Below are 72,089 nucleotides of genomic sequence, written 5' to 3' on the forward strand. Positions count from 1 at the left end.
GGCCTTGATGCTGTGAGGTACATAAGGGATCCGATCATCGCGCGATAGTATGAAGGGCTAACAGGTTCACCCTTCAAGTCAGGAGTAATTCCATGATTAGTTGGCAATGGGGTACCAATAGGCGCTGCATCGGACATCTGGAACCGGCTCAAGATGTCTCCAACATATTTAGTCTGATGGATGAATATCCCAGACTTCGTTTGTTGCACTTGTAGGCCCAAAAAGAAATTCATTTCCCCCATAGCACTCATCTCGAACTTATCCTGCATGATGCGCTCGAAATTCCTACACAAAACATCATTAGTAGAACCGAAAATAATATCATCAACATATACCTGAACCAGAAGAAGATCTCCATCTTGTTCTTTGATGAAGAGAGTACAATCGATAAGACCTCTTCGAAAACCGTTCTCCAGCAGATATGTAGATAAGGTTGCATACCAAGCTCGTGGTGCTTGATGAAGACCATAGAGAGCTTTGTTGAGCAACCAAACCCGATCGGGATGAACAGGATCTTCAAAACCTGGAGGCTGTTCGACATATACCTCTTCTTCAACCACACCATGTAGAAATGCACTTTTGACGTCCATCTGGTAAACCTTGAATCCTTTGAATGAGGCATAAGCCAGAAAGATCCGAATAGCTTCCAGACGTGCAACTGGTGCATAGACTTCGTTGTAGTCGATTCCTTCTATCTGACGAAAACCTTGAACGACTAAACGAGCTTTGTTCCGAATAACTACTCCACGGTCGTCTTTCTTGCATTTGAAGACCCATCGAGTGCCAATCTTCTTGTAGTTCTCAGGCTTTTCAACAAGCTTCCAAACACCCAGCTTGTGAAATTGCTGTAATTCTTCTTGCATGGCTTCAACCCAGGCACTATCTTTCAATGCTTCTTTCCACGACTTTGGTTCTTCTTGTGACACATAACACGCGAAGGACCAGTCATTTTGTTGACCAGACTCTCTTATAGCTGAATACAAACCAGCATTCCGGTTGTTTCTCAGCTGATTACGCGTCTGCACACCGCGATGGACATCTCCTATGATATTCTGCTGGGGATGGGTATCGTGAATCCGCATTTCAGGATTATCTGGCACACGAGCATTGATACCCAAATTGTTCAGATTAAGATCAACAACCAACTCCACACCAGGAATGTGGTTAGAAGTGGATGCATTCCCTTCAGCAGTATCTATATTCTGCGTATGAGGTGTATCCCCAGAGGCACCTTGAACAGGAGCAGCTGGAGCTGAAGATCCTTCGGCTGCATCATGATATTCATCATCTTCAGAAGAGTCATTATAATCAGCAGCATCTTCATAAACCTCATTTTGAACCATATTGTTGACTGACGTAGAAGCTTGAGGATCAACAACAATAGGTCTAACCAATGGCGAGACAGCAGCGTTGTCACTTTCCAACAACATTCGAGCCGCTGCTGATTCTTCGTCAAAGGTTGGCAGATTGAAGGAGTTAAATAATCCATCATAATCGAACATCCACGGATCACCCGGAGCCCTAACAGGACTCGTGTACCTTTGAACCCTAACTTCACTCCATAGCTCAATCTTTTTGGTAGCTAGATTCCAAACACGAAAATTCGGAGTTGCATATCCAAGGAAGAAACCCTCGATAGCTCGTGCACCAAACTTTCCATCCGGCTCAATCATAGTACAAGGAGCACCAAACGGTTCAAGGTAAGAAAGATCCGGTTTCCTTCTCTGAAGGAGTTCGAAGCAAGTCTTGCCATGTCTCTTAACTGTAAGAACTCTGTTCAACGTGTAGCAAGCAGCCGATACAGCCTCTCCCCAGAATTGAATAGGGAGTTCCGACTCTACTAACATTGTTCTTGCAGTTTCAATAATAGTTCGATTCTTCCTCTCAGCGACACCATTTTGTTGTGGAGTATAACGAGAACTGTACTCATGAAGAATGCCTTTAGAAGTACAAAACTCATCCATAACTTGATTCTTGAATTCTGTTCCATTGTCGCTTCGGATCCTTTTCACTTTCAACGTATAGAGATTTTCCAACATTGTAAGAAGATCCTTGAGGATGCCAGGAGTTTCACTTTTGTGTGCCATAAAAGATACCCAAGAAAATCTAGAGTAGTCATCAGTAACTACTAAACAATAAGCATCACCAAACGTTGTCTTGTGCTTCATAGGTCCAAAAAGGTCCATATGAAGACGTTCGAGAGGCATGCTGACAGTGTTGATTTTCTTCAAAGGGTGAGACTTCTTCGTTTGCTTCCCCTTTTGGCAAGAGACACAGATATCTTGTAGATGAAAACTTCTTACAGGCACACCATTCACAAGATTATTTTTCACCAAATGGTTCATTTTTCTCAAGTGAATGTGTCCCATTCTTCTGTGCCAAGATATAGACTCCTTTTCTGTGGCTTTTGAGACAAAACAAGTATCTTGTTTAGGTGAAACTGACCGACGTTGAGGGTGAACTGCTTCAGGTGGAGCCTTTTCAACAAACTTCTTCTTTGGAGCGTTTGGGCAATTTCTGATAATGTGCCCAATTTCTCCACATTTGAAACAAGTTCTCCTTTCAACAGACTTAGGAGAACTTGATCGACTACCAGATGTTGAGCTTGTAGAACCTGAGGTACTTGCTTTTTCATCACACCCGTTTGTGTGTTGGGTGTAATTGTTATCACTGTTTCGTTTCAAAATCTTGACTTGTTGTACAAAATCAGTGTTTGATTTGTTTTCAAAAGTCTCAATTTTATCTGTACCTTTTGATGCTACAAACTTAACATCTTTTCCTTTCTTCATGTAACGAGCTCCTTTTGTTTCAACTTTAGCCTTTGGCTTTGGAGCTCGTTGTGGTTGTTTACCCTTAGAAGCAGTCGGTTGTTGAGTGGTTGGAGATTTTTGATTGCCAAACTGTTTCCTAATCTCAGCCTTAGGAATTGGATCACATTGTGTTACCACAATTCCCGGCAGTGTTTTTCCCAAAAATTTGTTTGTATTGTCTTCAAAGACTTTGTCAATCAAAGATTTATTTACATTTTTAATTGGAAAAACATGATCTGAATAGATTTTATTATCTCCAACCAAGGTGTACAACACATTACTGCTTTTAACAGTAGACACACCTGTCTTATCAACCTTGACAGGATCAATCACTTGCTTCTCAACAGATGGAACCTCAGGAGTATCAGGATCACAAAGGATGTGATTCTCTCGTGGAATATCTACTCCTTTCATCTTGCTAAGTGATTTATCCTGATCACTTACAGCCACATCTGATTCATCATCCGATGTCTCATAGTCCTCGATAATTGGAGGACTTTGTTTCATGGATGGTGAAGTTTCTTGTTCCTTAGGGGCTGTGTTTGAAGAACTGTCCGATTTGAACCCTAGGCCAGTAGAAAATTCCTCAAAGTTCAAAGGCACACTGGGTTCATACCGAGGCATTTCCTCTTCATCGGGCATCTTGGTATAGTTGTCCATCAAAGGGGGTGGACACGCCTTATACCCTACACCTTTCACGTTACCTTTCAGTTGTTGAACGTCTATGATGTGATCAAGCACAAATCGGGAGTTAGAATAACTATCCAATTTCTGTTTGATCGCATCATGCTTGCATTGGGCAATGGCTAATTGCTTCTTAGTTTCTTCCACAAGGTTAATGTACTCATTTATACTTACTTGTTTGTGGTAAACTACTTTGTTAACCTCGGACACATTTTTCTTTAATGTTTCTATTACAGATTTAAATTCTTTTTCATTCCGGGTTAAAGCCATGTTTGCCTCTTGGCATTTTGACAGTTCAATAACCAAATTCTGATTATGACTATGAAGCTTTTCTGATTCAAGCTTCATCTCTGCACATGATTTACAAATACTAGGAGCAGGAGGTTCAGAAGTTACCTGACTAGTAGAGGCTGAACCATTTGCCATAAAGGCAGTTTGAAAAGAAAAAGCTCCATCTTCAGAGAATAGCTTTTCCATTTCCATTGATGTATCAGCAGCCTTCCTAATCAGAATTGATTTCTGACATTTAAGCTCATCAGCTTCATTCAGTAGCTCCTGTATATCATCATCTCCTTCTTCATTCACATCAGGCTCTGAGTGATTATCCCCAGAAACAGAGCCTTCTTCATCAGAACTGCCCGAATAACCAGAACTGTCATCGCTCCCAGAAGATTCTTCTTTTTGAACCTGCTCGATGACTTTAGCATACAATGCAGTTCCACTTCCTTGATCACCTTCACCAAACTGCACTGACCAGTCACATCCTTCATCAGCTTGAACAGCCAAAGCCCGATTGTGATTGGTAGCTCCAGGCTGTCCCTGATTGTTATTCACTGCCACCATCCTCCGTTCACGGTTTTCTTGTTGGGCATTCGCATTAGTCTGGTTTCTGAACGGGTTGTGATTGCCGTGTTTCGTTGGTCGAGTGCACTCACGTTTAAAGTGCCCTTTCTCGCCACAATTAAAGCACGTGACGGCATTAATATCAAACCCATACTTCGTGTTTTTCTTTCCTTCCAACGAAGTTCTTCCAGTTCGTGCCATGAAATCTTTTGCCCTTCTAACCGCACTAGCAAAAGCCCATTTAATATCCATCAACTCCATTTCTTCCTTGTCGATCTGATCATAATCTTCATTGGTCATGTTGATGTTTCCAAGCTGACCAGCTACCAAACCACAGTAAGCACTGACCATGGTGTTGATAATTTCCATATGTTCCTTAGCAACTTCAATGCTAAGGTGTGAAAGATTTGAGTTGTCGACTCGGATTGTGTGATGACTTTGAGGCTGAGGTTGAGGATTGCTTGTATAGTGAGCTTGCTGTTGTTGTTGTTGAGGTTGTGGTTGTGGCTGTGTTGGAACAGGAATGTAAGACCTCGGATCGAATTGAGGTTGTGGTGGAGCAGCTGTTGATTGAGGAAATGGAAAGGAACTCGTATTGGACACAAAAGCAGTTTGAAGCTTCGGTTGCTGAACAGAACTAGAACTAGCTGAAGGACCAAAACCAGGCAAATACATTTCTGTATTCTGAGGAGCTGGAGCACGCCTTGCTTTCCTAATTTCTTCATCATTTTTATGTTCCAGCTTCTGAATGAACTCGTAGATGTTGATTTCATCTAGAGCTTTAGTATGCTTCAACAACTCAATAAACGAACTCCATTTTGGGGGTAGGGAGTCAGCAAACCTATTCACCATGTCTTGTTGAGTAGCTGCCACCCCATAAGCACACATTTCACTAATCAAATGATAGAAACGTGTGGTCATATCATTCAGAGTCTCGTTTTCCAAAAACTGAAAGGATTCAAACTCTTTCTTCAACAAATCATGCCGAGATTTTCGAGCAGCTGCATTGCCTTCTCCTCTAGCAACTAAGGCATCCCACAATGCTTTCGTGGTCTTGCAATACGAAAACTGATGGTAGATGTCTTTGTTGAGTGCTTGAGTAAGTGTGGCATAGGCCTTTTTCTCCAATTCATAAGCCTTCTTGTCATTTTCAAGCATGTTGGCGTAACCTTCTGAAGAGGATGCTCTACTTTCAAGACTTTCATTGAATGCATTGACAAAACACATCCAAAGGTCGGTGCTTTGTCCTTGAACATATGTGTGAAAGCGGCCTTTCCATGACGGAAAATCGTTCATGTGGTTCAGCTTTGGTGGACGATTGCTACTGCCTGCTTCACTCTCACTAATCAGAAGGTTCTGAAGACTTTGACTTTGATTGGATACCAAAGCCCATTGACATGAACTTATTGATTGTTGTTGTTTAGGAATGGCTCTCGTCATATATTCAGCCATCGACATCTGTTTCAGATCTGGTTGTGGATCCGTACTCCAATCCCAAGGACTTGTGCAACTCATTTTGATCAAAAATTAACAAGTAACCTACACACCACAAACTGTTAACAACAAACAGACAACAATTGAAAGATACAATCTGATCGAAAGATCAAGACTTGTTCGAAGGATCAACAGTGATCGAAAGATTACTGTTGAGTTTCGAGCAAAGTCTTCGAAAGATTATCAATGAAAGATCCTTATCTTTCGACTGATTATCACGAAAGATTCACAGTTCGAAAGATCTATATCTTTCGAATACTGATCTCGAAAGATTCACAATGAAAGATCCTTATCTTTCGAGATGTATCCTTATCTTTCGGACAACCAACTTTCGAAAAGATTCCAACTACGAAGGATAACCCTTAGACTTCGAAAGACTACTCGAAGGATGCTTATCTTTCGAGCTGCCTTTGATCGAAAGATGTCGAAGGATATCTTTCGATGTCGAAGGATATCTTTCGACAGCTCTGACACACTGACACAAAGTACGACGGGTTGGTGAAAAAGGTGATGTGTTGATGTACCAACTTTCGGCAGAAAGGATGGTTCTGCAACAACTTTTCACCAAACAATTGACTTTCAAAAATTTTTGCCAAAATAAGCAACCTTATCTTCAAGAACTGGTCACCGGAAACACACCGGAGATATAGCCGGAAAAATCAAGGTTTCACAAAAACGATTTTTATGTTACCCAAACCGACCCCGAACACTCCCGATAGGTTTAGTACGCGTTTTTATGCAGAAAACTACCAAAAACGGGTGCTAAACCAAGTGTCCAAACACACCAAGAACTTGAACAAACCGGTTTTAAACAAGGTAAAGAGCGAGGCTCTGATACCACTTGTAGGTCCCTTTTCTCGGAGGATCGAGAACAAACCTAAACCTTGTTATACTAACCCACTAGCGAGTGCGGAATCCAAGCTAGCGGGCAAACCGGGATGATGCAAGAACAAACACAAGAACACACAAAGTTCACCGATTAACACCACTGTATTAATACGTATGAAGGTTTACGGTTACAAGCACAATGTTTACAATCTTGTTTGCAAACTCTCTAAAGTGTGTGTGTGTGTGTGTTTTCCAGCAGAGTGTCACTAACTCTCCAAATGTGCATCTCTCACACTAACACACTGCATGGGTATTTATACCCATACACAGCAGGTCTTGGTCGAAGGATCGATAGATGGTCCGAAGGATCATCTATCGATGACAGGGAGCTCGAAGGATCAGCATGGACATCGAAGGATCATCCTTCGATGTCTAATGGTCGAACCATATCTTTCGAGCACCTCGAAGGATGATGCGTATCCTTCGAGGCTATCCTTCGATCCAGACAAACATCATGTTGTCCAAGTCAAACTAGGAGGATAGTTGACTTGGTCAACTTACAGACTGATTTAGGACATCGTTTACATACAGACCGAATACAGACAAAGTACAGACACAAGTGCACCAACAAAATGGAGAGCCAAAAATGGACAAAGGTCCAAGAAGAGGCGTTGGCGAAGGCGTGGGTACATTGCTCTACCAACAAAAAGAAGGGCAATCAACAAAACCGCGATAGTTTTTGGCGTAAGATTTTAGATCATTTTAACGCCACCGTTGGTGGAAGTAACCGGACCGTGCATCAAGTACGGTCTAAATGGGGCCCGATGATGACGAAAATAAACTTTTTCAACGGCCTATACCAACAAGCGGTAAAAATTATATTTTTTAATTTTCTTTACTAAGTTCATATTTTTTTAACACTTATTATTTTATAATATGTAGGATCGCACACGAGGAAGCGGGTGTAACGATCTCAACGTGATGAAAGTTGCTTTACAGGAATTTAAAGAGAGATATCCGAACGGTTTTCAACATGTCGAGGCATGGGAGGTCGTTCGAAAACACGAAAAATGGGCCCAAGTCCCATTGTTGGGTGAGGAAGGGGAAGGTTCGGCACAAAAAAGAAAGCCCGTTGACGTGGACCCTTCCATACCCGATATGAACGAAGACCCCTCGCCACAAAGAACACAACGGCGAGACAAGCGCCAAGCGACATCGTCCGAGGGAAGCTCGGCCGAGTTGGCGGCACAATTCAAAGAGTACACCGCCATGAAAGAAGCGAAGCACGCGATTGAATTGGAGGCGATTGAATTGAGGAAGAAAAGAGAGTCGGAGGCTCGCGAACTCATATCGGAACAACGCGAGACGATGAGAAACTACAATTACGATCGAGATATGAAAACATTCCTCAAGCCGCACGACGATGCTCCGCCAAATATGTTGCCATTCATCCTCGCCCGAAAGCGTGACATCGCTAACAAGTACGGGTGGCCGTGCGATTTCTAAAATTTTTATTTTCTAGTTTTAATGTAATTTTTATTTTCTAGTCTGAATGTAATTTTTATTTTCTAGTTTGAAATTAATTTTTATTTTCTACTTTGAAATGTCTTTTGTTAAATTTTATTTAATTTTTGTTAATATTTTTTTATAAACATGCATAATTACAACAAATAAAAAAAATAATAAAAAACCAAGTCACCTAAGAGGGGAGTGCCGCCATCAAATTAGGGTGTGAGGGGAGTTTAAGAGCGGAGTTGACGTGGCATAACGTAATTGGGTGTGCGTAAGAGAGGGGACTCCGCTAAGAGGGGAGTGCCCCTTACTTTGCCCTTAAAAAATTAAAAATTAAAAATATATATATTTTATAAAATTCCTTCATTAATGGTTTATTTAAAATAGAATGAAACTAGTACGAAAGTGTAGGGTACAAGTTGGTAATGCATGTCTAAATCGAATCGGAAAGTAAAATCTGCCGTATATCTATCGGCAGTAAAGACCGGAATAGGGTTTACTTTGTTCATCTGCTTTGATGGTTCCACAATCGCCATGGCTTCCTCTAATCATCTGACCAGCATCCCACTTCCATCTGATCCCGGTATACATACACACACACACCCCCCCTTTTCAAAATACATTTTTTATTACCAATATGTTCTTGATTTCATGACCCTTTTCCTGTTTCTGCAAATTGTTTTATAAAGTTGCAGACTTGCAGTAGGTTCTTGATCTGGAAAGTAGTTGTCTTTTTGCCCAATTTGATTGTTGACAGTTTGATTGATTTGGACTAGTATGATTAGGGTTTTATAATTGTTTGATTGGTGGAACTTAACTGCTTTTGGAGTTACTGATATGAGATCTTGTAATTTATGTTGTCTTGTTTCTTGATTTGGTAAAAAAATTAGAAATTGCTATTTGGGGTATTTTGATCATTTGTTGCAAGTTTTTGATGGTGATTTTAGGGTTTTTGTAAGTATTTGAAATCAGTTATTTTGGTTTTAAAAGTTAGATTGGTGTGATTGATATGGATTTTGGGATGATTGTCATCTGAATTGTTTAATTCTGATTGCTACTTGTGTACTGCAATGTAGTTATCAGAATCTTTTTTTTTCCTCTGTAATGGATTTAGAGCTGTTAAGTCACATTTTTGGTGGAGGTTTTTTTTTTTTTTTTTTTTTTTTTTGAACCTTGGTTTTAAAAAGCGTTCGCTGAGGCGCGAGGCGGTTAGAAAACGCCTCAAGGCCTTGAGAGGCGGTGTGCTTCATGTACATTTGGGTCAAATCTGGTCAAATATAGGATGGATGCTTGTATGTAAAGGCTGATTATACGTAGAGTAACCTCTTCTGTACATGAAGCTCTCGCCTCGCTATCGGGACTTAAACGTATCGGAGTGCCTTGTGCTTTTTAAGACAAAGTTTTGAACAATTCATTTGATCACTCAGTTTGGTTTTAATATTTTATACGGATTAGGATCAAATACAAAGGATCCTAATTGTAAGAAGTGTAAGAAGGATTTATAGAGTGACAAGTGTCCAATAACCTAAAAAAACCCCACTACAAAAAAAAAAAAAAAAAAACCCTTAAACATCCACCACCACCAAAAACCTAAACCCCCCCCCCCACATCACCCACCAAAAAAAAAAGTTTTTTTTTTTTTGCCGATGGGGTGGGGGTGGGGGTTTAGGTTTTTGGGTGGGGGTAGGGGTGGGGGTGGGTGTTTAGTTTTTTTTTTAGGTTTTTGGGGGGTGGGGGTTAGGTTTTTTTAGGTTTTTGGGGGTGGGGGTGGGGGGGGGGGGGGGTTAGGTTTTTTGGGGGTTTTTTTGGTGAGGTATAGTTTTTTTTTTTTTTTTGTTTTTTTTGCTGCGGGGGGGGGGGGGGGGGTTAGGTTTTTGGGGTGGGGGTGGGTGTTTAGGTTTTTGGTGGTGATGTAGTGGGTTTAGTTTTAGCTTATTGGACACTTGTCACTCTATAAATCCTTCTTACAATTAGAAGCCTTTGTAGAATAACTTGACCCTATTTTATACATTTGTGTATTAACTAGAAATTATTTTCAGGTGGTGAAGTGGTTCCGGTCCACATTGTTACTCATGCAAGTCAACTTCCACCTGAATTCTTGAAACCGTCTCCTGATAAGAAATTGGTGATTGGTTTTGACTGTGAAGGCGTTGACCTTTGCCGCAATGGAACTTTATGTATTATGCAGGTAAATTTGACGGCTTTTGATCATTCTCATTATTTCTTACTTCCGTTATTAATATATATTCCTAAAAAACGGTTCTTTTCGGGCTTCAGCTAGCTTTTCCGGATGCTATATACTTAGTTGATGCAATTGAAGGTGGAAAAACACTTGTGGAAGCCTGTAAGCCTGCACTTGAATCTAGTTACATCACTAAAGTTATTCATGATTGCAAACGCGATAGTGAGGTCTTTAATATATTTAATAATTCTTTTATGGCATTTTCATTCTTTCAATAATATTGTTCGCCTGACGCCTGATGTCCTCTGTTTACTTCTGTTTTCTAGGCGTTGTATTTTCAGTTCAACATCAAGTTGCACAATGTCTTTGATACTCAGGTGAGTTATTTTTATTGCCTGTTGATTCTCTGTGTTAAATCATAAATGTCATGACGTAAATATTTTTTTTATAATTTATTTGTATTTATCATTTTGTTATAATAACTGTTAATTTGTGGCACAGATTGCTTACAGTTTGATTGAGGAGCAAGAAGGCGGGACAAAAGTACCAGACGACTACATATCATTTGTTGGTCTCCTTGCTGACCCTCGTTACTGTGGTATTAAACCTTTTTTTTATTTTTTTATTTTTTATTGAGTAAACTGCCATTTTGGTCCCTGTGGTTTGGTCACTTTTGCCACTTTAGTCCAAAACTCAAACTTTTTGCATCTGGGTCCCTGTGGTTTCAGTTTTATTGCCATTTTGGTCCAAAAATGAAATCAGGTCATATTTTTCTTATAAAATCCTGCTATTTTGTCCTTTTCCGCAGAGGCAAAATGATCATTTCTTTTTTATAAATAAATACCATATTTTATAAGACAAATATGACCTGATTTGCCCCTGAGGAAAATGACAAAATTGCAGGATTTTATAAGACAAGTATGACCTGATTTCATTTTTGGACCAAAATGGCAATAAAACTGAAACCACAGGGACCCAGATGCAAAAGGTTTGAGTTTTGGACTAAAGTGGCAAAAGTAACCAAACCTCAGGGACCAAAATGGCAGTTTACTCTTTTTTATTTTTGGTGATTTATTTTAGGTTCCGTTTCTGAAATATAACATAAGCTATGCAGTTAATATCGGTGATATATGATATATCGGTTATCGGTCCCCATGTAAAATATCGGTCAGAATATTGGTATCGATATTATCAACGATATTGACCAATGTATCACCGATTTTCCAATATCGGTACCTTTCTTGTTAGTTCTACCATCCCTCTTTCTTCTTATTGCTGCTATTAGTGTTCTAAAATTCTGCATGATATTAAAATTACGGAATACAGATATCCCGCCGCGATAACCTATATCTCAAATATCGGTCCTTGACTGATATCCGATTTTTTACCGCATTAACTGCATAGAACATAAGTGAATGCTAACAGACCCAAAGAATTTGCTGGCAGTATCGGAAATTAGAACTGAGCTTGATGTTCTTATTTTTCATTTATTAGTAATTTTCTTGCATATTAAAACATTTTAAATTCATTATATTACTTATTTTCTCACCTTAAGGTTTTCATAACAGGTATATCTTATCTTGAGAAACAAGAAGTTAGAGTTCTTCTCAGGCAGGTTCGTCCTACAAAGCCTATAAGTTTATCTTCAAATTATAAAAAGAGTTAATTGCTCGGATGGTCCCTGTGGTTTCACGTTTTTTCACGTTTACTCCCCACATTTTGAAAATAGCATGTATGCTCCCTATGGTTTGTCATTTTGTTACTCGGATAGTCCCCCAACATTTACTCTGGGGACTATCCGAGTAACAAAATGACAAACCATAGGGAGCATACCTGCTATTTTCAAACTAACTGACATCTACTCAGGGACTATCCGAGTAACAAAATGACAAACCATAGGGAGCATACCTGCTATTTTCAAAAGGTGGGGACTAAACGTGAAAAAAGTTGAAACCACAGGGACCATCCGAGCAATTAACTCTTATAAAAAAAAAGCAAAAATATTGAAAAATGTAGCAGGATACAAGAACTTTAACTCCACATATCTATGTCCATTTTGTTACAGTATAGGCCTCGGGAAATATTATAATTATAATATTCTAAAGATACATTATGTGCAATGTACCAGGACCCTAATTTCTGGAAATACAGGCCGTTGTCTGAACTGATGGTGCGTGCAGCTACAGATGATGTTCGTTTTCTTCTGTATATATACAACAAAATGGTGGTGAAAATGAACCAAAAATCGTTGTGGTATCTTGCTGTGCGTGGTGCTTTATATTGTCGTTGTTTCTGCATTACTGATAATAATTACGCAGACTGGCCACCCATCCCTCCAATTCCCGGTATGTTCCTTTTGTTTTCTTATTTATTAGAGTAAACTGCCATTTTGGCCCCTGTGGCTTGGTCAATTTTGCTACATTAGTACAAAACTCAAACTTTTTGCATCTGGATCCCTGTGGTTTTAGTTTTATTGCCATTTTGGTCCAAAAATGAAATCAGGTTATATTTGTCTTATAAAATCCTGTTATTTTATCGTTTTCCGCATGGGCAAAATGATCATTTCTTTTTTATAAATAAATACAATATTTTATAAGACAAATATGACCTGATTTGCCCTTGAGGAAAATGACAGAATTGCAGGATTTTATAAGACAAGTATGACCTGATTTCATTTTTGGACCAAAATGGCAATAAAACTGAAACCACAGGGACCCAGATGCAAAAGGTTTGAGTTTTGGACTAAAGTGGCAAAAGTAACCAAACCTCAAGGACCAAAATTGTAGTTTACTCTATTTATTATTTTTACTTAATTTTTTTTTTTTGGTGTTCATGTAAGTTCCTAAATAGAAAACACTTATTAATTTTTATAATTTTTTAATTAACTGGTTTAATGCACAGAGGATATTATTACTGATGATAATGCTCCCGAGGAAGAAATCCTATCCGTCGTTGATGTTCCGCCAGGGAAGATGGGGGTCGTTATCGGAAGAAGAGGAGCTTCTATTTTGGCTATTAAGGAGTCATGCAAGTAATTATTTTTCAATTTATTTATATCTGTTATTTCGGCTTGTTTTTAACCGTTGATGAGTTTGTTGTTTTGACAGTGCCGAAATATTCATTGGAGGTGACAAGGGACCGCCAGACAAGGTTAGTCAATACCTCCTTTTTTATCTTTTGTGCCTAGGGGTGTTTAAAAAGCTCGCAGTTTGCGGCTCGCTCGAAAAAAGCGCGGTTGTAAATGAGCCGGCTTGAATTATTTTATTTTATATAGATCAATTTTAATGTATTGAAATAAAAAATAGAGTAAAATACACGGATAGTCCCTGTGGTTTGGTGAAATTTCACCTTTAGTCCCCAACGTTTCAAAATTACGCTCTTAGTCCCTGTGGTTTGACAAGTTGTTACTCGGATAGTCCCCAAGCGTATGGAGGTTACTTTTTCTGCTTAAGTGGGTGTGAAATGACAAGGACTATCCGAGTAACAACTTGTCAAACCACAGGGACTATCCGAGTAACTTGTCAAACCACAGGGACTATCCGAGTAACTTGTCAAACCACAGGGACTATCCGAGTAACATTCATCGGCTTTAGGGACTATCCGAGTAACAACTTGTCAAACCACAGGGACTAAGAGTGTAATTCTGAAAAGTTAGGGACTAAAGATGAAATTTCACCAAACCACAGGGACTATCCGTGCATTTTACTCTAAAAAATATGTGGGAAGGGTTGAAGTGTTTTAGTTTTAAGCTTAATTAATCAATAACATATAAAAATATGGGAAAATACACAAAAATTATACATATAATACTTTTAATATGCTTTTCGGTCTTTAAAATATTAGAAAAGAAATAATACATATAGATACATGTGTACTTTTTGTTTTTGTATGTTATCAGTACTTGCAACAAAATAAAACTTAAAAATTAACGAGCTGGCTCGAACCTTTTACGAGCCGAGCTCGAGCTCTACTTTTCATCTTGATAAAATAAACGAGCAGAGCCGAGCTGGCTCGTTTAAGCTTGAGCTCAACCTGGCTTGGCTTGGCTTGACTCGATTATAGCCTATTTGCCGCGCTTTAGTTATCGTATCGCTATCAAGTAGTCACACTACATCACATCTTACGTTCTTGAAATTTTATGCTCTTAGTGAGTTAGTTCTTGTATAGAATTTTTCAGTCTCACTGCGTATATAATGAAATCAACCAGACCCGAACAAAGTTATGCATCTTTACCTGAGTTATGTTTTGACCCGTACGCAATATGTTTTTTTTTTTTTATTTATGTAGGTGTTTGTAATCGGGCCAGTGAAGCAAGTGAGGAAAGCGGAAGCCATATTAAGGGGAAGGATGCTGGAAATCTATTAGTAAAATGCATATGTTATGTGGCACTTGTTGTCCTTCCTGCTTGCATATTGTGTAATAAGCCAACTGAAACAAAAATGTTTTATCTTGAGTTTTCAAATCTGGTATGTGGGATGTTTCATTAATACACCATTGTGGTCCTTGCATGTAGGCTTTTTTTTAATGAAAATGGTTACTTGTGCACCAAGTCACATTTGGCTGGTAGTGCATGGTTTAGCCCTGGAATAGTAAGTAATCTTTTGACCAATCTAAAGCCTCATAGGCTGCTGATAGAACTGGTTACTTCTGCACCAAGTCACATTAGCTGGTCGTGCGTGGCTTAGCCCCGAAATATTAATCTTTTGGCCCATCGGGTTTTTTTAGTACCCGCCTCCGGGTATGGAACTGGTTCCGAGTATGATTGTGTATTGAGAGAAACCGGGTAGGGTTTGGGTACGGGCATTGAGGAGAAAAATCATACTATATCTGGGTATTATATGATCGGGTATGGGTATGGGTTCGGGTATTAATACCCGGTTTTAAGAAATAAGTTTTTATATTATGTTACACAACTAAATTTCTTTAAAAATTATTTAAGAAATAAGCTTTTTCTATTATTTTACACATAATTTCGTTTAAAAATTAAATTTGGTTTGTAATTTGTAAAAGTAATTAAAATGTATATAATAACATAATTCTCTCGTACAGATTATTATTTGTTTTATAATATGCATTTTGAAATATCTTAAATATAAACGTTGTAAAGTAAACATAAAAATATACTTTAAAAATTCGGGTATTAAAAAAACCGATATCGGGTATAGGGTATAACTGGGTTCCGATATTTTTTGGTATAAATCGGGTATGGTTTTCGGGTATAGGTATTGATCTCATACCATATGGGTATGGTCGGGTTCAGTTACGGAAGTCTTACGGGTATAAAATACCCTGGTACAAAAGCGGGTTTTTTTTTTCCGGGTACGTGTTTTTTGTGTGGACATGAAGTCATGAATAACTCGAATATGTTTCGAGCGAAGTGGGTCAATCCAATTAACATGTTATTCTGATTGTTTATAAATCGTTAATGCAATGATAGAATATTTTCTATAAAAACTATGCTATTACAATCATAATCTAGTTATTAATTTTGGGGTTAAAGTATTTACAACATTTTGACTCATTTGAGATGTTGAGCAAAAGATATACATATAAAATGCTCATAAAAAGAGCACTTGATGTTTTTTATGTCACTAAATTGTGTAATTCTTTTTATCATCCAATTTTTAAAGGATTAAAGGGTAGAAAATGTTATGTATAGTTATTTTATAAATATCAGCACATTGCGTACGTGAGGCTAGCGCCTGCGCCTCAATTCTCGGCTTCTAAGACCCTAAACACCTTGGAACTTCTTGCGTCTTTTTTTCCTTCTAAAACCAAGGCTATACTTATAGTTACAAAACAACCGACCCCAGTAAATCTCAACCATAGCACAGTTATTGTTAAAAAGATTTAAAAAAAAAATTATATGCAAATGTGAGCATAACCAAAACAATTCGGTTCAATCATCTCTTAGCATGTACCCCTCCTTCATATTCAACATCCTGGTAGTAAATACCAATGCATTATTTGCCGAAAACTGACCTATTATTTATAAAGCCATGTCTTCCCGCAATGCATCAAGTTCATCTTCCTCGTCTTCCTCATCTTCCTCAGCTGTATTCTGGCGTTGAGCTGGGCGTGCTGGTTGTGTGCCAGCAGGGACATGCAGTGGGCCCGCATTAGCGGTTGTGACAGGCCGGAGAAGTTGTTCTTTCAACAGTGGGGCCGCATGAGCGGTTGTGACAGGCTGCAGAAGTTGTTCTTCCAGCTCAGCTCCTTCGAGTTCTTCAAGTTCAGCCTCCAATTCATCCTGTTGCACAATGAATATCTAAAATTTATTTAATGACTTCAAAATTAGTATGCTTTGACTATGCAAGTCAAACAACCATTTGAAACAGCACCTCATCAAAATCAGCTGCTGCACCAATAGGTGTTGATAATGCTTCCTGAATTTGTTTTATGTTCTCGGTTTGCTCGTTTATTTCATCCATCGTTTTGTCAACATCATCAATATTCCTACATTATAAAAAATGAATAAAAATCATAAGCAGAAGGTTATTCACCCATTTTTGCTGACAATAAACAAAAGAAATCGGTGCATGTTAGATAGATATAAAAAAGTAGGATCTTACATCGCCTTGTGCATTTCTTTCATTGTTTGAGCACCGGTTCTTAAAGCATCCACGGTCTCTGTGGTAGCTTTTGCACCCTCTAGCGTCATCATCTAGTGTCCAACATTTATACATGTAAATTATTTTAAAGAAAAGTTTAAGCGAAGCCAGTTGGATCAGAAAGGCACCTGATCATGAATACGCAATTGAAAATTTCCAAGTTGTTCAACTTGTTGTTCATAAAGTCTCTTTCGCTTTAGACATTGTATGGCCGCTGCCAAAATGAAACAAAACAACATTAATAATAAATACACTTTGGACCGACTATCTATCTGCTTCGGCTTATAAACAGTTTAATCAGCAATCCCAAACACTTCCTAAGTAAAGCCTGTGAGTAAATTCGATCTAAAATACCCCTTTTATTTTTGGCCTTGGTAAACTCCTTTGCCCTTTGTTCCTCGGCATCAACTTTCTTCAACAGTACATTTTCTTTCTTAGCTAGCATATCAAGCGTCTGCATTGTTTATAAAAACCGCGAAAATTAAGCAATTCAAGAGTAGTTCCAAAAAAAAAACACGAAACTAATCACATAATGTGTCGGTTACGTATTTCAAATCCTTGCAGAACAAGATGTTTGCCTACAAAATACACTAAAGTGCAAGATTTTTGCCTACAAAATACCAAAATACACTAACTTTATTTTTTTATTTGTGTGTGTGTGTGTGTGGGGGGGGGGGGGGGTACCTCGTTCAATTTGTCTAACGTCGTTACAATGTTAGTTTCTTGTTTGGGATTTCCGAAGAATCGCGCAAGCATTGCTGACTACTGAAACCGACTGTTCTGATCAAAATCATAAATTATAATTACTAAAAGTTTGCAGGTAAACACAATCAATAATGAATGTAAACATATGCTTGTATGACTAAAACTCAATATAGCAAACCATGATGATACCTAGTAATCAACAAGTTTAAGGAATGATCACGGGAATCAAATGACTGGTTTCAAAGATTCTGTGTGATCAGAAAGTAGGAAGGGGGATGTTACGCCAACAGATCTCTACAAGTTTGGAGAGAGGAGGGTTTTGTAGTTATGATATAATTACGTGATTTATGATACAATGAAATTTATTATTATTATTTAAATATGTAGCCATATCCCTTAGTTTAAAAACGATAATATGTGATCAAAATACGAGATTTATGCAATTATTGGTTATTCAAATATGTACGCCATATATATAACGATTATCCCTTATTATAAATAGAGGCTTAGGGACCATTTTAGGTCCCGAGTTCCTGGGTTCGATTTTTACAATGGGGTTTTCTAAGATTTATTGGGTTTTTTCATGAGTTAATCTATAGGCATAGTTACCTAGTGGAAATGAGTAATTCCACATGTGACACGATAATACACTAGTGGTCCATCAGTGATCCAAATTTGTCGTTAAAAAAATACGAGATTTATGTAATTACTTATTGTCGAGCGTAAATCCCTCATGTCGGTGTGATATGTAATCAAAGCACGAGAATCATGTAACTAATGATTGTTCAACGCGAATCATCAATATGTGATCAATATATAAGGGTAACTGGAGCGTATTCGGGTGGTGTTACTGTTTTGACCTCAAATTGACAAAAATTGTCAAAGTAGGAAGAAGAAACTGTGATTCTATTGATTTAATGAAACGATATGAAAACCAAACATCATAGAAGAGGGGATGGGAAAATCATATTACAGAGATAGATGGGACACACCCATTCCTCAAATTCGTTATCCTCCTGGCTCCTACTCTTGTCCGCTTTTGATCACCGATGATGATGCAGCATTAACCCGAAACTAATCCTCAAGTGTGTAGAATAGCAATTAGCTTCTAAATAAAACTTCCAATTCTAAACCAACAATGCCTAATATAAAGAATAAAATGTCAAAACAATAGTAAATCACATGCACTTGATGTCCAGGTTTTCCACAAAAGAGAAACCACCAATCACCAAGAAAACCTGTAAATGTCAAAATATCAGACGAATAATTAAAAAAACAACGTTTCTTCTAAATGAATTACTAACCTTATTGTGTTAATCCTTGTTCAAGACTTTTGGAACTTTAATGTATGGCTCCTCGTAACTTGGAATAGCAGCTATAATTGCCTCCCTGTTATCAAACAGTTGCATTGTTTTCAGATTACGTATGAACAAACAAGCCATCGCTCACGTTACAAACATAGTACCTGTTGTCAAATGTTTCAGGACTATCCTCACGAAAGCTTCCTGCTTCGGTATCTATAACAAGAAACATAACATTTATATGTTATCCCAAACATAAAAGAACGCTACCCAAAAAAAAACATAAAAGAACGCCTGCACATATATTTAACAGAAAGGACCAGTCATGTACGACCCGTTTCAAAGTCCACACACCTGGACGTATTGCCGGTTCAACACTTTGAAGATCTACATCTTGAAGTTGCCCAAACCTGTTCCACATGTTAAGTCATGTCATTTAAACGGTGGATAAACATATAACATAATCACAACAGTTCAAGATAAGTTCAATTAGTTTGTTTAAACAACACATAAAATCAAGTACAACAAACATGTAGAAGAAAAGGATTACCAGTCTACCACTTGCTGAATTTTGGGGGCAAACTCTTCAGCCTATACGCATCAAAACGAAGAAAGCCTCAGCCAATTTATCACTCCACCAACATTTATAATTAGGGCTGTAAACGAACCGAACAAACACAAACAACGCCTTGTTTGTGTTCGTTCGTTAAGAAATGAACATGGTCATGAACGGTTCACGAACGCTTGCTGAACAAGGTTTCTTGTTCGTGTTCGTTCATTAAGAAAATGAACATGTTCATAAACACTTACCGAACGCAAACGAATGCAAACAAATGTTCATCAACATAAATGAACACAAACGAACGTCATATATTCATTTAAAATTTTAAAAATACAATCTGCATATTTCGTCAAAAAGAGAAAGATTTCGAAGAATCGAATGGAAAAAAATTAAACAAATTCTTAACATAATTAATATAAAAATTAAGAAGTTTGTCAAGCTTTAACACAAACTGAAACTGAAATGATCAAACGAGGGATGTTGGCGGAGGCGTATAATATAACTATGGTTTCAAATTTTAAAAACTAAAGCCAATAAAACAAAAATATAACTTAAAAAAAAACCTTTAAATGAACAAACACAAATGATCGAACATAAACAAACAGATTACCGAACGTTCACGAACATAAACGAACAAGCGCAACCTCCGTTCATGTTTGTCTGTTTTAACTTACCGAACAAAATTTCTTGTCCGTGTTTGTTCATTTATTGAACGAATGAACATAAACGAACTTCCCGCCGAACGAGTTCGGTTCATTTACAGCCCTACATGTATTTCAATCATACGAATAATTCAGTGGATACCTCCTGCGGAGTAAGAGAGATACGAGCGGTTTCTGCTAAACGGGCCACATCAGGTCTCTCCAAACTGGAATGAACCGAGTACTTACGGACTCCGCCCCTAACCATCTTCTCCGTCTGTCTAACCGTTTGATGAAATCCATATTTTGTAAACTGACTGAGCAAAACATGATCAGACCTAAATGCAGGGGATAGTAGAAGCAAAACTCTGCTTCCCATTTCTTCCTACAATCTGAACTATAAAAATTTCAATATTAAAACTGCACAACTACTGTTCAAGATCATCATAGATATATATATATATAACTTCTTAAATACTGTATTGAACATGAATCTGACCATATAGCCTAATCATAACAGCTTAAAACCTCAACAGGGTAAGATTTAACCAAATTGTCAGGAAAAATGTGAACTTTAACAAGAATTCTATATCTATTGACTACTGAACCAAGTGAATACTCAGTATGAAAGAACAAAATAAACCCTAATTTTAGATAGCAGGAAAAGCCTAATTATAGATAAAAGAATCAAATAGAAGAAGATATTACCTGCAGATTCAGATAGTTGATGATGATAACGAGCGGATGACAGAAAAAGAAGACAATTTGAGTGAAGATGAAGTTGGTGAATTAAGCAAATCCCAAACCAGAACGGGTCGGGTTTGTCGTTTCCATCCCCGAACCGGTTTTTTTCCACCTCTACAAGTATCAGTTCGTTTATGAATAAATTGGGCCTTTGAATTGTAATTAATTGTGTTGAGATCATTAAAAGGCCAGGCCAGGCCCATTTCCTGATGAAATTGGACCTTTAATCATGATGACTGCTCTGAAATCTGTCCATCTGCAACAATGGCAGCAGCTCTACAGAACTCATTCACCGCTCTTTCTTTCTCATCCTATTCCTTTTTCGGTCAACGCCCCTCAATTCTACTTTCTATTGAAAATTGTGAAATTTCTATTCATTTATTTAGTACAGAAATGCAGCAGGGGCGCAATACGGGAGAGGCCTTCCGAATTTTTCGCTCAATAGTATTATATATGTATTTTTCATATAGAAATTTTTGGGTATATACGTTTTCGCCCCCCATTTTCGAAGGCAAGCTTCGCCTCCAATCTAATGGTCATCAACATTTCAAATAAAATATAAGTCCAATTTCACAAACAGAAATGTTTGTGAAATTAATGTTTGTGAAATTGGACTTATATTTTATTTGAAATGTTGATGGCTATTAGATTGGAGGTTCTAGACACAATGTTGGTTTTATTTTCAAGTGAAATTGCAAACTGCTAGGCTAGCTTGCATTTTCTAGAAACTTCTAAATGAAATGACGCGTGTTATATGAGACAACCCCTTAATCCAATTAAAACAATCACTGTTCATTTCCACTTCTCTATTAATAATATTAAAATAAAATAAAATAAAATAAAATATTAAAATTAATTAATAATTAACTAATTAATAGATAGAGATGGGTTTAAGGGTTTTCTTTCGGGCCAATTTTCGACCCGGGACATTGATTTTTCTTTCAATTTTTTTTTTTCTAATTTTGTTTTTTTAAGTCAACCGGTTAAACATACAAAAGCAACCCTCTAAAAGTCTATAATATAAGTGAAGAAAAAAATTATATATTAGTGACATGGCATGTTAATACAGGAACAATAACCTTAGAACCTAGTAGTGTTTGTTATGTAGGAATGAAAGGCAGAATGGAATGAGTCATTCCATCCACCCCTCATATTTTTTTCATTTCATCCCCTCTTGCACCGTTAATTAACAACACCACAACTCACCACCTTCGCCACCCACCCACCACCCAGGTACCCCCTATCAGGTAAAGGTATCCGATCGGGTACATCGTCGCTAGTGACTCGGGTGGTGTTTACCGATGAAAGCAAATGGGATTTGAACGTTGGCACGACTCCAAAGTCGTTTGAAGGCTTAAATAAATATGTTTTTTCAAAATTCAAACTCTAAATATATCCCACCACACGCTACACTACGTTTTTTACTATATTCTTCAATAAAATTCATACACTACTTCACCAATATTCAAACACTATGGATTCAGAAAAAGAAAAAGCTGGGACAACTAAGGAATTCTCTAAATCGCGAAGAGCCGGTTCAAGTGCGAGAGGGGTCGATTCAAACGCGATAAGATCCGATTCAAGCTCGAGTCGTCAATTTTATAAACTGCAACTAAATTTTACGCATCAACCACAACCACAATTGTTTCCATACCAACAGTATGCCTATCCGCCAATTTTTTACACAACCACAAGCTCCTACTCTACCACAAGGTTCTACTCTAATTGGCGTTCGCGCAAGCCTTAACATCGGCTATGCGGAAGGTGGTTGCTACCCCTGGGTCGGTTGAATATTGGGTTAAGCTACTCGTGTTGCCTCGCTGTACTTTAAAAGTTGTGCGCCCTGCCAATAGGCAGGAACGTCGGTCCGGGAACAGGAAAACGTTACAGTGCTTTAGCATCCAACAGGCTCTTTCTATCTGGAAAGACGGGGAAGGGATTAGCGAGCTAGTTGCTTCCCTCTTTCAGGATGTAAAGGAGAAAGGGGCGGTAACTGGGTCTGACCGTCGGGAGGGTCGTACCAATGTTAAGCAGTGCCTTCGTAAAGTGGCAGATGGTCATTTCACAGCTGCGGTCAAGGTGTTGTCCTCTTCTGGCGTAGCCCCCCTTGGGCCCTCCACTTTGGAGGCCCTCGCGGAGAAACACCCGGTTACACCCCCTCCGGTTGTGCCAGCAGGCACAATCCCTCAGGCACCCTTAACTGTTGATGCCGAGTGCGTTTTGGGGTGCATTAAGTCTTTCCCCAAAGGAACTTCGTGCGGGAGAGATGGGCTCAGGGCGCAACACTTACTGGATAGCTTTTGTGGAGAGGGGTCCTCAACTTCCTCGGGTTTAGTTTTAGCCATCACCGGGGTAGTCAATGTCTTCTTGGGGGGGGGGGTTATGCCCCAGGTCTCTTGCTGAGTTCGTTGCCTCCGCTCCTCTGACCCCCTTGCTGAAACCTGATGGGGGGATTCGTCCTTTTGCGGTCGGGGCCATTTGGCGTAGGCTGGTCTCCAAGATAGCGATGAAAAAGGTAGGGAAAGAGATGGTCAGGTACCTGGGGGACCATCAATTCGGGGTGGGGACACCAGATGGGGCTGAAGCTATCCTCCATAGCGCGAACAGGTTCCTTAACGCCTTTCACGATGATGGGGCCTTCGCCATGCTTACCGTTGGCTTCTCCAATGCTTTCAACCTAGTGGATCGCACAGCTCTTCTGCGGGAGGTTGGGATTCGATGCCCATCTATATTTCCGTGGGTACATTTTCTTTATGGGCAAACCGCTAGGCTTTATGTGGGTAATGACTGTATTGGGTCGTCCACGGGGGTCCAGCAGGGGGATCCTTTGGGGCCTCTTTTGTTCGCCCTCGTCTTGCACCCCCTCACACAACGTATACGAGACAGTTGCACCCTCCCCTTCCACGCGTGGTATTTGGATGATGGTACTATTATGGGAAAAACATCTGAGGTAGCAAAGGCTCTGGCTATCATTCAATCTGAGGGGCCACCTTTGGGGCTTCGGCTTAATATAAATAAAACAGAGGTATATTGGCCGTCTTGCAATGGTGAAAAATTGGAGGCTAGTTTATTCCCGAAGGAGATTGGAAGACCAACGGGGGGCGTGAGACTCCTTGGGGGAGCTGTGAGCCGGGACCCCAGTTTCATTAGTGCTTTGGCTACGCGGCGAGCTTCCCGGGCAGTGGACCTTATGAGTAGCCTTTCACAACTCCGAGACCCGCAAAGTGAGCTTCTCCTGCTGCGCTCTTGCATGGGTGTCGCCAAGCTCCTTTTTGGTCTGCGAACTTGTCAACCTGTGTTTGTAAAGGAGGCGGTATCCTTATTCGATAAAGGGCTACGGGGGGCTATTGAGGACATTGTGGTGTGTGGGGGTCCGTTTTTTGGGGATCTTCAGTGGCGGGTTGCTTCTCTGCCCTGTAAGATGGGGGGGCTGGGGCTTCTATCGGCCATGGATGTCTCCATTTACGGGTTTGTTGCCTCGCGAGCTCAATCATGGGGGCTGCAAGATCACATCTTGCGCGAGAGTGGGGTTGTTGGAATGGATGGGGATTATGACATGGCCCTGGGGGAGTTGCATAGACACCTCCCGGATTTGGATATTGACGGTTTCGCTAACAGGGACACCGCCCCACCTAAGACCCAGAAGACTTTGGCGAGTGCTCTGTTTTGTCGTATCGCTCAGAATATTGGATCAGATTTCTGTACGACCCCTCGTCAGAACGCCGTCCTAGAATGCTTGCGGGGCCCCCACGCCCAAGATTTTCTATCGGTCATCCCCATTGAGGGCTTAGGCCAAAAGATGTCAGCCGTTGAATATCGTGCTATCTTAAAATATCGGCTCATGATTCCTATGTTCCCTGATGATGAGCAATGCCCGATTTGCCGGAAAGCTTGCTTAGACCAATTTGGGGAGCATGCTCTGCACTGTAAAGAACTGCCAGGTTTTAAGTATAGGCACGACTGGGTGCGGGATGTCTTGGGGGACATCCTCAAACGGGCGGGGATCTCGGTGAAGAAAGAAGCCCCCGTAAACTTTTTGACAGATCCGAGGGAAGGAAGATCCACATTGCGCCCCGCGGATGTTTTAGTTTTCGGGTGGGATGCAGGTAAACACGCTTGTGTTGACCTTACCGGGGTTTCCCCCCTTGTAGGCTTTCGGGATACAGGTTTTGTCCCTGGTCAGGCGATTGCAAGGGCGGCAGCAAAGAAAATGGACAAACATGCAAAAGCCTGCGAGGATAATCAACATTCCTTTATCCCTTTTGCCTTTGATACCTTTGGCTCACTAGCCCCAGAAGCCATCCGTTTTCTTGAACGGGTCCAACGGGTTGTTCACAGCAACATTTCGTCTCCTAGAGATCGGGGTTTCGTTTTTACTAGGTTAGGTTTCGCTATTCAAAAGGGGGTAGCGGCGCAGCTTGTTGCCCGCTTACCGGCTATCTTGGTGTAATTTGTTTGACCTGATAGAAAATGTTTTTTCACGTTAAAAAAAAAAATATGAATACACTTTAGAAGATCGACAAGCTTTCAAACCGTTTGCAATGAGGAGCCCAAATTTGCAACCCCCATGTGCGTGACATGGTGGAACGTCCGCTCCCAATTTTTTAAGATCTTGATGATTAATAGATTTGTATTTTCATTTATGTTGGTACTTGTTTTTTTATTTAACCCGTTGGATTCTTAGGAATTCCTTTCAATCAAGATGTGGATATCTGTTCTTGGAGCAGAAGCTATTTGTTTGGCTTTACATCCGTCCCAAGGAGGTAGCTTCGCTCAATTGATTCTATAACTCACCATTATTTTAATGTTATTTTAGTTTGAATTAATTTAACTTTTAATTTATTATAAAGAAAGTTTAGTTAAATGTTTAATTTATTTTAATTAAAATTTTTAAATAAAAAAATGTCCTAGTGTAGCTAGTTGATAGTAATATTTGTGGAATCCACGGTAATGCTAATGACCATTACCTCCTCCCTTTTTAATTAAATATATTAAATAAATGAATAAAATTATCAATCTACCCTCATCTGCTATATTTAACTTAAAATTATAACCAGGTTAGGGTCAAATGACAAACAGTGTAATGAGATTTACAAATAAAGAATTATGATTGTAATTATTATTGAAGTTAAAAGACATCTATTGCAATTTGATACAAAACTAAGAGTGTAATTAAAAAAAAAAAAAGTCTACTAGATGTGTTAGTAAGGATTGAAACTACAAACATTATAAAACTTGAGGGGGTAGCTTAGTATTTCATGCTTCTTCATAAATTTGATTTTTTTTTTCAAATAAGGCACCACCAACAATAATCTGACCGTTGAGTGAATAAAGAGAGAGAGAAAGCAGATCATTCTCCTCTCATCTCTCTTTTTTATTCAAACCAATTCGCATCGCATTCACCCTACCGTTAGGAGTCTGTCTTCCTTCTCTCTCTCTCTAGAATCCTTCCATTTCTCATGGCAATCGCCACAGACACGCAGCTTGCACAAAAGGTATGTTTGTTGATTCATTGTTTCTACATAATATCTTTACTGCTTTCAGGTTTTTATACGATCTAGGGCTTGTAATTTGTGTTAGGGTTTACTTTTATGTTTGAATGCTATCATATGAGAAATCGTCTGGATTTATTTGTTGTTGTTATGTCTTTTATCTGATTTTTCAAAATCAAACTGAATTTATTTTGAAATTATGATGTTTATGCGATATGAATAGTCCTACGGTTACACAATGTGCGTACGAAAAGGTTGTGTTTGATAAAAGATGTATGTATGCATTTAAAATTTGTCTGAAATTTTCGATCGAATGAGTTTGGGCTTCGGATTTGATATAAAAGCTTCTATGGTTGTCCAGTTTATGACATATTAATGGAATGTTACCTTCATAATTATGTATTGTAGTTTGTTGATTTTATGAGGTACAAGTTATACCAATTTGGGACATTTGGTTTCATTTAAACGGCAAATAATCGAAGTATTGTAGTTCCGATTGCTTTGGCTTCTTTATTTGATTATGATTTATGAAGACCGTGTATGGTGTAACGTTAAGTCCTTAACAATAGGATATTTGATTGTCATGTGATATTTGATTCATTGATTGCGCTGTTTTATGCAGGCTTCTACAGAGGCAGCAGCCGAAAAGAAGAGATGGACACTTAACGACTTTGACATTGGGAAACCACTCGGAAGGGGGAAATTTGGTCATGTTTATATAGCTAAGGAAAAGAGGGTTAGTATATATCTTTATAAGCTAATAATGTCACTTTTATATTATGTTACAGTTGTTTTTAACAATTTTGTAGCTCAGTAAATCTTGTGATTTATTTTTGTTTTTTTTTATTGAGTTAGGAAAAAATATTTTTTTTAATGAAAGATTGTATTCAAGAGGAAAGATAATGTGTAACGTTTTCTACCTAAAAGATCTGCTTGATTGTTTATGAATGGTGCATGAATACTAATACACTGTTACTCCTTTTATACCTCTGCTACAGCCTACAACACATCAGGTTGTGAATAATATTTGTATTTTCTGAAACAGAGCAACCATATTGTTGCACTAAAGGTGCTATTCAAAAGCCAGCTCAAACAATCACAAGTCGAGCACCAACTTCGCCGAGAAGTGGAAATACAAAGCCATCTTAGACACCCAAATATCCTACGACTCTACGGTTACTTCTATGATCAGGTAAAGATTCTTTCTACAATATCGTTGCTCAAAATGGAATCAACTACATATTTTTTCTCTGAAACATATACACAGAAAAGAGTCTACCTGATTTTGGAAAATGCTGCCAAAGGAGAACTCTACAAGGAGTTGCAAAGGTGCAAATACTTCAGTGAGCGCCGTGCTGCTACCGTAAGTCTTCCATATTGCTATTAGTCTCGCAATTTATACGTTTTGTGTAAATTGTATTTACTAATAATGGATCTGTTTTGTGGATAGTATATTGCTTCATTAGCGCGTGCTCTTATATATTGTCATGGGAAGCATGTTATTCACAGAGATATAAAACCGGAGAACCTTTTAGTTGGTGCACAGGTAACCTAATATCGTTACATATGCTGTATTTTAATTTTTTATTTTGTGTTTGATAACTGATTTGGCAGAAATATGATGTGTACTTGTGATCTCATTCAGGGTGACTTAAAGATTGCGGACTTTGGTTGGTCTGTGCACACATTCAATCGTAGGCAGACCATGTGTGGTACACTAGATTATCTCCCGCCTGAGATGGGTAAATCACACTTGATGAAATGACTTATGATTCAAAACTCTTTCCTTAGTTTTTTTTTTTTTTTTTTTTTTAATATACTAATGGAATTACAGTGGAGAGTGCTGAGCATGATGCAAGTGTAGACATATGGAGTCTTGGTATTTTGTGCTATGAATTTCTCTATGGGATTCCTCCATTTGAAGCAAAAGAACACTCTGACACATATAGAAGGTAAGGAAATTTTTAACACAAACTGATCAGTGACTGTAAGTTAGAATAAATGCGGGTTGGGTTACAAGTCAGAACGGGTTGGGGATTGAGTTCTCCCGCAATTTTTATGTAATCTAGTTTCTTTTAACAAAATGAATTAACTTTACTTCATTTTTATACCCATAAAGATAATAACATAACCAGAATGACTCATTATGTATTCAATAAAGAATTTGTGTGTTACCCATAAAGAATTTATAAATAGGGGTGCTAAACGGGTCGTGTTCCCGGGTTGGCGGGTTCAACCCAACCCGAACACGACCCAAGTCTGAAAATTGTGTTACACATATGAACTCGAACACGACCCGAATATTCACGGGTTGGCCCGAACACGACCCTTTCACCCCGAACTTTTTTATTTTTTCTGCAAATTAATATGTTAAAATTAAAATTTACTAAAAAACATAAATGTATATAATACGATTACAATTAAAGTCTAAAATGTTATGTCAATTTCTCGTTTTAAGTTATAATTTTGGCATAAAATACACACCCAATTTAATTTTTCAAAAAAAAAACATTTTGTAAAAAATATAACAGAATATAATTGGGTTAAACGGGTCAACCCGCCAACCCGACTGAGTTTACTCAACCCCGACCCGTTTAGCTAAACGGGTTCGCTGGTTCAACCTGAAACTGACCCGAACCCGTTTAGACTATGATGTTATTATGATGCCATAATAACAATCTTTTTTTTTTTAACAAATATAATTTAGCTGGAATTATAATTAATAAAAATGTACGCTGGGCTACTTTTGGCTAGTTCTCTTCATAGATTTTGGACTCGTTTAATGATAACTCAGAATGAGTCTATAGTCATCTTTTATGCAAATGTGCAGGATTTTGCTAGTAGATTTGAAGTTTCCGCCAAAACCGGTAGTCTCCTCAGCTGCCAAGGATCTAATCAGTCAGGTTTTACACATCACGCTATCGCTCGAAAAGTTATATTCAGATTTTACGATGTTAAAGTTATTTACAAGTTTTATATAAAATCACAGATGCTTGTTAGAGAAACTTCAAAGAGATTGCCTTTACACAAGCTTCTTGAGCATCCATGGATAATTCAGAATGCTGATCCATCAGGAGTCTACAAGTTTTAATCATCATGTTCATTATCATTCATTATCCTCTATCAATTAACATGATTTCTTAGAAATGAACGCGGGTGCAAATGATATATTTTCTTAACAAGAATCTCCTGTCGTATCTCTTTTACCATAACATGTTGAAGTCGATAATGTTATCAAATGTTATCTCTTTTTTACCACACACGAGTATAACATAACATCGAATAAGGCCAATTCTTTCTACCTTGTAACTATTCTTTAAGAGCACACATTAAATATTTTTTTTTTTTATGAGGACATATCTTGAAGCTAAACTCAACAACACATAAAGACCATGTGAGGTGATGTGTGCACAACAAAAAAAGGTACACACAGTAAACAAAACATGGTACAAGTCTTCACCGTATAACCGTGAGGTGATTTGTACAATTGTACATAGCAAGTTAGTCTCTGCATAAGGCAAGTCTGCAGTAATAGAATCATGAGAGGTTGTGCATAACAAAATTAGTGTGTGCACAAACAAAAATAGTCTGTAAGTGTATGCATACCGAGTTGCAATTCGACATAGTATAACCATGAGAGGTGATACTTTTCATGGATAAGGCTTTGCCCTTTCAAGTGGTGAGAGTTCAATCCCCGTGGACAAAAATGTGTATTTTTGTGGTAGAGTTAGAGAGTGTGTGAGTTGTCGTTCTAAAAAAAGTTATAATATCTATACATATCATAACTAGGGTAAAGTTCTTGTACAAATAATCTTAACATACTAAACATACAAATTGAAGGAAAACTCAAAAAGACAAGGTGGCATTTTTGTAATTATCAATAACTATCAAAGTTACTCTACAAATATACCTAAAAAAACCTAACCACTCCCCCCACCCCCAAAAAAAACCTAAACCCCCCCCCCCCAAAAAAAAAAACCTACAAAAAAACCTACCCCCCCCCCACCCCCCACCCCCAAAAACCTAAAAAAAACCTAAACCCCCCCCCCCCCCCCCACCCAAGCTAAAATGCTAAAAACTAAACCCCAAAAAACCTAAAAAAATAAAAAAAAAAAACACACAAATTATTTTATTTTATTTTTTTAACATTTTTTATTAAAAAATCGCTACTTTTAGTAGCAGCCAAAAAAATTTTTTTTTTTTTTTTTTTTTTTGCTAATGAAATGTAGCGATTTTTTAATAAAAAATGTTAAAAAAAAATTTGTGTTTTTTTAGGTATTTTTGGTTGTAACTTTGATAGTTGGTGGTAATTACAAAAATGCCACCTTGTCTTTTTGGGTTTTCCTTCAATTTGTATGTTTAGTATGTTAAGATTATTTGTATTTGATCTTTTGCCATCATAACTAATGCCTAATTACTATAGTACTAACGTATTTGACCCATTATATGAGAACAATTTTTTTCTAATTAAAAGTTCCATAATAAGTTTGTATTTGCAGAAGTAAGTTTTATCAATGTTAATATTTCCAAAAGAAAAAAGTATATCAAATTTAATTGGTTGCTATGTAAACCAAAATATTTATGTTTTGGAATTACTTAAGTTTTTATAAGATAAATAGTTGTTAGGGTCTTGTATTGACTTTGCTGATATCTTGCTAGTTCTTTATTTATGCAATTCTGTGGTTTTAAAAAAGTAGTAGTTATAGTAATTGGTTACTAGTTAGAATACATATTAAAACCCTAATTTTCCCACCCCTCCCTTTTTCTTCTTGTACATTTGGTGACCTGCCCCGACGACAACCATCAAAACAACAACCGAAAAGCTCAAGCTCCTGCATAACAATCACCAAATATGAAACTTTTGCGACAACATACAAACGGTTATACCCTTTGTTCGAATCCACAAGCACGTATGTCGATATCCTAGCTATTCAACACTATTAATGTGACAACATTCATGACTATACTATAAGTGCAATTAGACGTTGAGTTGAATTTAGACCAAGATAGTTTTTTTTTTTTTAACGTCAAATACTGGAGTATCATCGTGTTGATTTGCAAAAAGACTTTAATTAATTAAATATTCGGTTATGTTAGCATAACACATGTCATCCCTTCATGAACAAGGTGGTATAGATATATAAACTCATTCAAACATATGTGAACAACCATTTTTTCCCACCATCTAAGCAACCATTCTTTACTTCCCTAGCAATTTTGCATTTATAGCGGATTTGAAAAGAAACAAACTACTACACTAGAGAAGACAATATGTCATATGTTGTTTGGAAACCACATGGAGATTGCCGGAAACTTGAGGATATAGCCAATTATATGCCTTACAAAACGCTATACAAAATTTTATAAACTTATGCACGGTTATATTTATAAAGTAAGGTTATTGTACAAATTGATCTTAACATACAGCTTGGCTTAACATGAGAAATGAATTTTTTTGGCTTAATCGGGCCTATGCTGGCTTCAGAGTTTGGCTTGGGCATTCCTCTGGGTAACCATACCGCCGAGTGCCACTTAACAGACGTTGTACCACCACAAGAACATAACTCTCTGACGCTACACACAGTGGAACGAAAACACGGGTGGGCTTGGGATCCGAGCTGACAACCTCGCACAAGTTTGAATGTGATGGCGACCGCTAAAGAAATGTTTGAATGCCATTCTTGAGACTTTCAAGAGCAAGAGTTGCTCACGGTTGCTCATGAAGTTTATTTGCATTCTCCACATACAACAAATATTTTTTACCCAATATACCCCTCAAAGCAGGACAAACAATTGAAATTTAAAAAACCGCCTCCAACATCATCGGCCCTTTTCTAACATAATCGTAAAGATCAGAACAACTTTTTCAACTGCCTTCAACTCCACGAACCACTCGCGTCGAGAAGGAGAAGATTCTGGTGACTGTTAGAGTCCGTCCGTTAACACCGAGAGAACTCGCTAATTACGACCTCTCCGCTTGGGACTGCACCGATTACAACACCGTCGCCTCCACCAATCTCAATCACGATCAACCAATTTCAGTATAACATCATCAAATGGAGAAGAATCAATGGAACCAATTTTAGTATGTTTCTCTACTTCAATCGCAATTTTTTTACATTGCTTAATTTGTTTAGCTTAATTATAGAAAAGAACTGTTTTCTCAATTGGCCCTTAACTTCCTGTGATATTGTTTAGGTAGGAGCACAAAGGTTTAAGAAAAAATGATTTAGTTGAAAAATACAAAGAAAAAAAAGGAAATTGAAAAAAATACCGAAAAAGAGCCAAAGAAGAAAACGGGTAATAAGACCCGTATAAGGTGTAGGCTAGATTTGTTTCATGAAGTTTTGAAGAAAACACTAGAAGATCAACATAAAAAAGATGTAATTTTAAAAACCCCTTTTGCAAAGCTTATAGAATTACCCAAGTCTATAAGCTTAGAAAGAGATATTGTCAAGTCAATAGTTAGGAATTTCAATTGGGAAGAAATGACCCTAACTATACATAAAGAGGGTAATACCCAAGTCTTCCCTATTACAATTAACGATTTTTATGAGATAATGGGTATACGAGATGGAAATGTCTCATCATCATCAACTTAAGAGAATGTCTCATCATCATCAACTAAAGAAGTGGATTCCGATCTTCTCAAGAAATATTGCAACTTGGAAAAAAATGACAAATACAAGAATATCAATATTCAGACGGTTCAGGAGGAACTCGAGAAAACTGATGATGACGATGTTATTAGACAAATTTTTGTCTTAATAGCATTGCACTATATTGTTTGTCCTACTTCGGGGGTATATTGGGTAAAAAGTATTTGTCGTATGTGGAGAATGCAAATAAACTTCATGAGCAACCGTGGGCAACTCTTGCTCTTGAAAGTCTCAAGAATGGCATTCAAACATTTATTAAAGGGGATATTTTAAAACGTACAAATGAAATTAACGTATACCATTAATGCGAAACTAAAGATTTTTAATATCATTAATTATTGTTAAAACATATTTTTGTTAATTTAATTCTCAGTGGCAATCTCATAACGTATACCAGTTTTAAAACTGTAGTAAAATTTAATTCCCATTAAAAATAACAATTATAATTTTTATTTATTTAATAAAAAGTAGTGAAGGTTGGGTTGCTAAGACTAAAATGGGTTGATTGACCCACCGGATTGAGGTGGTTCGCGGCCTGCCATCCAAATTTCATTTGTCTTTTTATCCAAGTGGCAAACCAAACAAACTTTTAGTTTGGCGATGGGAATGGTTAGGGGTCGTATTATTGACACACCTTGGGGATTAAATCGACTCCCTCAATACGCATCGTATAGGTCTATACGATGCGTATTGAGGTGGGTTCAAACTTCTATGCCTGCCAAAGGCTGCCATTGTCCCCTACCAAAAAGTAATACGCATCGTATAGGCCTATGATGCGTATTGAGGGTATCGATTTAATTTTTTAATTTTTGCAAGGTAGCTTCCTGTCACGCGGTAGCTTTCCGTCACGCGAACGAAGAAGTAACACTTTGGACATTTGTTGGTCTTCAAACATCTAGGAAAACATTATTTGAGAATACCCCTTAATTTATCGAAGCTGTCGAATGAGATCCTCCACTGTTGGGTTATCATCTTTCAACCCCATTTTCCCTAAATTTATCGATTATGTTTTTCAACAGGGATGTAATGCAATGATTCTTCTCAATTGAATAGACCGACACTTGCTTCATATGACTCACTTGAATCGTCTCGGATGTAATAACAATACGTTTAGCATCCGTGCCTGCTTGAATTGTAGAAAGCAAAGGGTAACGAAGATGAACATTGTATTTATCACGAAAGTACTGAACAACCGAGATAACAGCTCCGGTTTCATCAACTGCAATTGGAATTGATCTTGGAACAACATACTCTTGTTACCATCAATAATCTTGGAATTGATCTTGGAACAACATAATCTTGTTAACAACGGTTCTCCAATTCCAGATCAATAAAGGTTGCGGTTTGCAGTTTCAATCTTCATTGCTTCATTAAAATTAACAAGGCGGTCTCTTTGCTTCGTCCACTAGAACTATTTGTGTATGCATTCTTAGGGTTTTTATTATTTGATCAATGCAAGTTGAAATCGGCTTTGAAACCGGACGGAATCTACGAAGAAACTGTTCGATTTCACGGTTTGTTTGAGAACCTGATTCAGATACACAACGGTCTCTTTGCTTCGTCCACTAGAACTATTTGTGTATGCATTCTTTTGGTAGTGAACAACGCTGATGGTACTGAACAACAGCTCCGGTTTCATTTGCTTCGTCCACTAGAACTATTTGTGTATGTATTCTGTTGGTAGTGAACAACAGAATCAGGTTCTCAAAACAAGGATCGTTCTAATAGATTAAAGAGAACTATTTCAGTTATTTCTGTTGATCCACAAATTACAACAAATTGTGTCTAATGCAAGGATCTTTGAATGCGGTTTGTACGTTAAATACCGTTCACCGCTTTTTTAGTTGCTTCTCTTGTTAAGTTTCTGACCCAACCGAAATCCACAAATTCAAACAGTTTCTCCGTCGCTAATTTCTCCACTCACCGTGAAATCGAACAGTTTCTTTGTAGATTCCGTCCGGTTTCAAAGCCGGTTGAGGATTACGAGTGATCTAGACTCGTTCAAGGCATGCAATGTTTCATCTCAATTGAATAGACTGACACTTGCTTCATAGGACTCACTAGCAGAAGAACCCGGCACGTCTTCTATGATGATTCAGAGGTCGGTCTCGGGTGGGCATAAGACCTGTGGGCCCAATACACGAGCTCACCCTTGTTATGAATGATTACTGGGAAGATTACAAATGTTTTGAGTTTTGTCAGATAATACTTCATTTGTCGAGAAACCATACTGTCAAGAAACTAACATCTTTTAATACTTCATTTGTCGAGAAACCATACTGTAAAGATCTCTACACAAACTCTTCTACATCTTTTAACCAATTGTCCATCACTTAAGACCTTGAAAGATTTATTGAAATCGAATTTGTGTATCTGAATCAGGTTCTCTGCCTTAGATCAGTCATTCTTTGTGATACATGAACGTTTGATTTGAATTTTGAAAGTGACAAATTGATGGATAACGCAACAAAGAGACCGCCTTGTTAGTTTTAGAGTATTTTTATCTTTTGTTGATAGATAACGCAAACAAGTTCTCTATAGTTTGTTATTCAGATCTCTATTCGGTCATCTTTCCAAACTGCAACACACGATAAGTTCTCCAAAAAGAATGCATACACAAATAGTTGGAGCATGAAGAAACGAAACCCTAACAACTGATTCGGATTTAAACAACTTATTTGTGTATGCATTCTTTTGGTAGTTAATGATATCGAATGCTATAACAGGATGGATGTGACACACACATATAGATAAGCTGTCACAGTTGTCAAGACTGTTTGTCGGGTTTCCAATGCTCACACAGGGTGATAAACAACGCTGATACGAACACATGTGTTTTGAAAATAGGCTTTGTTCTTGGTTTAATGAAGTTACACGTAACATCTAGTTATATTCAGATTTAAACAATGCACGCCTCAATTGAGATAACGGACATCCATCAAGCTCAAAAAGAAAACTTGTGTTTCCCATAGTCACAAACGATTGCGGTTTGTATTTCGCATAGCCATCGTTTCCGTAGTCAAAAACGGTTGCGGTACTATTTGTTGAAATTGAAGAAAAGAGTAAAAAAGATGAATTGAGGCGTACATTAGGAACAATGTCACACCCCAACCGATGGCGGAAACATCGGGATGAGACGAAGTGTGTATAGATTGCTAGAGACGTCATAACACTATGTGACGATATTTAATTAAATTCAAATTTCATTGCAATACTAAATTTTCATACAAGATTCAAATAGAAATAACAACACTGTTTCAAATTGTAACATAACAACAAAAGATAGATTAATCTAGGTGTGTATCTAGTCCACCCTAAATCTCGTTTCATCATGTCCATACTTCAACAATTAACCTGCAACATGTATTAAAATAGAGTTCAATGCAAAAGCAAAGGCGAGTATACAAGTTTGTTTACATAGCATAATAGAATAAAAACTCATATCCAACATGTTACATAATGAATAAATTTACTAGCAATGCAATTTTTGGCGTACAATATGATCAAACCCAAGAATACAACGCATAACAAGCCTAATCCCAAAAGTTTAGCGGGATGGTAAAGTTTAACTTAACAATACCCACAAGAATAACGGGCGGGGCGTCAATCCTATAGCGCTATAATTGTTAAGGTGGGCGAGCAAAGTTAATGAGCATATAACGTTCCAAATCGTTCATAGAGCATACGAGCATAGCAATTATTCACAATAGTTTCATGTTTCGTTCATGGATAGAGTATGTTTTGTTTAAGCATAAAAGTTGTTTGTATAATCATACATGTTGCATCCCAAAGTGTAAAGGGAAAAGGGGATCGAGTATACTCACAGTGGTTGCGTATGGAGATTCCTTGAAATAACGCACGAGTAAAGATAGGAAAAAAGATTCCGTACGTTTGGAACGATTAACCTAGATTTTCAAATAACACGTAATGATTCCGTTATTATTTAAGGGTTAAATGAAGTCTTAATAACCATCGTTTACAACATAACTACATTCTTAACTTAGAGTATTTAAACTAATCTTCTATTTAATGTTTTTATTTTATAGAAGATTGGTACAACTCCTGTGAAATATTAAGTTATAATTCAAACATCTTCGAATTAATGTTTTACACTCAATGATCAAGTCTTTATAAATCCTTCTTTATTTTATAAAAAGATTGGTTTATTTAATTTTTAATAACTGTTTTATTTAACTGGATTTAGTCATAATCTGATTTAAATGTAAACCAAATTTTGAAACTAACTGATAAAAAAAATAAATATAAAAATAGTTCCATAATCTGATTATTAAAAAGAAGGAAAGGTGCATCGACAACACAATGGGGCAAAGCTTCAGTATATTGATGAAGATCACCCTACCAATAAGCTAGAAGCTAAATATACACCAAAGTTTTACACCATATTCACACCAAAAGTCGGACTAATATTTGATAAAAAGAAAGTGGGATTAGATATGATTATGGTCATAATTAAATATAAATAACTTAAAATAATTTGTATGTTAAGAAAACATGGGATTTGAACATCACTGTTGTCATAATTGATAAATACAAGCGTGTTCTGGTTGTTGGTTTTTATTTTATTTTTAATACAAAACACCATCATCATCCTCATAAGAGAACAAAGTAAGACTCCACTATTAGCAATCTTTGTGTATAATGGATAGTGTTTTGAAGCTTTAACTAATTCATGAATGGAAAAGATATAAAACGAAAGGATTTAAAAAAAAGTATACCGAAGGTGATGAATTCGTATTGTTTTCCGTTGCGAACTTCGGCCGACTTCTGATCTCTCCGGCGGCGTCCGTGTACCTCCGGTGGATTGTTTATTGTTCGCTTATTCAGAAGGCATGTTCGGAAGCGGGAATGCGAGATAGAGTGCGGTTGAGAGGTGCCCGAAACAGAATGAGGTGAGGTGTTAGGATATCGAAACGTGTTGCGAGTGTGAGGGTGTCGAGAGGTGGGGGTGTTTGACGGAAAAAGGAGCCGGCAACCGTAGTCGGCCGGAGTTGCTCCGGCGATTGGTTTTAGCAGAGGGAAGGGGAGGGAAGGTGATGGTGTCGGCTGGTATGAGAGAAGTGATGATGGCTTGGTTTTATAATGTTCGCACGACTCGTAAACTTGGCAATGATCTTATGATTGATTTGTATTTGTAACACCTCGAAATTTTGTGTCCAATAATGTGTTAACACATGTCATGAGTTTACACGTGGCATTAAATGTTAAATAAAGGACTAAAGTTGACAAACCTTGAAAGTATGTAAATTCGAGGGTTATAAATGTCAACGAAGGGTAAATATACTGTATAGTAACCCTAAATGATGCTAGTACCTTCAAACGAATAAATCATGGATCGTACGGAGCGAAACGCGGGAGAAAGTGAGAGATTTCAAGCTACAGAGGTTAATTGTGTCAACATGTTTAATTTATACCTCTGAGTGACCCTTTGACGAACCCGAGGCTTTGTAACAGTAAAATACGCTCACTAGATTATACGATATAAATTTCGCGAAGTTCCGTTTTAAAACGAGAAAGTTATGATCAAATTCGTATGCGAAGGGTTAAAAGCGTCAACAATAAAAGTTAAGGCTTTTCGGATAGTAATTAAACTAACCGGGGACTTAACAATGCGTGTAAAAGTCACGAGGCCCTTCATTGTAAATAATCGAGGGCCAAATCGCAAAGTTACCCCTTCGAAACCGAAAGGTCAGGTTAATCATTACAAAAGATTTGAAAATCTTGGAATTTAGCCCTCAGGCGGGCCGCGTTGAAGATATGCATGAGCTGATGCGGGCCGCGCGCCAGTTGAAGATACGTTTTCTGACATTAGGATTCATGCGGCCCGCGTCCGAGTTGCTGAATCCTAATGCGGGCCGCTTACGAGTCCCAGATGCAGAATACTTGGACAGACTTGCTGTTTGAGCTTGTGAACGATCATTGAGGCAATTAATGAAGCATGGGCGCCCTCTACATGACCCCTAGCACCCAGGGCCACCTGCTGATCATCCATGATCCATTGTAGGGTGAGTTGTAATGATCCTAAGCCAAATTTTTCACTATAAAAGGCAAGGCATTGTGCACAAATGAAACACACCTCAAATCTGCATTCTAGTCCATCTTTGGAGCTCTAAACCATTCTTCTATCATCCCTAATCGTGCACCAAGCTTCTGTAAGTGTGTCTACCCTTTTGTGGCTTAGTTTATGCATAGCTTAGCTTAAAAGTCAATCCGTCGTAATTAACGATTGACTTTGCGATAAATCACAAATGGTCCAGTGGTTTTTCGAATCAAAGATAGATATATGTTGGTAATCATGTGGGCTTTAAACCTCTAAAGGGCACCCTCTGATTCCCACTCTAACTAGTCCAAATGTCGAGTCAAACGTGCTTAGAAAAAGTCAACAGAAATGCCATTTTGCGATTTAATGCATAATCAGTAATGTAGATGATGTGTAACCTGTTTAAACACTTATAAAACATGATAATAAGTATATTAACTAGTCTAAGCTTGTTTGATCCGACCATTTACTGTTTTGACCCGGTTCGGAACCGAAAGTCGCAAAAGCTTTGACTTTTTCTTTGACTTCAGTTCTGACCCGATAAAGATTGTTTTAGATATGCCTTGGGACTCTCTTAGGACCAGGTTACATGTTGGTATAACCCTCTGTGACCGGTTCGTTGTTTGTCCGAGTTTTTTACACCTTTCCGTTAAATGCTTAAAAGTTGACCGTAACGCCCTTTTTGATTTAAAACGAGAATTTCGGACATGTGAAAGAATCATAACCTTAGTTACTGATTGCTAAGCATGTCCCTAAAATTTCACGTCAGTCCGAGGTCCAGAATAGGAGTTATGCTAAATAGCGCAAATTACGGAAATTTTAGTAATTTAATAGCGCAATTAGCATAACGCCTATCTAAACCCATATTTCGACACGAAACCTTTTACACACTAATGTAAAATAATATTTTGGGATTTTTAAAGATTTTTAATTATTTTTAACCTGCTCATAACCTGCGGTTATGGCAACGGTTCGGTAAATACCGAATATACCCTTTTCGGCCATAACTTGAGTTCTACAAGGTCTTTTGACCCGATTCCAGTTGCTACTGATTTTAAATAATAAATAAAGTATTTTAGACTTTATAAACTGTTCGGGAAACTCAGATTTCCTGTAGAACTCAGACACCTCTTTTATAATCTTTAAAAAGACCGAAATACCCCTACAGGGCATAATATGAACTTAAACTCGTTACGGGCATTATAGAAGGTATCCTACTGATACCACAACCTCTTTAAAGTATATTAACTTAGGAAAATAGTGTAGGACTCTTACGGTTACCCGTTACGCCTTTTGCGCGCACGGTTCGGCTTATGTAAATAGTTTACATAAACTAGCCGAAACGGGTCAAACCATATTGTTTTGACCCCAAAATCCAGAGTGTGATTATTATACCCATATAAGACAAGTCTTCAAACTTATTGGGTCAAAATCACATTCCATTCCCGGTTTCGCCTTTCACGCGATTAAACCGTATCTATCCTTTGAAACTGACCGGTCTAAGCTACGGCTAGATTAAAGACCCGTTAGGATTCTAATAGGTTATTTTTAAAACCTTCGTTCCAGAATAGGAGACCAGTAAAAGCTATCTGCGATTTATTTCGATTAAGGATTTATACTTGCAAAGGTAAATACTTTTAACTTATTTTCCGTTATACGGGCTTGGGTTACGGTATTTAAAATACCGCTTGGTCGGGCAATTGACCCCAACTCATTAGTAGTTGGGTATTATCAATGTGACCCGTTTAAAAACTTGTTTTGTTGGCTTTACGCCTTTGGGAGCTTAATGACCATGTCCCGGATATCCTTGGCATCATTTTACGAAATGGCCACTACCTCGACATCCGGGTGTAGGCGTACACCCGGCATTGTGTCTATATTAATTAAAGGTATAACCGTTGGTTTTCCCGCCACGACTTTATGCTTTGTGGCGTGTCTATTAACCTTTAACCCGGCACGACCCGGGCGACCGAACGCATAGCAAACATGTAATTCTTTACAAGATTTAATTATAAATTATCCCAAGTTATAAAGAGTTTGTGCCTGGTGCATTTAAACCAATTTTATTAAACATTTTACAAAAGTGTCAGTTGAATGTATTTACCAGTGTAAACTGACGTATTTTCCCAAAAAGACTAAATGCAGGTACTATGCGTAATTGGCTGGGATTTCTCCTTAGCATCATTAGAAGTCTCGCAAGCTTAAGATGCCTGAAGTCTGTTGAACAATACTTTATTATTATTATTGATCCCCTGTGGATTTTATTTCAACAATGGTGATACTTTGATATTACATTTAACGTTGAAATATATTTATCTTTATGCTTCCGCTGTGCATTCATATAATTGTGTGGTTTGACTATATTGTTGCCAACTACGTCATGGTAATCCCCCACCGGGCCCACCGGTGAGACACGTGGAAACCGGGGTGTGACAGGTTGGTCTCAGAGCCAACGTTGAGTGAATTAAACACTATCCTTAAGTGTTTAATCTCAATGACACAATTGCACATACTTGAGTGTAGACAAGAACATAGGACAAATTCGAAGTTGTTATTCCAGTTTGTATTTTTATTGTTTATTGTTATTTAAAGTTTTGAAAGCAGGAAATATGCCACCTGCAATCAGACGAGGAAGAGGAGGAAGAGGAAAAGGGACGATCATTACTCACAATGATCACGAGGCTGGACCTTCGAACATGCGAGCTCCTTCCAGTACAAGAAGTGAGGAACCTCAGAGACGAAGAAGAAACCTCTTTGAACCTGCGAGACATTCTACCTCGCATAGCTCAACACCCTCATACCGTCATTCATTTGGACCAGATTCGGAAAACAATCCCAATAACCCTCAACCATCCTTTATACCTCTCCAGCGATCTGCTTCGCACCGTTCTTACGGCGATCCTTCACCTTTCTTCGTAGGACAGTTTAACCCGACAGATTATATCCAAGAGCCGATAGGGTATAACCCTTTAAGACCAGAGGATCACTTTTCTGAAGATAATGCCGTGGATATGGACGAGGATACAGACCCTGTCGAACCTGCATGGGGTACTCCCAACCATCTAATCGAGATCTCTGATGGGTCATCCTTTCATGGGACACCCTATCAAGGTCCCGACAGCTACCAGGCGAGGTTTGACCAATATAATTTGTACTTTACACCTTCACATCATTTCTCGCCTCATGACCAACAGCAACAACAGGATCCTTCTGAGGATTCGCGGTTTGTGGCCGTTACGCCACCGCCACCGGTTCAACCAGTAATTCCAGACCCGCCAAGGCGTAGAAGATCAGGCGCACGGATGTCTACCCGAGGAGGGGATTTTCATTTCAGCACCCCTCGCCACTCGAGTGCTAGTCACTTTCCGTCAGTGCCTGAAGAAGAACCACAATTAGGGGAACCTTCTGGTCACCCTGCAGAGGTGAATTCTGCACCAGTTGCACCACCTCCGCCACCATTCGGATATGACAATCCGATACCAGCGTACGGCGCTTCCACGGCGTACAATCCGTTTGAGCAGCCGACTCACACGCACTACAACTATAACTATGATGCCGATCCATATGTGGTAGCGGCTAATTACAATGCCCTCCATGGAACCTCTTGGAGACCAGATTACTCAGCTCATGGGTATCCAATACCTCCTAGACCTCCGGTTCAGCAACCGTCGCAGCAGCCACGTTTTTCCCCGCCGGAGCAAGAAGAAATACTCCACCGTTTAAACCGCGTGGAACGAGACTTTGAACAAGAACGTAAGAGTAATCGTGGATTTCTCAAGGGCCTAGCAAACCTGCTAAAAGGGAGGAAGAAACGAGATCATTAGTCTCCTTATGTATTGTTGTATTTACAAAATAGTCCCTGCGTGGACATTTGTCGTATTTCAGTCCCTACGTGGACTTATCTTTTAGTCCCTGCGCGGACATCTATCTTGTATTGGTCCCTGCGTGGACTTGTTTTTTTTCCTATAAACCTCTGTGTAGGTATTTACTTAATTAAAAAGTCCCGTTTAGGGCACCGTGTAATCATATTTGAAATATTATGGAATGTTATGTTATGAATTTCATTTTGTTATTATATATGAAATAAATCAAAAATCATTCCTTTTAAATTTAAATCTGCCTAAATAAAGAATCTTAAGAGTGAAACCTAGCCAGGTGTCTTTATAAGATCCGGCCAAGATGGTAAGACCTGATTAAAAGATTCAGATTCCAAGTTAACCTCTGTAATCATGTTAACGTTCATGGCAGATGTGATTCGTTAAAATCGCACGCGTCATTCTTATATAAAGAATCCTTTTTAAGGATTCCAAAGCCCAAATTAATGATTTATAAATCATGGGTTAAATCGTCAATAAAGATGATCATTATTAAACATCCATTAGTGATGTAGTGCCTACGGGCCAAACTTATTAAAACATCCATTAGTGGTGTAGTGCCTACGGGCCATAATTATTGTCATATAAGACAAAAGACAGTGGTAGTCTATGACTCCCTGTCAGAAAAGGTGAAAGGACTATGGTTCGAACCTTCATGCCTTGATTCTCTGAAATCCCGGCTAATATTATAAAAACGTCCTCGTGACTAGGCTTTTATGCCACTAGCAATATTGTTTGTAATTAGGATAAGTTATATTAAAATCCTAAATAAAAGTGAGTAACAAATTAACTAGATATGGTCTCTGTTTACCATGGTTAATGAATTGCCATAAAAGACAATTCCATAATAAACTCCTAAATAAAATTTTTTCGTTATCTTCTATAGCAGATTCAAGTTACCATGGCTGATCCAAGTGGGGAGAATAGTCATTTGAAAGAAGACGAATACGATAACGCCCAGGTTCATTTGACGGGCGTAGAATTGAAAGCTCTGGTCGACAATGCTGTTAAGGCAGCCCTGGATCGACAATACAAGGAGTATACTGAATCCCGGAGCAGAACCATATCTAAACCACACTCAAAGCCGAAAACCCACTCAAAATCTCACAGCAAACCACCGTCTAAGCCCAAAAAGGACGATGATAATCACTCATCCAATGAAAACAGTGTCCGTCCAGAAAGAGTGTATACTGATGCATCTCGCGCCAGGGGTTGTACCTAAAAGTATTTTGTATCTTGTAAACCCCGAGATTCACCGGGGAGAAGGGCGCGGTTGATTGCATGACGTGGCTAGACGAGATGGACACCGTGGTGGACATCAGTGGCTGCGCAGAGAAAGATGTGGTAAAGTTTGTTTCACAATCATTCAAGGGCGAGGCCCTGGCTTGGTGGAGGTCGTTGGTTCAGGCCTCGGGAAAGGCTGTTCTATACAGCATGACATGGGAGGAATTCATTTCTCTCATCAAGGAGAATTATTGCCCTCAATATGAGGTTGAAAAGATCGAGACCGACTTTCTATCGTTGGTTATGACGAACCTTGACTGTCAAGCTTACCTCACGACCTTCAACACGATGTCCCGGTTGGTTCCGTATCTGGTAACCCCGGAGCCAAAGAGAATAGCTCGTTTTATCGGTGGGTTAGCCCCGAAATAAAGGCAAGCATGAAGGCCTCTCGGCCAGCGACCTTTAGATCTGTAGCCGACATATCTTTGTCCCTTACTCTTGATGCGGTCCGACAAAGATCGCTAAGGAACAAAGAGGCTGAGAAGAGGAAGCGTGAAGATGATACTTCACGAAGGTCGGGCAAGAAACACTGTGGAAACGGTGGCCACAAGAGAAGGTCTGAGTCAAGGAAGGATGGGTAGCAGTCTGGTGAGAAGCCCAAGTGTAAAAATTGCAAGAGACATCACTTTGGAAAGTGTAGACTCGAATCAAACTCGCAGACTCAGTCAAAGTCGTATGCTTGCGGGTTATGCAAGTCCAAGGACCACAAGACCGTGGATTGAAAAAAGATAAAGGATGCAACCTGCTTCGGCTGCAACGAGAAAGGGCACATTAAAAGCAACTGCCCTAAATATGCCAAGAAGCCTGAAGAAGCCAAGAAGACCAATGCAAGAGTCTTCAGGATGGAGGCGAAAGAAGCAGTGCTGGATGATAACATGATCACAGGTACTTTTCTCGTAAATGATATCTTTGCAAGAGTACTTTTTTATTCGGGCGCTGATAAGTCTTTCGTAGATCATAAATTTTGCAAATTGCTAAATATGTCTGTCAAAACCTTAAATGTGAACTACGAGGTAGAGCTAGCAGATGGCACCATAGAAACCGCCTCCACTGTGTTAGATGGATGTGTGATATCCATTAAGAACCACTCTTTTCCTCTATCTCTACTTCCCTTTAAATTGTCCGGTTTTGACCTAGTATTGGGTATGGACTGGTTATCTCACAACCAGGCCCAAATCGTCTGCAATAGAAAGCAAGTCGTGATAAAGACTCCGACTGGTGAATCGCTTACCATTCGGGGAGATACCCAGTACGGATTGCCTGAGCAAGTGACTATGCTCAAGGCTTCAAAATGTCTAAAGAAGGGTTGTGTCATCTACATGGCACAGGTGATTATTAAAGAGCCTAAACCGAAGATAGAAGACATTCCCGTCATTTCGGAATATCCAGAAGTTTTCCCTGAGGATCTACCTGGTCTGCCGCCAGATAGGCAAGTGGAATTCAGGATTGATATCATCCCTGGAGCAGCACCTATTGCTAGAGCACCTTACAGGCTAGCACCAACCGAAATGAAGGAGTTGAGGACCCAGCTGGATGAACTGCTGGCTAAAGGTTTCATCAAACCTAGTTCGTCTCCCTGGGGAGCACCTGTCCTGTTTGTAAAGAAGAAGGACAGATCAATGCGTCTGTGCATCGATTATCGCGAGCTTAATAAGGTCACGATAAAGAATAGATATCCATTGCCGAGGATCGACGATTTGTTCGATCAGTTACAAGGGGCAAGTTATTTTTCGAAAATTGATTTGAGGTCAGGCTACCATCAACTGAAAGTCAGAGATGAAGACGTACATAAAACCGCATTTAGGACTCGTTACGGTCACTACGAGTTCCTAGTGATGCCTTTTGGGCTCAGTAATGCACCGGCTGCGTTCATGGATCTCATGAATCGCGTTTGCAAGCCGTACTTAGACAAATTCGTCATCGTTTTCATTGACGACATTCTTATCTACTCGAAGAACCGAGCTGACCATGAGAAACACCTTCGTTGTATTCTCAAACTCCTGCATAATGAGAAACTCTATGCCAAATTCTCCAAGTGCGAATTCTGACTTCGAGAAGTCCAATTTCTTGGACATGTTGTCAGCGAGCGTGGTATCCAAGTGGATCCCGCTAAGGTTGAAGCTGTCATGAATTGGCAAGAGCCAAAGACGCCTACTGTCACGACCCCCGACCCACCCTGGACGGAATCGGGTGCCGTGAGCAGTCCCGTGGTACCGGTGGTTATTTTTGAAAAACATTGCAGCGGAAATTTCGTCAGGACCGTGAGTTAGGAAAAATATCAGAGTTTAGAAAACACCGGATTTTATTTAAATAGATGGAATAAATTCCATGTTTTACAAAGGTAGCTTTTAATACAAACAATATTTCTTAAGTTGATTTAATTAATAGAATAAGCCACTTCTTGATGCCTTCGGTGCCGGATCCAATTCTTACTCCAAAATACTCTAATTACCTGAAACGCGTTTTAAAAAGGTTTTGTCAGCGGGAAATACTGAGTGAGTTCATTCAGGTTTTATAAAACGATCCTTAGTTATAAATTACAGCATAAGAGCGATTACTATGGCAGTATCTTAATTTATATCTGGTCTTGCCACCCGTGTGACGATGGTCATACCACTATTGGGTCCAGTCACCCAATTAGTGACGTTTTGTCACTGTTAGGTCTTATTAGCCTAACCCATGTTAGGGCTTATTGCCTAACCGTGAGAAATTAGTAATGTGCACAATACCCCACTAACCAGCGGTTAAGATAACCACGACTTAATCCCTGTAATTATAACACTTTGAAAATAATTTGAGGTATTGTAATACTTACTCACAAACTGTGAGAAAACAATTTAAAAAGAAGAATGACTCACATTATAATCATGCAGTTTCATACGGCCAAAGTTTAGTCTATAGATAAGCCTTGATATATTGCAGATTTATACAGGCAGAGCTTAGCCTATTGATTTATCCTTGTAACCTAGTGCACACAACTAGGTAGGTAACTTAATACAGCAGTTACGTCAATTCACGAGATTAAACCCTCACAATGATTAACAAGTGCAATACTTAATAATCCAATCGGATTCACAACGAATAACAGAGCATAGTCCGAATTCGAACAGCACTCAGATATTCAAGTCGAAATCACGACGAATAATCAAAGTACAAGCTCAATTTGAGCAGCACTCGGACAATCGTTGGATAGTTATAATCGATCGGACGTTGAATCGTAATAGCGATCGAGTTATTACCCTGTTTTGCAGCAGCACTTCGTGAACAATGTGTGTTCAATTGTAGTAAAATGATCTTAACTCGACGTACAGACAATGATTTTACGTCGTTCCAACTCCCAGATTCAAGTCCCAAGGCCCTCTATTTATACTGAAAATTGGCATCTCCCGCGTGTCGCGGCAGAATTCGGGGAATCTCCCGCTACTCGCCTGGGAAGTCATTTTTAGGGTAGGGTAGGTACGTGTCCAACTAGCTCAGGTGAGTCGACAGTTTTTATAAATTCAATTTCGACAGCGTATTATATGGATAATCGTAAGCTAGGGTTTACCCCCCCTGAGTTTTAGGGGTCCTGATCCTGATTCCGATTGTTCTAAAAATTTTAGGTTTAGTGCAGAATTACTTGGGTTTCTTAATTAGGGTTTCCTTAATAGCTAATTACCATCCTAATTATGGTTTTTAGTGTCAGTTGTTACATCCTCCCCACCTTAAGAAAAATCTCGTCCTCGAGATTTACTGGAATAGATGAGGGTACTTTCTCTTCATTTCCGATTCCAGTTCCCAAGTGTATTCTGGTCCTCTCTTGGATTCCCATTTGACTTTTACCAACACTAGTCGTTTATGTTTGAGAAATTTGACTTTTCTATCTTCGATAGCCAATGGTTTCTCTATGAATTTTAATTTTTCATTTACAGCTATATCTTGAAGAGGTATTACCAGGGATTTGTCTGATAGACATTTCTTGAGATTGGATACATGAAATACATCATGTACTCCAGCCAATTCTTCTGGTAGTTGTAACTGATAAGCTACTGGTCCTATTCGTTGAATCATAGGGAATGGTCCAACGTATCTCGGACTTAGCTTTCTTTTCTTACCGAATCGTACTATACTTTTCCAAGGAGAAACTTTTTAAAAGTACCTTATCTCCTACATGAGATTCTAAAGGTTTACGACGATTATCTGCATAGCTCTTCTGACGATCTCGAGCTGTTTTCAGTCTTTTCTTGATTTGAGTTATTTCGTCAGGGGTTTCTTGTACAATTTTAGGATCTGATAATTAACTTTCCCCTATTTCTGCTTAACAAACTGGAGTTTTGCACTTGCGTCTGTACAGTGCTTCGAATGGGACAGTTTTGATACTTGAATGATAATTATTGTTATAGGAGAATTTAATTAATGGCAAATGGCTATCCCAATTACCACCAAGTCAATTACACATGCTCGGAGCATGTCTTCTAGAGTTTGTATTGTCCTTTCACTCTGTCCGTCTGTTTGTGGATGATATGCAGTATTTAGTCGAGTTCCCATTGTTTTCTGAAAACTTTTCCAGAAATGAGAAGTAAATCGACTATCTCTATCCGATACTATGGAGAGTGGGACTCCATGTAGGGATACTGTTTCATCTACGTATAACTTGGTTAACCTTTCTATGCTAAGGGTTTCTTTCATAGTTTAGAAGATAAGCTGATTTGGGTAAATCAATCCATGATTACTCAAATCGCATTATTACCTTTTCTGGTTTTGGGTAACTTAGTAACAAAATCTATTGTTAAGAGTTCCTATTTCCATATAGGCATTTCTAATTGTTGGAGTAATCCTGAAGGTTTCTAGTGTTCTGCCTTAACTTGTGAACAAGTAAGATACTTAGATACATGACTGGCGATGTCCATTTTTCATTCCTATTCACCAAAAGTTATTTCTTAAATCTTGGTACATCTTATTGTTACCTGGGTACATGCTATACCTAGATTTATGGGCTTTCTTTAAAATCTTATTCCTGGTACCCAACTTCTTTTCTTATGGAATCTCCAATTTCCATTACTTCCTTGTTCCAATTCTTTGGTTCGTCTTATCATTCCTTCAGCATCATCCTTGATTGCTTGTTGTTTGAACATTCTTTAATGGTTGAATTAAATTTATCTGTAGATTTAATCTAAGAGCACGAATTTACCTTTGCTTTTCGTGATATTTACGACTTAAAGCATCTGCAACCACATTTGCTTTTCTTCTTGATACTGGTTATCATAGTCGTATTTATTTAGGATTTCCATCCATCTTTTTTGCCTCATGTAATCTTAAGTTTTTGTGATCCGTATATATATATATAGTGGACTTACTTTTATAAAGATAATGTCTCCAAATCTTAAGGGCATAATTATAGTTCCTAATTCTAAATCATAAGTTGTATAAATTTTCTTGTGTTGCTTCAATTGCCTGGAGGCATACGCAATTACCTTTTTGCGTTGCATCGACATACATTCTAATCTTAATTTTGAAACATCTCAATATATTTCAAAATCTTCAGTTCCTTTTTGGCAATGCTAAAAGTGAAGCACTTGTTAACCTTTGATTTACTATCTTAAGAGCTTCTTCTTGTCTGGGTCCCCACTCAAACTTAACTATTTTACAGGTTAGCTTAGTTAAGGGTTTAGTTATCTTAGAAAAATCTTTAATAAATTGTCTATAGTATCCAGCTAAACCTAGAAAACTTCTAACTTTTATGGCTGTTTGCGGAAACCTCTATTTAGTAATTGTTTCTAGTTTAGAAGGATTCACATGGATACCTTCGTGATTTTCTACATGACCTAAGAATTGCACTTCCTGTAGCCAGAATTCATACTTCGAGAATTTGGCGTACAATTTCTCTTTTCTCAACAAAGTTAAGAGTGCGTGCAAATGTTCACAATGTTCTTTTTGACTGTTGGAATAAATAAGTATGATAACTTAATGTATATACATTAAATGGTTATTATTATGGTTGGATATTGGTTAGTGCTACCTTGTTTAAGCATAGGTGATCAGTCCATGCCTAACTAAGGCTAGGCTACTCAATATCTGCTCCTGATAATAACCAGAGTATTGAAAATACTGATATATTATTACAAATAATGAAACTAATTTAAATGGGAGTATATCAGAATAGGAGGTGAATTTGTGTATCATTATCTGAGTATATGTTTGCTTATATAGAATAAATTAATAAGGCAAATTTAATATAAATAATTTTAAATAAATGAATAATTAAATCCGAGATTAGTGCAATCTTCAGATTTTGTGGACATATAATTTAATAAGTTTCATGTGTTTTCTTGTGTATTAGCACAACTTTATTTGCGTAAATCGTATATGGTAATTCTTTTAGAATTTCTTTTACTCTTAATGATGTCCCAACTTAATGGGTTTCCATTGTTTTGTCAAACGAGCTACGAGACAATTGATCAAATGGAATAATGTTTGATATCGGAAAAGAGATTCCTGATAAAGAAATCTAGACACAGATACTAGTGATTTATTTCAAATTGTCAATCCTTATGGTTTTTGGATTTCCTTATAGATATACCTATCTATATAATCACATATTTCACATGTTGAAATAAACATACCATTTATCAGGTCAACGTATTCACAAAGTCATATTTCCAAAAACCCAATCAAATATCTGATCATAATACTATTTAGGGAAATCTTGTCACTTGTTTGACATATTATATACCTGCTTACCCAGTTTGCGCCGGAGAGGTAATCTCAGTATATCCGGGCAAACTGGAGAGTCTGCTACACCATACCCAGTCTTGCCGGAGAAAATTTTCGATTTCCCATAAATAGTATCTTTTCAAGGTTTTAAAAGTGCCTCTTTCAATAGGGTTTTTATATAGAGTCAAGGAAATTTGTATTTCCATTCATATCTTTATTCTGTACTAAATATCAAGAAATAAGAATAAACAGCAACTAAGTGCTATTACCTGCTAATCGTTATTTTTATGGCTTACCAATATCCATTACATTATACTTATATAAGTAATTTTTATTTTGAAGCTTATGTTTAAGACAAAATTCTTAAGTTCAAGTCTAAATATTATTCAGAGTGCTATCAGATAATATTAAGTTTCTAATTCCCCGTTTAAACTTAGGTATGATTACAACGCCTAATTGCTTTAAACAAGTGGCTTAGCTTATACTAAGGCATATTTTCTTATGTTCAAGTCTAAATGCTATCAGATATGCTACCTAGTTAAGTTAATAGCAATCTCCTAACTCTTTTATTTAAGCTTAAGTATTGTTATCACAACACTTATAGGCTTAAAGCAGTGGCTTAGCTCTGATACCACCTTCTGTCACGACCCCCGACCCACCCTGGACGGAATCGGGTGCCGTGAGCAGTCCCGTGGTACCGGTGGTTATTTTTGAAAAACATTGCAGCGGAAATTTCGTCAGGACCGTGAGTTAGGAAAAATATCAGAGTTTAGAAAACACCGGATTTTATTTAAATAGATGGAATAAATTCCATGTTTTACAAAGGTAGCTTTTAATACAAACAATATTTCTTAAGTTGATTTAATTAATAGAATAAGCCACTTCTTGATGCCTTCGGTGCCGGATCCAATTCTTACTCCAAAATACTCTAATTACCTGAAACGCGTTTTAAAAAGGTTTTGTCAGCGGGAAATACTGAGTGAGTTCATTCAGGTTTTATAAAACGATCCTTAGTTATAAATTACAGCATAAGAGCGATTACTATGGCAGTATCTTAATTTATATCTGGTCTTGCCACCCGTGTGACGATGGTCATACCACTATTGGGTCCAGTCACCCAATTAGTGACGTTTTGTCACTGTTAGGTCTTATTAGCCTAACTCATGTTAGGGCTTATTGCCTAACCGTGAGAAATTAGTAATGTGCACAATACCCCACTAACCAGCGGTTAAGATAACCACGACTTAATCCCTGTAATTATAACACTTTGAAAATAATTTGAGGTATTGTAATACTTACTCACAAACTGTGAGAAAACAATTTAAAAAGAAGAATGACTCACATTATAATCATGCAGTTTCATACGGCCAAAGTTTAGTCTATAGATAAGCCTTGATATATTGCAGATTTATACAGGCAGAGCTTAGCCTATTGATTTATCCTTGTAACCTAGTGCACACAACTAGGTAGGTAACTTAATACAGCAGTTACGTCAATTCACGAGATTAAACCCTCACAATGATTAACAAGTGCAATACTTAATAATCCAATCGGATTCACAACGAATAACAGAGCATAGTCCGAATTCGAACAGCACTCAGATATTCAAGTCGAAATCACGACGAATAATCAAAGTACAAGCTCAATTTGAGCAGCAGACAATCGTTGGATAGTTATAATCGATCGGACGTTGAATCGTAATAGCGATCGAGTTATTACCCTGTTTTGCGGCAGCACTTCGTGAACAGTGTGTGTTCAATTGTAGTAAAATGATCTTAACTCGACGTACAGACAACGATTTTACGTCGTTCCAACTCCCAGATTCAAGTCCCAAGGCCCTCTATTTATACTGAAAATTGGCATCTCCCGCGTGTCGCGGCAGAATTTGGGGAATCTCCCGCTACTCGCCTGGGAAGTCATTTTTAGGGTAGGGTAGGTACGTGTCCAACTAGCTCAGGTGAGTCGACAGTTTTTATAAATTCAATTTCGACAGCGTATTATATGGATAATCGTAAGCTAGGGTTTACCCCCCCCCTGAGTTTTAGGGGTCCTGATCCTGATTCCGATTGTTCTAAAAATTTTAGGTTTAGTGCAGAATTACTTGGGTTTCTTAATTAGGGTTTCCTTAATAGCTAATTACCATCCTAATTATGGTTTTTAGTGTCAGTTGTTACACCTACGAAGATTCGTAGTTTCCTGGGGTTAGCAGGATATTACAGGCGTTTCATCGAAAATTTTTCAAGGATTGTTGTGCCCTTAACTTCCTTGACCAAGAAGAAAGTAAAGTTCGTTTGGGGCCCTAAGCAGCAAGAGTCCTTTGATATTCTGAAACAAAAGTTGAGCAACGCTCCTGTGCTGACATTACCTGAAGGTACCGAGGAGTTCGTAGTTTACTGTGACGCGTCACACACTGGCATGGGATGTGTGCTCATGCAGAAAGGCAAGGTTATTGCATATGCTTCGAGACAGTTAAAGGTGCACGAGAAGAATTACACCACCCATGACTTGGAGCTGGGTGCCGTGGTGTTCGCACTAAAACTGTGGAGGCATTATCTGTATGGTATCAAATTTGTGATCTATTCTGATCACAAGAGCCTTCAACATCTGTTTAATCAGAAGGAATTAAACATGAGGCAACGCCGTTGGATGGAAACTTTAAATGACTATGATTGTGAAATCAGATATCATCCCGACAAGGCGAATGTAGTCGCTGATGCCCTGAGTAGAAAGGAAAGGGTGAAACCCATCCGAATCAATGCTAAGAGCATTGAAGTGAAGAATAATTTGATTGAAAGGTTGTTAGCTGCACAGAGAGAAGCTGTGTTGGAAGCTAACTATCCTAAAGAAAAGTTAGGAGTAACTGAGGAGCAGTTAACTCTTAGCAAAGACGGAATTTTACGATTAAACGGACGAATATGGGTTCCAATTTACGGAGGACTTAGAGATGTCATTCTCCAGGAAGCCCATAGTTCTAAATACTCCGTCCATCCTGGAGCAGATAAAATGTATTAGGACCTAAAGGCAAATTATTGGTGGATAGGCTTGAAAAAGTTTGTAGCCGCTTATGTAGCCAAATGCTTGACTTGTGCGCAAGTCAAAGCTGAGCATCAAAAGCCGTCAGGCTTGCTACAACAGCCTGAACTTCCCAAATGGAAGTGAGAATGTGTAACTATGGATTTCATTACCAAGTTACCCAAGACAAAGAAAGGAAATGATACAATATGGGTTATAGTTGACAGACTGACTAAGTCAGCACATTTCTTACCCATCAAGGAGACTTATAGCTCCGACATGTTAGCCCAGTTATACGTTGATAAGATTGTAGCCTTACATGGCATACCTGTGTCTATTATCTCCGACAGAGATACTAGATACACGTCTCATTTCTGGAAAAGCTTCCAGCAATCTTTGGGCACACGTTTGAATTTTAGTACGGCTTACCATCCTCAGACAGACGGTCAGAGTGAGCGTACTATTCAAACGTTGGAAGACATGCTACGTGCATGTGCTATCGATTTGGGTGGTAGTTGGGATAAGAACCTACCATTAATCGAATTCTCCTACAACAATAGCTACCATACCAGCATTAAGGTTGCGCCTTTCGAGGCATTATACGGTAGAAAATGTAGATCGCCTGTTTGTTGGGCAGAAGTTGGAGATGTCCAATTATCAGGACCAGAGATAGTCTTCGAGACGACGGACAAGATTGTCCAGATTCGAGACCGTCTCAAAGCTGCCCGAGATAGGCAGAAGAGTTACGCAGATCCAAAGCGTAAAGATTTTCACTTTGAAGTAGGTGAAAAAGTGTTACTTAAAGTATCACCCTAGAAGGGGGTGATGCGTTTCGGCAAGAAAGGCAAACTAAGCCCGAGATACATAGGACCTTTCGAGGTTATCGAACGTGTCGGGTCCGTTGCCTATAAGTTAAACTTATCAGAAGAGCTCAATGGAATTCACAATGTGTTCCACATCTGCAATCTGAAAAAGTGCTTCGCTGACGAATCACTGGTAATATCCCATACAGATGTGCATATAGATGAGAGCTTGAAATTTGTGGAGAAACCTTTGTCGATTGAAGATCGACAGGTAAAGAAGCTTCGAAGGAAGCATGTACCTATAGTAAAGGTCAAGTGGGATGCCCGTAGAGGTCCCGAATTCACGTGTGAGGTTGAATCCACGATGAAAGAAAAATACCCTTATTTATTTCAGTAAATCTCTGGTCGAGATTTATTTTAAGGGGGTGAGGATGTAACACCTCGAAATTTTGTGTCCAATAATGTGTTAACACATGTCATGAGTTTACACGTGGCATTAAATATTAAATAAAGGACTAAAGTTGACAAACCTTGAAAGTATGTAAATTCGAGGGTTATAAATGTCAACGAAGGGTAAATATACTGTATAGTAACCCTAAATGATGCTAGTACCTTCAAACGAATAAATCATGGATCGTACGGAGCGAAACGCGGGAGAAAGTGAGAGATTTCAAGCTACAGGGGTTAATTGTGTCAACATGTTTAATTTATACCTTTGAGTGACCCTTTGACGAACCCGAGGCTTTGTAACAGTAAAATACGCTCACTAGATTATACGATATAAATTTCGCGAAGTTCCGTTTTAAAACGAGAAAGTTATGATCAAATTCGTATGCGAAGGGTTAAAAGCGTCAACAATAAAAGTTAAGGCTTTTCGGATAGTAATTAAACTAACCGAGGACTTAACAATGCGTGTAAAAGTCACGAGGCCCTTCATTGTAAATAATCGAGGGCCAAATCGCAAAGTTACCCCTTCGAAACCGAAAGGTCAGGTTAATCATTACAAAAGATTTGAAAATCTTGGAATTTAGCCCTCAGGCGGGCCGCGTTGAAGATATGCATGAGCTGATGCGGGCCGCGCGCCAGTTGAAGATACGTTTTCTGACATTAGGATTCATGCGGCCCGCGTCCGAGTTGCTGAATCCTAATGCGGGCCGCGTACGAGTCCCAGATGCAGAATACTTGGACAGACTTGTTGTTTGAGCTTGTGAACAATCATTGAGGCAATTAATGAAGCATGGGCGCCCTCTACATGACCCCTAGCACCCAGGGCCACCTGCTGATCATCCATGATCCATTGTAGGGTGAGTTGTAATGATCCTAAGCCAAATTTTTCACTATAAAAGGCAAGGCATTGTGCACAAATGAAACACACCTCAAATCTGCATTCTAGTCCATCTCTGGAGCTCTAAACCATTCTTCTATCATCCCTAATCATGCACCAAGCTTCTGTAAGTGTGTCTACCCTTTTGTGGCTTAGTTTATGCATAGTTTTGCTTAAAAGTCAATCTGTCGTAATTAACGATTGACTTTGCGATAAATCACAAATGGTCCAGTGGTTTGTCGAATCAAAGATAGATATATGTTGGTAATCATGTGGGCTTTAAACCTCTAAAAGGGCACCCTCTGATTCCCACTCTAACTAGTCCAAATGTCGAGTCAAACGTGCTTAGAAAAAGTCAACAGAAATGCCATTTTGCGATTTAATGCATAATCAGTAATGTAGATGATGTGTAACCTGTTTAAACACTTATAAAACATGATAATAAGTATATTAACTAGTCTAAGCTTGTTTGATCCGACCATTTACTGTTTTGACCCGGTTCGGAACCGAAAGTCGCAAAAGCTTTGACTTTTGCTTTGACTTCAGTTCTGACCCGATAAAGATTGTTTTAGATATGCCTTGGGACTCTCTTAGGACCAGGTTACATGTTGGTATAACCCTCTGTGACCGGTTCGTTGTTTGTCCGAGTTTTTTACACCTTTCCGTTAAATGCTTAAAAGTTGACCGTAACGCCCTTTTTGATTTAAAACGAGAATTTCGGACATGTGAAAGAATCATAACCTTAGTTACTGATTGCTAAGCATGTCCCTAAAATTTCACGTCAGTCCGAGGTCCAGAATAGGAGTTATGCTAAATAGCGCAAATTACGGAAACTTTAGTAATTTAATAGCGCAATTAGCATAACGCCTATCTAAACCCATATTTCGACACGAAACCTTTTACACACTGATGTAAAATAATATTTTGGGATTTTTAAAGATTTTTAATTATTTTTAACCTGCTCATAACCTGCGGTTATGGCAACAGTTCGGTAAATACCGAATATACCCTTTTCGGCCATAACTTGAGTTCTACAAGGTCTTTTAACCCGATTCCAGTTGCTACTGATTTTAAATAATAAATAAAGTATTTTAGACTTTATAAACTGTTCGGAAAACTCAGATTTCCTGTAGAACTCAGAAACCTCTTTTATAATCTTTAAAAAGACCGAAATACCCCTACGGGGCATAATATGAACTTAAACTCGTTACGGGCATTATAGAAGGTATCCTACTGATACCACAACCTCTTTAAAGTATATTAAATTAGGAAAACAGTGTAGGACTCTTACGGTTACCCATTACGCCTTTTGCGCGCACGGTTCGGCTTATGTAACTAGTTTACATAAACTAGCCGAAACGGGTCAAACCATATTGTTTTGACCCCAAAATCCAGAGTGTGATTATTATACCCATATAAGACAAGTCTTCAAACTTGTTGGGTCAAAATCACATTCCATTCCCGGTTTCGCCTTTCACGCGATTAAACGGTATCTATCCTTTGAAACTGACCGGTCTAAGCTACGGCTAGATTAAAGACCCGTTAGGATTCTAATAGGTTATTTTTAAAACCTTCGTTCCAGAATAGGAGACCAGTAAAAGCTATCTGCGATTTATTTCGATTAAGGATTTATACCTGCAAATGTAAATACTTTTAACTTATTTTCCGTTATACGGGCTTGGGTTACAGTATTTAAAATACCGCTTGGTCGGGCAATTGACCCCAACTCATTAGTAGTTGGGTATTATCAATGTGACCCGTTTAAAAACTTGTTTTGTTGGCTTTACGCCTTTGGGAGCTTAATGACCATGTCCCGGATATCCTTGGCATCATTTTACGAAATGGCCACTACCTCGACATCCGGGTGTAGGCGTACACCCGGCATTGTGTCTATATTAATTAAAGGTATAACCGTTGGTTTTCCCGCCACGGCTTTATGCTTTGTGGCGTGTCTATTAACCTTTAACCCGGCACGACCCGGGTGACCGAACGCATAGCAAACATGTAATTCTTTACAAGATTTAATTATAAATTATCCCAAGTTATAAAGAGTTTGTGCCTGGTGCATTTAAACCAATTTTATTAAACATTTTACAAAAGTGTCAGTTGAATGTATTTACCAGTGTAAACTGACGTATTTTCCCAAAAAGACTAAATGCAGGTACTATGCGTAATTGGCTGGGATTTCTCCTTAGCATCATTAGAAGTCTCGCAAGCTTAAGATGCCTGAAGTCTGTTGAACAATACTTTATTATTATTATTGATCCCTTGTGGATTTTATTTCAACAATGGTGATACTTTGATATTACATTTAACGTTGAAATATATTTATCTTTATGCTTCCGCTGTGCATTCATATAATTGTGTGGTTTGACTATATTGTTGCCAACTACGTCACGGTAATCCCCCACCGGGCCCACCGGTGAGGCACGTGGAAACCGGGGTGTGACAGTATTGGTGATAAAAAAAGGACTAGGTTCATGGTTTATTTGAAGAGAAATCAGCGAAGCATATTTGGTAACATGGCTAGTGTGAACAGATTTGGGCGGCAGAAGCATTCCAACATGGGGACGTTTTCAGCTTTAAATGCCATTAAATTGAGATTATCTTTTCAAAAACAAATTTAATTGAGATTAAATCAGTAAATGTGGAAGTGTTGGAGTGGTAAAATGCTTGCTTGGTTACTGGTCAGACCCGGGTCCCTAGACTTTAGAGGTTTAATTAACTAGGTTAAGCTCTAAAACTAGCAAGACTAACTAGGTTACATTAAAATTGTATAATGAAATACATTAATTAACTTAATTTATTTAAGTGAATAAATAAAGACTAAACTAGTAATTGGATTAGGATAAATCCTTCAACATTTGTTTATTTCGCAAAAGGAAAAGAAATTATATGGTTCAAATGTTAGGATCCGAATTTCAAAACGGGTCGGATTTTGGGAACTCGTTTTTACGGATGCTACAGTCTCCCCTACTTTAGGAGATTTCGTCCTCGAAATCTAAGAGGAAGACTTTGAAAAGATGGCATTCTTGCTAAAATGTTTGGCTAAAAATTTTGAAGTGTGAAGTGTGTTGTAATGTATAAAATTTTGAGGGGCAAACCTATAGGTTGGTAAAAAGGGTTCATTTGACTAAAATGATTTGCGGCGTTAAAACGTGCATGCGTGTATACAGGCCAGCGAACTTAAACAAGTTTGAATAACTCGAAATGGAGTGGTATTTTAAAATATGCTATCCTAAGAAAAAGTTTTCGTATAAAACGGTATGTAGTTTGGTGAAAAGTGTGGACGCACTATAGGTTGTAAGGAAGGTTTCGTTGGTGTTAAAGAGGATTGACAAATTTTAGTTTTGTAGAGAATACTTTATCGGTGAGAAAGAAGAAAGAAAAAAGAATATATAATAAAATGAGAAAGTTAGGTATTTTAAATAATTGGTTTTGGAGGTAACGGCCAACTAAGTGTGTTTGTGCATAAAATAAAGAATGAGAAATAGTTTTTTTTAAAGTAAGAAAATAGATTCGAACGTGTATATAGATTGATCGTAAACGAGGTTTGTATAGAAGACCAAGAATAACTGGGAACACGGAGGTACGAGAGTGAATGTTTGATCTAGTAAAGAAATGCAAGGATAGGAATGTTATGTGTATTGGATAATGAACGAAAGCGATGCGTTAAGAATGAGGTCTCGTCATGGATAATCGGATATCGTGCGTTTAGCAATGTGTCGTGATTCGTTAAAGTTTGTATATCGGGTCTAGATAAGGTCTGCAACACACTGAATTTCTCATGGCACGTTTTACGAAAGTTTGGTAACATGGTGAAAACACTTATATGTAGGAAGTACCAGCGGCGTATCCACCATGTTTTGACCATATTTCGTCTGTCTCGTATTCGGTGTCATGTTACGTTCCGTGTCTTACCATACGCAGTAGTACACTCTATGGTTCTCATACGCCCAATTACTATAATCCCGTGTGCACCTGCGATTATACCAATCGTCGCAAGATCCGCATAGCTTGTACCAGTTGCGTATGAATTAAGGTATACACAAATTCTGAAAATAAAATTGCTTGTTCATAGAAATGTAGCATATAAGCATGTTTGTGTTCCAAATAGTATAAGACCAACGTAAGCGAATCCCTCGGGTTTCGCTCGCGTACAGGTGCGAATGTATAAATTTTGAGTATGAATAAAAGCATGAGCATAGTATGAGCTTAAATATGAATACGCATGTGAGCATAACACAAACGTATGAATAAGAGTACGATTACAAGTATAAACATAATGTGTATGGAAAATGGGAGTACAAATTTTTGAGCATAAACGAATAAACGTGAGCATAAACATAAATCATATAAACGAGAGTATATATGTGACTACGAGTATAACATCAATCTTATAAATGTGAGTATAAATATGAGTGCAAATATGAGTATAAGTATACACAAATTGTGTGAGTATGAATACGTATATAAGTATGAGTATAAACATAAGATGCATGAGCATAGATACAAACATGGTTTCAAATGTAAAACATTTTAAGTATGAACACAATATATGTGCATGAATATAAGTGTAAACAAAGCTGTATAAGTGTAGATAAAATCATAAAATGTATGAACATGAATATGAATATGAATGTAAGTACGACATAAATGAATAATTGTGAGTTTATGTATAAACATGAAATGTACGAATTTGAATCATGAGCATAACATAAATGTGTAAGTGTGAATATATATGAAGGAATAAAATGTATAAGTATGGATGTAGGAATTAATGGTTTTGTTCATAGTATAATCGAAATACATGAGTCTATGCACGTAAAAGATTAAGAAGTTTTGAGTATGAAAGAAAAAGAAAAGGAGTGATACGCGTGAGATTTTTTGTGAGGTATTGACTAAAACGTGTAAAATGATATGTATGTATAGTTATTTGAGTAAAACGTGAAGTTCGTTGAATCAAAATAGGTTGAGTCGATTTGGAACGTAGCGTCTAATTTGTGAATTGTAAACAGAATAAAAAAAAACATCTATTGGTTGTGAAATGGTACCTTGTAAGAGAATGGAAATGCTACTCTTGTTTTTAAAAGGATTTACATATGTTGAAAATTGTCGGTTCTCATGAAGATTCCTTGCCCATGTGTTTTAAGTTCAATTAACGTATTGAATAATGGTGGAAAAGGTTCTAGAAGTAAATAAGATTGCATCGTTTTAAGTAAAAAAAAATTAACGAAGACATTCGGAGTTTAGAGATTTTCGTGTAAACGTTGATTCTTAAAAAGGGGATTTTGGTATACGCATTTATTGATTGTTGAAAGGTGTTTTATTGGTTTTGAAAAGGTGTTTTAGTAAATGATTGAATAATTTTGTAATATTTTATAGGTGTGTGCGAAAAAGTTGGTTTGATTCTCAATTGAAAATAAAATTCTCTAGTTTAATGGTGTGAGAGGAACGTGTTTTAATAATTACGTTGAATAGTGAATTTGTGGGCAACGGATTTATTAGACTGACTAGGTTGACAAGTAGCATTTCGTGAAATTTGAAAATTGGGGAATAAGCGTTTATGGTAAAAGCTAAGAATTTTGTGGGTGTTAGCGATATGTAAATAGATTGTAGAATAAGAAATTCGTTCATATAAACAATGCATTTTGAAATGAATGAAGATTTGTAACGATAAACGATTAGACGTAGGCATGATTGTGTTTACATATCATAGTATATTAAAAGAAGGTATTGGTAACGATCACCTAGGTAAGGGAATCACCCCAATCTGTTGGTGAGATCGTTGCAATATGAGAAAGAAAGCGAAGTTAATCGTCAAGGTAAGGAAATTACTCCTATCTCGATGATATGTCTCCACTCGTTGTTACAAAAGTGTAAATAAAATTACGTGAAAATATGCATGCAAATAATGTATAATCGTATGAAAAGTAATAGCATGATCCATGCGCAAAAGTGAAATCTCAAAAATGGTTCAAAATTGACAAAAGATCGAAAATAATAAAGCGTGAGTTTGATAAAAGAAACTTGGATGGTTCCAAAATGGAACGTTGACTAACCAAAGTGGTCGAAGAGTCTTTTGAATTTGAGAGCATGCTTTGGCCTAATAGGTGAAATACTCTCGCCGACATGTTGGTTAACGGTATTTACCCTTCCGGTTATTACATTTTCCAATTCAATCGACAATTCGAGACTTGGCGGGATTTATAAAAAAAAATCAAGGAGTGGAACTAGTCGACAAGGTGCGGGTTTCACCCCTAATTTGGCGATTTCGTATCCTAAGTGTGGTTGGTACTCGTCGGGTCAAAATTTAATTTCAACACTTTGACGAGGGTCCACTAGAATTTAAAATTTGAAATTTCCATTAAGATGTGGATTTCACTCCTAACTTAATGGTAAATTTCATGCAAAAATAGAATCGAGCGAGATGAGAGTCGTTTACCAAATTGTGGGTTTCACGCCTATTTTGGTAAACTTGTCTCGTTTGTGTAATATGAGTGTTGTCAGATTCAGAATAATCGAGTAAAATGCATGAGGGAAAGAGTATGTTAAAGGAAAAAAAACAAATATAAACGCACAATGAAGCATATCAAGAATAGCACATAATGAGTGGGACAATAAAACATGTATTAGCACATAATAAAGCAAGTATAGCATGTCAAGTGTTAACACATAAGCGACATATATGCTTAAAAGATCAAAAGAGAATAAATAAGAGCAAATAAGGTAGCATGCAAGTAGTTTCAAGTAAAACATAAGAATAAAGCTCTAAAACTATAGACTAGGCTAAAGCATTCCTACTTTTCCTAATTCCCTATAGTTATGGCTCTGATACCAATCTGTCACACCCCAACCGATGGCGGAAACATCTGGATGAGACGAAGTGTGTATAGATTGCTAGAGACGTCATAACACTATGTGACGATATTTAATTAAATTCAAATTTCATTGCAATACTAAATTGTCATACAAGATTCAAATAGAAATAACAACATTGTTTCAAATTGTAACATAACAACAAAAGATAGATTAATCTAGGTGTGTATCTAGTCCACCCTAAATCTCGTTTCATCATGTCCATACTTCAACAATTAACCTGCAACATGTATTAAAATAGAGTTCAATGCAAAAGCAAAGGCGAGTATACAAGTTTGTTTACATAGCATAATAGAATAAAAACTCATATCCAACATGTTACATAATGAATAAATTTACTAGCAATGCAATTTTTGGCGTACAATATGATCAAACCCAAGAATACAACGCATAACAAGCCTAATCCCAAAAGTTTAGCGGGATGGTAAAGTTTAACTTAACAATACCCACAAGAATAACGGGCGGGACGTCAATCCTATAGCGCTATAATTGTTAAGGTGGGCGAGCAAAGTTAATGAGCATATAACGTTCCAAATCGTTCATAGAGCATACGAGCATAGCAATTATTCACAATAGTTTCATGTTTCGTTCATGGATAGAGTATGTTTTGTTTAAGCATAAAAGTTGTTTGTATAATCATATATGTTGCATCCCAAAGTGTAAAGGGAAAAGGGGATCGAGTATACTCACAGTGGTTGCGTATGGAGATTCCTTGAAATAACGCACGAGTAAAGATAGGAAAAAAGATTCCGTACGTTTGGAACGATTAACCTAGATTTTCAAATAACACGTAATGATTCCGTTATTATTTAAGGGTTAAATGAAGTCTTAATAACCATCGTTTACATTCTTAACTTAGAGTATTTAAACTAATCTTCTATTTAATGTTTTTATTTTATAGAAGATTGGTACAACTCCTGTGAAATATTAAGTTATAATTCAAACATCTTCGAATTAATGTTTTACACTCAATGATCAAGTCTTTATAAATCCTTCTTTATTTTATAAAAAGATTGGTTTATTTAATTTTTAATAACTGTTTTATTTAACTGGATTTAGTCATAATCTGATTTAAATGTAAACCAAATTTTGAAACTAACAGATAAAAAAAATAAATATAAAAATAATTCCATAATCTGATTATTAAAAAGAAGGAAAGGTGCATCGACAACACAATGGGGCAAAGCTTCAGTATATTGATGAAGATCACCCTACCAATAAGCTAGAAGCTAAATATACACCAAAGTTTTACACCATATTCACACCAAAAGTCCGACTAATATTTGATAAAAAGAAAGTGGGATTAAATATGATTATGGTCATAATTAAATATAAATAACTTAAAATAATTTGTATGTTAAGAAAACATGGGATTTGAACATCATTGTTGTCGTAATTGATAAATACAAGTGTGTTCTGGTTGTTGGTTTTTATTTTATTTTTAATACAAAACACCATCATCATCCTCATAAGAGAACAAAGTAAGACTCCACTGTTAGCAATCTTTGTGTATGATGGATAGTGTTTTGAAGCTTTAACTAATTCATGAATGGAAAAGATATAAAACGAAAGGATTTAAAAAAAGTATACCGAAGGTGATGAATTCGTATTGTTTTCCGTTGCGAACTTCGGCCGACTTCTGATCTCTCCGGCGGCGTCCGTGTACCTCTGGTGGATTGTTTATTGTTCGCTTATTCAGAAGGCGTGTTCGGAAGCGGGAATGCGAGATAGAGTGCGGTTGAGAGGTGCCCGAAACAGAATGAGGTGAGGTGTTAGGATATCGAAACGTGTTGCGAGTGTGAGGGTGTCGAGAGGTGGGGGTGTTTGACGGAAAAAGGAACCGGCGACCGTAGTCGGCTGGAGTTGCTCCGGCGATTGGTTTTAGCAGAGGGAAGGGGAGGGAAGGTGATGGTGTCGGCTGGTATGAGAGAAGTGATGATGGCTTGGTTTTATAATGTTCGCACGACTCGTAAACTTGGCAATGATCTTATGATTGATTTGTATTGGTGATAAAAAAAAGACTAGGTTCATGGTTTATTTGAAGAGAAATCAGCGAAGCATATTTGGTAACATGGCTAGTGTGAACAGATTTGGGCGGCAGAAGCATTCCAACATGGGGACGTTTTCAGCTTTAAATGCCATTAAATTGAGATTATCTTTTCAAAAACAAATTTAGTTGAGATTAAATCAGTAAATGTGGAAGTGTTGGAGTGGTAAAATGCTTGCTTGGTTACTGGTCAGACCCGGGTCCCTAGACTTTAGAGGTTTAATTAACTAGGTTAAGCTCTAAAACTAGCAAGACTAACTAGGTTACATTAAAATTGTATAATGAAATACATTAATTAACTTAATTTATTTAAGTGAATAAATAAAGACTAAACTGGTAATTGGATTAGGATAAATCCTTCAACATTTGTTTATTTCGCAAAAGGAAAAGAAATTATATGGTTCAAATCTTAGGATCCGAATTTCAAAACGGGTCGGATTTTGGGAACTCGTTTTTACGGATGCTACAAACAAGAAGTCCAACAATCCGTTCATTATCTGTTGTTGTCTAAAATACGTTAAAATACGCTAAAATACGTTACAATACGTTAAAATACCCTAAAATACGTTAGAATACGCTAAAATACGTTAAACTACGCTAAAATACGTTAACATACGCTAAAATACGTTACAATACGTTAAAATGCGTTAAAATACCCTAAAATACATTAAAATACGATAAAATACTCTAAAATACGCTAAAATACGCTAAAATACGTAAAAATACGTAAAAATACGATAAAATACGTTAAAATACTATTAAATACGCAACAATATGTTATAATACATCAAAATACGCAAAAATACGTCAAAGTACGCGACTAACGATATTTCCACACACGTATACATATAATACGGCACTATGGAGTTCAAGTCGATTTCAAACAAAACTGGACGTAATCATAGAATAAGATATTCGAACGCAACCGAACGGCACCAAAACGATTTATGTTGAAGGTATACGTAATAAAACGACAAAATATGCAAAAGTTCGGCAAAAAACGAGACGCATACTCGTCGAACCGAGGGAAACACGATAACACTAAATTTGAAATAATACCATATGCGATCGTATAGGCCTATGTTGTATCGTATATCAGCTTAATACGAATCGTATAGGCCTATACGATCCGTATTAATCTTGGAATTTTCTCAAAAATACCCCTGAATTTATCAGAAAACCAGGGGTATTTCAGTAAAATCATCGATTAATACGCATCGTATAGGTCTATACAATGCGTATTAAAATATAAATTTCTCAAAAATGTTTTTTCAAATCAAGGGTTCCATCATTACAACCACTTGTTTTCAACGGAGATGTAATGCAATGATTCCTCTCAATTGAATAGACCGACACTTGCTTCATAGGACTCACTTGGATCGTCTCGGATGTAATAACAGTACGTTTAGCATCCGTGCCTGCTTGAATTGCAGAAAGCAAAGGATAACGAAGATGAACATTGTATTTAGCACGAAAGTACTGAACAACCAAGATAACAACTCCGGTTTCATTTGCTTCGTCCACTAGAACTATTTGTGTATGCATTCTGTTGGTACTGAAAAACAGAATCAGGTTCTCAAAACAAGGATCGTTCTAATAGATTAAAGAGAACTATTTCAGTTATTTCTGTTGATCCACAAATTACAACAAATTGTGTCTAATGCAAGGATCTTCGAATGCGGTGTGTACATTAAATACCATTCACCGCTTTTTTTAGTTGCTTCTCTTGTTAAGTTTCTGACCCAACCGAAATCCACAAATTCAAACAGTTTCTCTGTCGCTAATTTCTCCACTCACCGTGAAATCGAACAGTTTCTTTGTAGATTCCGTCCGGTTTCAAAGCCCGGTTGAGGATTACGAGTGTTCTAGACTCGTTCAAGGCATGCAATGTTTCCTCTCAATTGAATAGACCGACACTTGCTTCATAGGACTCACTTGAATCATCTCGGAAGTGTTGGTTCAGATCTCTTTGGGTATATTCGAAACCAACTAAAACACGTTGAAGTACTGAATCAACAGAAATAACTGAAATAACTTGAATCGTATCGGAAGTACTGAACAATAGAAGGATGAGATATTAGCGGTTAGCTCGAAGAAGTTTCTCTCAAACAGTGTTCCATTAGATTTCCACTTTTATCATGTGTCATACGTTACGAGATTCTTCGAGAATTAGAAAAGGAGAAAATACGGAACGACAAGGGTAGTATGAGTCTGAGTCCAGTGTGGTTCGTGTCAGGTTTGTATTTCCCATAGCCACCGTTTCCGTAGTAAAAACGGTTGCGGTTTTGCACATTCAATCTTCATTGCTTCATTATAATTAATAATGCGGTCTCGATTGAAGATGTAATTGCAAGACTGTTTGTCGGATTATTGTACCAAGAAAGTCATTGGACTGCCACAGATGAAGTCAAATATGATCAAACTTGGACATCAGTCGTAAATCTTGAAGAAACGGAACAAAATACTGTATACACCCTTGGTATTTGTTTTACCACATGACACATGATAAAAGCGTTTCTTTAGATAATCTGGGATTATGTTCCGCAAATTGGGAACCACATTGTAGACTGGTTGGCTTGAATGGTTTTAATAATACTTGAAAATGAAAATAATCGTGTCAAGATCTTTATCAATCATATCATCGACCAACTGCTCGAAATCCCTTTCGTTTCTTGGGTTCGCATTCGACACAACACAACAAAAAATAAATTCAAAAAAAACAGCGGCCTGATACGCATCGTATAGGCCTATACGATGCGTATCGGGCCCGCCGCCAGACATAACCTGCACCTGTCAGTCTGCCATGTTTTTTAGTTTAATTCAATACACATCGTATAGGCCTATACAATACGTATTGAATTGAAAAAATGTGTAGATAGACAGGGGGTGTGCTACTAGAAAAGCCCATGGTTAGACTACTCCCATTGGCAATCTCATAATGAGATTGGTGGACCCAAAGTAAAAAAAGAAATTGAAAAAATAAAATAAAACAATCTAGATTGGCAATCTAGGTTGGTGGAGCAAACCAGATTAAAATCCAAACTAACTCTCAATAACTTAATTATTCAATTAACTTTTAATATTCTAACTAAAATTAATAATTAGATACACGATATTTCTTAAAAAAAATTATGAACATTCCGACATAAATTTTATTAAAAACGGACTTCGTTAAAAGTATACTTTTTTTAAGTTGGGATGGGTTGTAAATTCGCGTATATACAACTCGGACTCAAGCATCATCCTTAAATAGCAAACGGGTCCTCCCCAAGCATCATCCTCAAATAGCAAACTTGACAAACTTTTACAAGGTGTAAGACTATAATGCAATTTAGTAGCTATAATTATATTTTTTATATACTCTTTGTGATTATAGTTTTTATTTAAATGTAGGGCGACTGTGCCATGCTACAAGCATATATAAACGAGATCGTCTTGCACCGGTACTCTAAACAAGTTTGACAGATGATGGTGATATTTGGACATTTGGAGCTGATGTGAGCAGTGCATTAGTGTTGACGTGCCGCATCATGCTCGGGTGAATTACTTTCACAAGTTCACCCGAGCTAATGATGCACTTAATGTCTTGTGATTGTATGGTAAATAACAAAATTTCGTATTTCGAGTGTTGACGTGCCGCATCGTGCTAGGGTGAATTACTTTCACAAGTTCACCCGAGCTATGGTAAATAACAAAATTTCTTATAATAGAATATTAATAATACTTATAATAGGCTCATGAACCAGCTAGGCACGAGCGTGTACGATGTGACTGAAGTTGTAGGGATGTAACACCACACACGTACATGGAGACCTTGCCTACCCGACACGAAGTCAATAGATATTACTCATATTCGTATATGAACGTAAACTGGGTTGACCCGAAACACAACCCGAACACGACACGAATTTAAATGGGTCGACACGACCCGAAACGAATAAAAATATGGGTTGGGTTAAGCATATATGTATATATACATATATATATATATATATATATAATAACTTAGAAACTAATATTTTGATATATAAAAATCAAGTAAACTATATATATATATATATATATATATATATATATAAATATTTATAAAACTAAAAATAATATTCTCAAGATATGTTTTTATTATTATAATATTAACTTAATAATGGTTATCGAGTCTTCATAATCAATCTTGTACTTTGCTTAGCGTATCCGTACAACGTCCTCACATGACACGACCCGTTTTCTTAAACAGGTCAACCCGAACCCGACCAGATAAAAATTTTATTTAATTTATTACTAAGTCAATAGATATTACTCATATTCGTATATGAACGTAAAATGGGTTGACCCGAAACACAACCCGAACAACACACGAATTTAAATGGGTCAACACTACCCGACACGAAGTCAATAGTTATCTCACGTTTTCGTTCGTGTATATACCTATATGTAAGCATATATATATATATATATATATATAATAACTTAGAAAGTAAACTATATATATATATATATGTATATATATTTATAAAACTAAAATAATATATTCAAGATATGTTTTTATTATTATAATATTATCATATATTAATCAACCAATTGAAATTTAAAAAACTGCCTCCAACATCATCGGCCATTTTCTAACATCATCGTAAAGATCAAAACAACTTTTTCAACTGCCTCCAACTCCACGAACCACTCGCGTTGAGAAGGAGAAGATTCTGGTGACTGTTAGAGTCCGTCCGTTAACACCGAGAGAACTCGCTAATTACGACCTCTCCGCTTGGGACTGCACCAATTACAACACCGTCGCCTCCACCAATCTCAATCACGATCGACCAATTTCAGTATAACATCATCAAATGGAGAAGAATCAATGGAACCAATTTAAGTATGTTTCTCTACTTCAATCGCATTTTTTTTACATTGCTTAATTTGTTTCGCTTAATTATAGAAAAGAACTGTTTTCTCAATCGGCCCTTAACTTCCTGTGATGTTGTTTAGGGAGGAGCACAAAGGTTTAAAAAAAGGATTTAGTTGAAAAATACAAAGAAAAAAAGGAAATTGAAAAAAATACCGGAAAAGAGCCAAAGAAGAAAACGGGTAATAAGACCCGTATAAGGTGTAGGCTAGATTTGTTTCGTGAAGTTTTGAAGAAAACACTAGAAGATCAGCATAAAAAAGATGTAATTTTAAAAACCCCTTTTGCAAAGCTTATAGAATTACCCAAGTCTATAAGCTTAGAAAGAGATATTGTCAAGTCAATAGTTAGGAATTTCAATTGGGAAGAAATGACCCTAACTATACATAAAGAGGGTAATACCCAAGTCTTCCCTATTACAATTAACGATATTTATGAGATAATGGGCATACGAGATGGAAATGTCTCATCATCAACTAAAGAAGTGGATGCCGATCTTCTCAAGAAATATTGCAACTTGGAAAAAAATGACAAATACAAGAATATCAATATTAAGACGGTTCAGGAGGAACTCGAGAAAACTGATGATGACGATGTTATTAGACAAACTTTTGTCTTAATAGCATTGTACTATATTGTTTGTCCTGCTTCGGGTGGTATATTGGGTAAAAAGTATTTGTCGTATGTGGAGAATGCAAATAAACTTCATGAGCAACCGTGGGCAACTCTTGCTCTTGAAAGTCTCAAGAATGGCATTCAAACATTTATTAAAGGGGATGGGATTGAGAAGAATCTAGGTGCTGGCGACCGCTAAAGAAGAAAATGTGAAACTAGAAGAGATCCTTGAGTCAAGAGATTTTTCGGAGGGGGAGGAGGAGGAGGAGCGGATTTTCGACGAAAATAAAAAGATTATTCGTGAAGCGGAAGAAGCTTTAACTATGAACCTAAGGCAAAGATCTCGTATCAGATGGGCAAAGGAAGGAGACGAAAATTCAAAGTTTTTCCACGCCATGATAAACTGTCGGAAAGCGAGTAATTCTATTCATGGCCTAGAGGAGAATGGGGTTTGGATTTCAAAACCGTCTTTGGTGAAAAAGGAGGTCTTCCGAGTTTTTAGAGACAAATTTGTGGAGGATTGTGCCAGTCGGCTTCGTCTGGTTTGTTCTAAGCTATGTCAGGTTCCGTCGGATTTGGCTTTCGAGTTAGAGTCCCCTTTTTCGAAGGAGGAGATAAAATCGGCGGTGTTCGAATGTGGCAAAGATCGGGCTCCCGGCCTAGACGGTTTTAACTTCCGTTTCTTTACTCATTTTTGGGACCTCCTTGAGAACGATTTTTATTCTATCATGGATGCGTTTTTCGAATCCGGTAAGCTTAGCAAAGGTTGCGGTTCCGCGTTTATTGCATTAATCCCTAAAGTTAGAGAGCCTTTGGGTTTGGGAGATTATCGCCCGATTAGTCTTGTTGGAGTAGTGAATAAAGTGGTTTCCAAAGTGCTTGCCAATAGGATGAAACCGGTTCTAAACGAGGTGATCTCTAATTCTCAATCGGCTTTTCTCAGGGGTAGACTCATTTTAGATGGGCCTTTGATCATCAATGAGCTGCTCTCGTGGTCCAAAAAATATAAAAAACAGGTTTTTTTTCCTCAAAGTCGACTTTGAAAAAGTATATGATAACGTGAACTGGGGTTTTGTTTTAGATATTCTACAGCATATGGGCTTTGGGGAGAAGTGGTGTGGGTGGATCTCGGGTATTTTATCGTCCGCCAGAGCGTCTGTTCTTGTTAATGGGTCCCCCACTTTCGAATTCGGATGCAGTAAAGGAATGAGACAGGGGGATCCTATTTCTCCTTTTCTGTTTGTTGTGGTGATGGAGGCGCTTTCTTGTTTGTTCAATAAAGCCTGCGATGTCGACGTCTTTCGTGGTGTTAGCCTTCCTGATAGTGAATTACGTATTTCTCACTTATTTTTCGCAGATTGACGCTATGATAATGGGGGAGTGGGACAAAGATAATATTATCAATTTCATTAGAACTTTGTGGTGCTTTCATGCTTGCTCCGGTCTCAAAATTAATCTTAGTAAGTCGAGCATTTTTGGCATTGGTGTTAGCAATGAGGAGGTCGCTGAGATGGCTAGCTGGATTGGTTGT

At 37.7% G+C, this 72,089-nt stretch overlaps 5 protein-coding genes across 6 annotated transcripts; 3 read left to right on the forward strand and 2 right to left on the reverse strand.

Moving 5' to 3' along the window:
- Nucleotides 1–8,571: 8,571 nt before the first annotated feature.
- Nucleotides 8,572–14,935, forward strand: LOC110926548 (egalitarian protein homolog). The gene is made up of 10 exons (XM_022170332.2): nucleotides 8,572–8,754; nucleotides 10,211–10,359; nucleotides 10,449–10,580; nucleotides 10,680–10,730; nucleotides 10,855–10,951; nucleotides 11,922–11,968; nucleotides 12,482–12,698; nucleotides 13,255–13,384; nucleotides 13,461–13,503; nucleotides 14,641–14,935. Exons 1-10 carry the CDS (start codon nucleotides 8,601–8,603, stop codon nucleotides 14,716–14,718), a joined length of 1,098 nt encoding a protein of 365 aa, XP_022026024.1. The 5' UTR covers nucleotides 8,572–8,600; the 3' UTR covers nucleotides 14,719–14,935.
- A 1,210-nt stretch (nucleotides 14,936–16,145) lies between these two features.
- On the reverse strand, nucleotides 16,146–18,017 carry LOC110921756 (vacuolar protein sorting-associated protein 32 homolog 1-like). The gene is made up of 7 exons (XM_022166106.2): nucleotides 17,859–18,017; nucleotides 17,649–17,739; nucleotides 17,319–17,418; nucleotides 17,093–17,178; nucleotides 16,926–17,017; nucleotides 16,695–16,809; nucleotides 16,146–16,603 (listed from the first exon to the last, which is right to left on the reverse strand). The coding sequence occupies exons 2-7, from the start codon at nucleotides 17,718–17,720 to the stop codon at nucleotides 16,343–16,345; spliced, it is 726 nt and encodes a 241-aa protein (XP_022021798.1). The 5' UTR covers nucleotides 17,721–17,739; nucleotides 17,859–18,017; the 3' UTR covers nucleotides 16,146–16,342.
- Nucleotides 18,018–18,554: 537 nt separating this feature from the next.
- Nucleotides 18,555–21,041, reverse strand: LOC110922068 (glutamyl-tRNA(Gln) amidotransferase subunit C, chloroplastic/mitochondrial). 2 transcript variants are annotated; one of them, XM_022166388.2, is made up of 7 exons: nucleotides 20,882–21,041; nucleotides 20,337–20,565; nucleotides 19,521–19,561; nucleotides 19,325–19,380; nucleotides 19,135–19,186; nucleotides 18,974–19,058; nucleotides 18,555–18,907 (listed from the first exon to the last, which is right to left on the reverse strand). In XM_022166388.2, exons 2-6 carry the CDS (start codon nucleotides 20,550–20,552, stop codon nucleotides 18,983–18,985), a joined length of 441 nt encoding a protein of 146 aa, XP_022022080.1. In that variant the 5' UTR covers nucleotides 20,553–20,565; nucleotides 20,882–21,041; the 3' UTR covers nucleotides 18,555–18,907; nucleotides 18,974–18,982. The 2 variants fall into 2 exon arrangements, with proteins under 2 accessions (XP_022022080.1, XP_022022081.1); XM_022166389.2 differs by having other exon boundaries at nucleotides 20,337–20,570; nucleotides 20,882–21,025.
- Nucleotides 21,042–23,423: 2,382 nt separating this feature from the next.
- On the forward strand, nucleotides 23,424–25,367 carry LOC110923728. Its single transcript, XM_022167792.1, has one exon. It carries the CDS (start codon nucleotides 23,424–23,426, stop codon nucleotides 25,365–25,367), a length of 1,944 nt encoding a protein of 647 aa, XP_022023484.1.
- Nucleotides 25,368–26,245: 878 nt separating this feature from the next.
- Nucleotides 26,246–29,615, forward strand: LOC110922250 (serine/threonine-protein kinase Aurora-1). Its single transcript, XM_022166554.2, has 9 exons — nucleotides 26,246–26,412; nucleotides 27,032–27,145; nucleotides 27,455–27,601; nucleotides 27,677–27,772; nucleotides 27,860–27,955; nucleotides 28,055–28,151; nucleotides 28,244–28,361; nucleotides 29,240–29,312; nucleotides 29,399–29,615. Exons 1-9 carry the CDS (start codon nucleotides 26,377–26,379, stop codon nucleotides 29,498–29,500), a joined length of 879 nt encoding a protein of 292 aa, XP_022022246.1. The 5' UTR covers nucleotides 26,246–26,376; the 3' UTR covers nucleotides 29,501–29,615.
- Nucleotides 29,616–72,089: the final 42,474 nt, after the last annotated feature.

This window comes from Helianthus annuus, chromosome 17 (genome assembly GCF_002127325.2).
Source record: "Helianthus annuus cultivar XRQ/B chromosome 17, HanXRQr2.0-SUNRISE, whole genome shotgun sequence".
NCBI lineage: Eukaryota > Viridiplantae > Streptophyta > Magnoliopsida > Asterales > Asteraceae > Helianthus > Helianthus annuus.

Coding starts and splice junctions, on each gene's coding strand:
- LOC110926548 (XM_022170332.2), top strand. CDS start 8,601: ATGTCTAAATCGAATCGGAAAGTAAAATCTGCCGTATATCTATCGGCA. Junction 10,360..10,448: donor GAACTTTATGTATTATGCAG/GTAAATTTGACG, acceptor TTCGGGCTTCAG/CTAGCTTTTCCGGATGCTAT. Junction 13,504..14,640: donor ACAAGGGACCGCCAGACAAG/GTTAGTCAATAC, acceptor TTATTTATGTAG/GTGTTTGTAATCGGGCCAGT.
- LOC110921756 (XM_022166106.2), bottom strand. CDS start 17,720: ATGCTTGCGCGATTCTTCGGAAATCCCAAACAAGAAACTAACATTGTA. Junction 17,018..17,092: donor AATTGCGTATTCATGATCAG/GTGCCTTTCTGA, acceptor GTTGGACACTAG/ATGATGACGCTAGAGGGTGC. Junction 16,810..16,925: donor AAAGAAATGCACAAGGCGAT/GTAAGATCCTAC, acceptor TTTATAATGTAG/GAATATTGATGATGTTGACA.
- LOC110922068 (XM_022166388.2), bottom strand. CDS start 20,552: ATGGGAAGCAGAGTTTTGCTTCTACTATCCCCTGCATTTAGGTCTGAT. Junction 19,381..19,520: donor ATTCAGCAAGTGGTAGACTG/GTAATCCTTTTC, acceptor CATGTGGAACAG/GTTTGGGCAACTTCAAGATG. Junction 19,187..19,324: donor TGAACCGGCAATACGTCCAG/GTGTGTGGACTT, acceptor TTCTTGTTATAG/ATACCGAAGCAGGAAGCTTT.
- LOC110923728 (XM_022167792.1), top strand. CDS start 23,424: ATGAAAAAGGTAGGGAAAGAGATGGTCAGGTACCTGGGGGACCATCAA.
- LOC110922250 (XM_022166554.2), top strand. CDS start 26,377: ATGGCAATCGCCACAGACACGCAGCTTGCACAAAAG. Junction 27,146..27,454: donor ATATAGCTAAGGAAAAGAGG/GTTAGTATATAT, acceptor TTTCTGAAACAG/AGCAACCATATTGTTGCACT. Junction 27,773..27,859: donor GTGAGCGCCGTGCTGCTACC/GTAAGTCTTCCA, acceptor TTTTGTGGATAG/TATATTGCTTCATTAGCGCG.